This window comes from Notechis scutatus, chromosome 4 (genome assembly GCF_049901735.1).
Source record: "Notechis scutatus isolate UNSWTSFEM ecotype Mainland chromosome 4, rNotScu1.2, whole genome shotgun sequence".
Taxonomy (NCBI): Eukaryota; Metazoa; Chordata; class Lepidosauria; order Squamata; family Elapidae; genus Notechis; species Notechis scutatus.
In genome coordinates this window covers 92,656,103-92,719,333 of record NC_142012.1, presented here as the reverse complement: position 1 = coordinate 92,719,333, position 63,231 = coordinate 92,656,103, and the positions used below count along the sequence as shown (strand labels likewise).

Genomic DNA, 63,231 nt, shown 5'->3' with positions numbered 1-63,231 from the left:
TGACCACCAAGCCACGCTCACCACCTAAGCCATGCCCACAGAACCGATTGTTAAAAATTTGAATCCCACCCCTGGGTGGCCCTTATAGGTTTACTTCTTGGTGCAAAGAAGGGTTCATTTGCAAATGGACATCTTTCCTTAGCCAGGTGCTGGCATGGTAATTCAGGAGCTTTAATAGTCCAATGTCCTCTCTCTGCCAACTTTTAATGGATTACCAATGCCCGCATTTTCAGTAATAAATTGCTGAAGTCTCCAAATGCAAAAGAAATGAAGATGCAGAGTAACTCTGTTCTCCTTTTGCATCATACATAAGGCTAGTCCAATGAAGGATGTTAATGAATGGGAAAGTCTGAATTATAGAGCCATTGTGACATCAGTAGAACCATTTAAGCACAGAGCAAAAATCAAGTCTTGGATTCAGGTACTATTCAGCCTTTAAAAATGCTTTGAATATGGACACCATATATAAGCTATCTGTGTCCCTGTGTGTGTCATGTATGGCCATTATTTTTATGGCCACTGTAGTTGGGGACCTCTCTGTGGTTCTCTAAGAGTCCCTGTATAGATTCAATTGGATCTGGCCCAGTATGGCTCTGCGTTATGATTTGCTACTCATGATGGTCATCCTATGGAACATAACAAGACTTATTCCCAAGCAAGCATACCGTAAGACATAGGAGATGAAAAATATCAGATGGAAAAATAAAAGCCAAAATGTTTGGCTATGAATTATATCTCTCAAGATATGCCCCCGCCCCCGCAAAAAAAATTTTACATGCTCTCTAATGAAAGTTGAAGATGGGTGGATGGATGGATGGATGGATGGATGGATGGATAGATAGATGATAGATAGATAGATAGATAGATAGATAGATAGATAGATAGATAGATAGATAGATGATAGATGAATGATAGAGAAATGATGGATAGAATAAAATGGATGGATGGATAGATAGATAGATAGATAGATAGATAGATAGATAGATAGATAGATAGACAGACAAATGATGCATAGAATAAGATGGATGGATGGATGGATAGATAGATGATAGACAAATGTTGGATAGAATAAGAGGTAGATAGATAGATAGATAGATAGATAGATAGATAGATAGATAGATAGATAGATGGATGGATGGATGGATGGATGGATGGATGGATGGATGGATGGATGGATGGATGGATGGATGGATAGATAGATAGATAGATAGATAGATAGATAGATAGATAGATAGATAGATAGATAGATAGATAGATAGATAGATGAGTGATAGAGAAATGATGGATAGAATAAAATGGATAGATAGATAGATAGATGGATGGATGGATGGATGGATGGATGGATGGATGGATGGATGGATGGATGGATAGATAGATAGATAGATAGATAGATGATAGATGGATAGATAGATAGATAGATAGATAGATAGATAGATAGATAGATAGATAGATGATAGACAAATGATGCATAGAATAAGATGGATGGATAGATAGATAGATGATAGACAAATGTTGGATAGAATAAGAGATAGATAGATAGATAGATAGATAGATAGATAGATAGATAGATAGATAGACAGACCTCAATTCTGTGGCCTCTGATTAAAAAACAAGATTTAGATTCTCTGGATAGAATATAAGATGTGAAAAAGTTAGATGCATTTTAAATGCCCTTGATAGCATTTTGTAATCTTATATAGGTAATCCTCAACTTGCAAACTTTTGTTTAGTGACCATTCAAAGTTACAGTGGTACTGAAGAAAGTAATTTATGACAAGTCCTAGCACTTACATCAGTTGCAGGATTCCCCAGGGTCATGTGATTAAAATTTGGGCGTTTGGCAACTGGCATGTGTTCATAACAGTTGAAGCATCCTGGGGTCACACAAAGCGTGTGATCACCGAACCGGTTGTTATACCAGTGGAATCCCACCCCTGTTTATAGCCTATCCATCATGGCACCTACGTTGTGAATCACTCCCAAATTCTAAATAACCCAAGTGGCCTAAAAGTAGGACCACCAGATGGGGACAGCAAAAAATAATAATAATACTTGAGAGCCCTAAATGGCAGCAAAAGGTCATCCAGTTTAGCCAACCTGGGAGAGAGAAAAAAAATCCCAACTCCTTACTGTATTTTATTGTAAAGCTCAATGCATTTATCACCATTCAAATCCTACTAAGTATTTTTTTAAAAAAAAAATAACTGGGGCATACCGTATGAAAGTCTGTGACTCAGTCAATTTGTAAAAGCACCTTAGGTCATCGAGGCCTTACATGAAATATTCAGCAAGAAAAGATTCCTTTGCATCAACATTTGTCACAGAAACCAAGCCAGTTCCTCATTCTCAGTGGTTTTTGGGACTTCACCCCCCACCCCAGAATTCCACGCATCTTAACACTGATACGGTTGAGGAACATGGAGCTAAGTAATTCAAGGACACCTGGAAGAAATCACACAAGTGGAGATGTGAGGTCAACAGGGGGAGCTGGTGTGCTGAGCTTTTCTGAAGGAAATTTCTCCGCAGCATTGAAAGCCAGTTTTATTTCATATATCTCAAATTCCTAGAAAGCTATTTTATCATTCATATTTCAATATGCAGTATATCTTTGGCACAACTGAAGGGCGTTTATATAAATCTCTCCTTTGACTTCACCACCCATAAGTACGGATAGTCTTCCACTAAGAACTATTTGTTACGTGACTATTCAAAATTACAATGACACTGAAAAGAAGTCACTTAGGAACATTTTCTGTTAGGAGAATCCCCATGGTCACATGATCAAAATTTGAACCTTTTGCAGCCTTCTGACAAGCAAAGTCAATGGGGAAGCCAGATTGACTTAACAATCCTGTGACTAACTTAATAACTGCAGGGAAGATAATAAAATGGAGTAAAACTAGAGGTGGTATTCAGCAGGTTCTGACCAGTTCTAGAGAACCAGTAGTGGAAATTTTGAGTAGTTCAAAGAACCAGCAAATACTACCTCTGACTGGTCCTGCCCCCATCTAGTCTCTGCCTCCTGAGTCCCAGCTGATCGGCTGGATCTTCTTTTGTTGCCCTGCACAGGAGAACGGAGCTGGAAAGCAGGTTAGTGGGGTGGGGAGGGATCGGGGATGTTCGATCGCGGGAAAAGAGACTCGAGACCAGTGTGACTTTTCAGCTCTTTATTTAATGTATAGTTCTGTACAAGATCTTGGACCCGTGGCAGCCCTTTTATAGGGATTTCCTGCGGCTCACAACCAATGACAGTTCTTTGAATCTCCAGCGATCGGCTGTGCCAATTGCGGGTGATTTTTAGCGAACCAATTGTAGTAGGATATTTGAACCAATCATTGTGCAGTGTCTGTTGACCAATCAGAAGAGGGTATTTCAAGTATGCTAATATGGAATGGGATTTTACAGTATCCTTCCCCTGTCATGCCCACCAAGCCACGCCCACAGAACCAATAGTAAAAAAAATTGAATCCCACCACTGGACAAAACTCACATCTCATTCAGTGATGTAAATTTTTGGCTGAGTTGTGGCTGTAAGTTGAGGACTACCTGTGTTATCATAGAGATGCAAATATATATACAATCACCTGGCTCTCAATGACAACCAGAATTAATACATATCTTTGTAAGTAATGTCTCCTGATTCAATGTTGAAAATATGGTCAATGTTGACCTGCTCCTGGCTTTGGTACAGTAAGTGCTTAAATCTGGCCAATCTTAAAAACTCTAAGGAGGCTCAGACAAAGATCCCAGGAAATCCAAAGAATAAATAGCAACAGCACTTAGACTTATAAATCTCTTCATAGTGCTTTATAGCCCTCTCTAAATAGTTTACAAAGTCAGCATATTGCCCGCAACAATATGGCTCCTCAATTTGGTTTTGGGAGAAATTATTAGCAGGGATACAGAACTGGAAGAACAAACATTCAGTGGACCTTCAAGAAATATTTGAAAAATTATTATGGGGATTGAGTGAAAGAAGTGTCATTCAGATAAATTTTTATTATTCACTCTGCTGTATTTTCCATCCATAACTCTATCAAACATTAATGAAGTTCCTTTTGAAAATTGCTCCATTTCAAAGCAATTTCAGCGCAGGTTTTATAAGCCCAGAATCCTGATCTGATTGATAAGAGAAGCATCACTTGTCTTGAAAGTGCCTTGAAGCTATTTTCATGTCCATTAAGTGAGTCTGGAATAGACATAATTTTAACTTTCACAGGTAATTTTTTTATTTGTTTTTTTGCTTGCTTGCTTGCTATACTTTTTATTCCAAATTGCTGCCAATCACCTCCAAGTTGGGGCTTTGTTTTAAATGACCTATGTCTTAAACTGTGACATTCCAATAGAGCAATCACTTTTAAAAGTAATCAGTGAGGGGAAATGACGGTGTTGTATTTTCTTAATTCCATAGAACAGGGGTGTCCAACCTTGGCAACTTTAAGAGTTGTGGACTTCAACTCCCAGAATTCCTCAGCCAGCTTTGCAACTCTTAAAGTTGCCAAGGTTGGACACCCCTGCCATAGAATTTCCTTCATTCTGAGACCTGCTGTTTCAGAGCCACAAAGTTAAGCAAAGAAACATCCTCAGGCCACACAAGCATAAATCTCCGCATTAAGTAATAATTCAGTAAGCTTTCAGGTGGAATTCAGGTACTGCGAACTGTCACTTATTTATTTTATTTATTTGGTTTGTCAATTGCTTACAAGATAATAGGTATAAGTAAAAACATAGTTATGAATACATGGATACATATAAGAAAAATAAAAGAAACAATAGGACAGGGACGGTAGGCACGTTGGTGCACTTATGCACACCCCCTTGCACTTATGCACGCCTTATGCAAAGGGCTGTTTGGCATGAAGCCTGAATATTTGAAGAACGATTTAAGGAACTCCAGATGTTCTCTCTTGGAACATCTGACATGAGTTTTGGGTTCCATCTATTAAGGAGTGCCATATTGTGGCTCCCAAGAGTTATGCCTTCTCTGAAATGGTTCCTAATCTCTAGAGCAGTGGCCCCCAACCTTTTTTGTGCCACGGCCCGGTACCGGCATCACAAAATGATCCGCGCCCGATACCGGCATCAGCACGCATGGCAAGGCGAGCTGAGCGACCGCCAGCCAGCCGTCCCCACTTCTCCCCCACCTTCAACTCCTCCTTTGTACCTTTGTCGATGGGCTTTGGGACGGCTTTGGGACGGTCACTGCTCGCCTTGCCTTTGGTGCTGAAAGAATCCTCGCGCTTTAGTTTTGTTCGCCGCCTTCGATGAAACTAAGGCGCAAGGATTCCTTCAGGACCAAACACCGCTTTCCAACCGGAAAAGCTCACCGGAAGCACTTTCTCATCAAAACAAGATGGCGGCGCCCAGCAAACCGGAGGCCCGGTAGAAAATGTTCCACGGCCCGGTACCGGTCTGGGGCCTGGTGGTTGCGGACCCCTGCTCTAGAGAGCACTCTACTCAGCCATCCCCAACCCTACTGTCTTTCAAGAAAGCCTTGAAGATTTAGTTTTTCTTCAGGCTCTGGGCTAGGATGCAGGTATATTCATAGTGGAGTAAATGGCCATGCATTTCAACAATTATGGCCTTTTTCCTCTGGCATCTTGATTTGCTATTTATGGCTTTGAATGTATTGCTTCTCTGTTGTAATCCTTCTATGCAAACTGAGAGTCATGAATGCGTAGGCAGCTCTAGAAATGTAAATGACAACTACTTACATACTATACATACCTAGTCCTTAGGCTTATTTCTGCATTACTTTTAAGCCACATCCCTAAAGGAAGTTAATATCAGGTCTTCAATTCACTAAGTAATTGGGGTCATGTGTTACTTTTAACCTACCATAAGGTTACAGTCATAGATTACATATAGATGATTATAATGATATGCTAGACAAGCTATGACCTGCTGGGTCAGTCTTTCAGAAATATTTCCTTACCAAGTTCCTCAATGTGTTCAAAAATAGCAGAACATTTTTTTAAAGAAAAGACTGGACAATATATCTCTAATGTACTGTCTTCACTGGGAAAAGCTGGGATACAGCCAAACATCAGCAAAGGAAATGTTTTATAACGTGTATTATGTCATAAACTGTTTTATGATCATTTTGTTATAAAAAGTTTTATAAAATTTGAATTTCACAGAAGATATAGATTCCAAATTTTGGACACATTCTATAAGCTAGCCCATTTGAGGTAATTTGGTTGAATGATTATTGCTCTATGTTACACTGTTTTGCCCAGTTAAAGGTTACAGGAATTTTAATAGTATATAGATGGGCATCCTTTATTAAAGAATATTCCCTCATTAATAACAGCTATATCATTTGTTGTTTATTTTTGGTTCTGTTGTCTGTTGTTTTTTCATGGTTTTATTTTATTTTTCTTTGTTCCACTTAAATAAATAAAGAGAAAAATACGCAATATATTAGCGGGTCCCCGATGCAGTTTGCATATTAAAAACAGCATGTTACTTTGATAATATACTCCATGGCTTAGAACAGCAGCCTAAGCACCATCAATCCAACCTTCTTTACAAGGTTATTGTAAGGATAAATCAGAAAACCATTTTATCTCCTTCTTTTAATTGCTGGAGATAATTGAAATGGAAATCATTCGTCAAAAGTAAACCAAGGGATCAATAGCTGCATATGTATATAGTACACTTTTCTACTATAAATTCCCTAGCCAGGTTGATGTTAATGGTTCAAAGGTTGGGTGGGGACCTAGCTCCTAGTACTGTGATGGCGAACCTATGGCATGCATGCCAGAAGTGGCACGCAGAGCCATTACTGCCGGCACGCGAGCCCTTGCCCAGAGTAAGTCTACTGCGCACGCATGTGTGCCGCCCGCCCAACAGCTGATTGTCGGGTATCTGGTGCACATATGGGGGGCAGGGGGGCATGAGAGATGTGTGCGCATGTGCAGAGATGCACGGCGCATGGGGGGTTGCATGCGCATGTGCAGGGGACCCGCGCGCATTGCCTTCTGAGCGCGCACGCAATTATCAGCACAGGAGCCCAAAAAGGTTAGCCACCACTGTTCTAGTCCATCTTCAGCCATAGACATTCATTGAGGATCTTTTCTCAGCCCAGTCTAATTGCCAGAGTTGTGGAGGATATAAATCTAACCAATAAATAAAATAATAAATATACATTCCCATTAAATTAATGGATATATAATAAAAACCATAAATATGAACATCGTTGACCTACTTACTCTTTCATGATCATAACTAATAAAAGCAGTAGAAAAAGTTCAGTGCTAATATGTTTTGCATGCTCAGTCATATATTTCTGCAACTAGCAATAGCAATGCCAATAGCACTTAGACTTATATACCATTTTACAGTGGTTTCCAGCCCTCTCTAAGCAGTCTACAGAGTCAGCCTATTGCCTCCAAACAATCTGGGTCCTCATTTTACCCACCTTGGAAGGATGGAAGGCAGAGTCAACCTTGAGCCTGGTGAGATTTGAACTGCCAAATTGCAGGCAGCCGACAGTCAGCAGAAGTAGTCTGCAGTACTGTACTCTAGCTACTGCACCACTGTGGCTCATGAATATGGAATATATTCATAGAATATATCGAATAATAGAGTAGGAAGGACCTTGGAGATCGTAGTCTAACCCCCTGCTCAAACAGGAGACCCTATACCATTCTGGAGGTATAGGCTGTCCAGTCTCTTCTTGAAAACCTCCAGTGATGGAGTACCCACAACTTCTAGAGCAAGTTGTTCTACTGATTAATTGTTCCCACTCTGCAAATTTCTTTTTACTTCTAGGTTGGACCTCTCTTTAATGGCCTACCCTTTACTACTTATACAGCCCTCAGGTGTTTTGGAGAATAGGTTGACCCAGTGGTGGGATTCAATCTTTTTTACTACCAGTTCTGTGGGCGTGGCTTGGTGGGCATGGCTTGGTGTGCATGGCAGGGGAAGGATACAATAAAATATCCATTCCCACCCCACTTCTGGGGGAAGGTTACTGAAAAATCCCATTCCCTCCCCACCCCACTAACCTGATTTCCAGCTCCGTTCTCCTGTGCAGGGCAACAAAAGAAGACCCAGCCGATCAGCTGGGAGGCAGAGGACAGAGGGGGGCAGGGCCAATCAGAGGTAGTATTTGCTGCTTCTCCAAACTACTCAAAATTTCTGCTACTGGTTCTCCTGAACTGGTCAGAACCTGCTGAATACCACCTCTGGGTTGACCCCCTTCTTCTCTGTGACAAGTACTGGAAGACTGCTATCATATCACCCCTGGTCTTTCTCTTTGTTAGAGTCTTTCCAGTTCCCTCAATCTGTATGAAACAAGAATGATCAGATTTCTTATGAAAACCCACTATATAAAGAATAGGCTTACAATTTTACAAGCTGGTTATAGATATAAACCAAAGCATGGGTCTGTACAAGGATTTTGAAAGCTGTAACCTTTTATTATATATACTGAGATGATTCACTGAGGAAGTACTTTTATTGCCCCTTGAAGCAAAGCAGAGTGGACAACATGACTTTTGAACCCGTTTTCCTCTATTTCAGCTGTTATTGATAGCAGGTCATCCAAATTACAAATAATATTTCAGAAGGAAAGGAAAACAAGCATTTAACATCTGATGGACTCAGGTCAAATTGATCTGGTTTTAAATTGTAGTACATGACTAAAACGGAGAATCAAACAGATGGTAACAAAATGTAGGAAGGAAAAGTGTTTTATCTGATCACCTTTTTCTGTGTGCAGTGTTTCACGAAGTGTCATATTGCAGAACATTAGATGCTCATCCCTTATGAAACTATGCCATCTTAGAACTGAAAAATACAGTATATCCTAGGGCAGGTGTATGCAGTTAAAGAGTAACCTGGTTGGTAGAACACAACATAACAAATAAGAGGTATTTTCTAGATGAGATTCATCCAGATTAGTATTCTGCTGCCCTAAAACCCAAAACAACTTGGTTTTAAGCTCTAATCCACTTGTGAATTGATAAAACAAGCAGCATCAAAGTAGAAATGTTATGTTTTATTTTATATTTCCATATATTTGATCTATTTCATAATCCATTGATCACTAAGATTGCTCAGGATTCTTTGGTGAGTAAAAAAATCTTCAGAATATCAGAATTACAAAGTTGGAAGGTATCTTAGAGGTTTGGTCTTCTAGTCCAACGCTTGGTTCAAGCAAACACACAACTTCTGGAGGCAAGGCATTCCACTGCTTTAATTGTCAGAAAATTTCTCCTTCGTTCAGTATTAGCTCTCTCCTTCCATTGCTTCTTGTCCTGCCTTCAGGTGCTTTGGCGAATAGGTTGACCCCTTCTTCATTGTGGCAGCCTCTTAGATATTGGAACAATGCTATCATGTCACTCCTGTTCCTTCTTTTCATTAAACTGGATATACCCAATTCCTACAGCCATTCTTCATACATTTTAGCTTCCGGTCCCCTAATAATCTTTGTTGCTTTTCTCTGCATCCTTTCCAGAGTCTCATCATCTTTTTTTATATTGTGGTAACCAAAACTGGATGCAGTATTCCAAGCATGGTCTAACCAAGACACTACAAACCAACACTAACATTTCACCATGATCTTGATGCTTATTACTCTGTTAATGCAGCCTAGGATTGTGTTGGATTTTTTGGCAGTGGCAGCACACTGTTGGCATATATTTAAGTGATTCCAAGAATCCATCACAATTTAAGAAGATTATATCAATGGGTTCACTTCTATTTATGTGATAATTTTTACTCCATATCATATCTTATAGAGCTAGTCATGACTTTGGAATATACATTATGAGATTATCAACAAAAATTTTTTTCACAAATCCAGCTAGTCACCTTTGATCCTCATCAAACTATAGTTTTCAAGTTGTCTCCTGGATCACTATTTCACATTTGAATTTTTTTTTTTTTTTAACATTAGAAGTGCTGGAGCAAATTTTAATTCTAAAAGGAGTTATTCTACAAGGTAGAAGCAAGAACTGAGAAACAGCATCTTCTAGACTCCGTTTCCAATATAGCAATACTCAACACAAAAACTAATAATCCAATAAGGGCCACAAAGTGAAAATTATAGCCACCAAATAACAAAAAGCCCTCCATAATTTCTATTAGGCAGTGATATGCATGGCACCAGAGAATGGGATTGATTGAGTAAATCACGGTTCTTCACCATGAAGTGGAAAAACAGCTGATATGAGTAAATTCAGCCATATGACCCACCCACCCCTTGTTTTAAAGCAGGGGTGTAGAACTACGGCCCCTTCATGACCTGTGGACTTCAACCCCCAGAACTGGATACAACTCCCAGAATTTTTAAAGGACTCTTAAAGAGATACCCTCTGACTTGGTTCATCAGTAATGACTAGAACAAGAATATTCAGTTTGAGAATCAGAAACAACTGGGGGTCCCCAAGGATATCATAATAATGAGATGTCCACACAGCCAATAATTAAATACTCAACATCTAGTTTAATTTCAAAATTCAATTGAAAACTTGTGGGTTTTGACATTCTTGCCCCAAATCTTGCAGAAGTTTCTACAGGAACATGAACATCTTGCAAGAGTTGGTAGTTTCATCAGATTTCGATCATTTAAAAGAAGAGATAAATGTAAATTATTTTTTTCTTTAATTTTAGGAACCTGCAGACATCTTCAGAAGATCATCATATGCACCATCCTAGCCAAGCCATTATGCTGCTGACTCCATTAATCCTGAAAATGTTGCAGAAGCAATGTAGTGGTCTGCATAAAGAAGATTAGAAACAATTTGTATTGAAACATAATTTCTTGACACTATTTCACTCAGTTTCTCAACATTATGGGTGCAGTCACTGCTCAGAGTCTCAGTCTAATCTATAAACCTCAGGTGTGTAGCAAAATCAGTCAATTGTTACTTGGGTTAAGCAAGTTAGACCTTTAGCATTAGCCATTTTTGCAATCAGAGGAGGGCATCAGATGGTTAGTTACATAAATTGTTCTTATTGTAGTTTTAGTGTCAGAGATTGGAACAGGTTCTTGTCATATTTCCCACCTCATAGACTAAAATAATTCACCTAGTTTTGAGGTACTGTGCCCTTGACCTAGAACAAAACTTAGTATATGCTTTGAGGCTAGCTCTCTCAAATAATGAAATATATTGAGCCAGCCTTGAGTGGAAATTCCATGTATTGTAAAATATCAGTGAGATAGTTTGCCTTTAGAAAGAAGCAACAAAAGGCTAATTCTGTGTGGCACTGAGAATCACAAAGTTAGGAAAACTCTCTGAAAATATCTACTTCTGATGAGGTATTGTGTCCTGAGGCTGGCAAAGGTCAGTGATGTATGTCAAAGGTATAGCATATCTTATAAAGATATAAGATATAGCATCTTTCCTTTCAATACATATGCATGAGAATAAAATTACAGAGGCTTCTTTCAAACCTCCCAGACTGTACTTAAACTCAAATAAACTTCCTACTTTGCTGCCCTATATGCAGGGGTGGGATTCAAATTTCTTGACAACCGGTTCTGTGGACATGGCCTAATTTGTGAGTGTGGCTTGGTGGTCATGTGACTGGGTGGGTGTGGCTTGCTAACTGGGGGGGTGGCTTGGTGGTCACATGACTGGCTGGGTGTGGCTTGTATGTAAATATTGTAAATATTTATGTTAATTTTGAATTTTTTATTGAAAAAAAGAGCAACTTTTACCTAAAATCAGGCAAAGCAGATAGAGTTGCTTGCAAAATCACAGATTCACTCATAGATCTACCTTTCTGCAATCTGCTGCCTGAGTCTGCACTGAAAAATAGAAGTTTCAGTCCTAAGGAAAGTTCAGCTCTACTCTCAGGCCACTTCTCCCCCACCCCCAATCCCCTGAATACCACCCCTGACTGGGCCTCAGTGAAGCAAACAACAATTTAGATTAGCTAGAAAGCAAGAGGGGAGAGGCCAGCTGGTGGCGTGATTTGCCGGTTCTCCAAACTGCACAGAATCGTAACAACCAGTTCTATAGAACTGGTCCGAACTGGTAGAATCCCACCCCTACCTATGTGATATATCTTACTTGTGAGAAAATCTCACTGAGCTTAATAGGGGATTATTGATTAGCTGAAGTTGTAGAGATTTGTATGATGAACATTTAAGTGCATCCTGACCTGCAGTAACATTCATCAAAGGATTAAAGTGTACAGCCTCTAGACAAAACCTGGATGGCCCTTCTGCATTGAAACAAATGGCTCAATTGCTTTCCTGCTCAAGGAGACAACCTCGTCTCTTCCGTTTCTCCTTCTTTCACTGGCTGCAATGAGAGGGAGATTGCTTTTGTCTTTAAGCTTTACTTGACTGCCATAAGAGTAAATAATTTTGTTGTTGTTGTTAGTTGTGAAGTCGTGTCCGACCCATCATGTCCCCATGGACAATGTTCTTCCAGGCCTTCCTGTCCTCTACCATCCTCTAGAGTCCATTTAAGCTCAGGTCTACTGCTTCAGTAACTCCATCCATCCACCTCATTCTCTGTCATCCCCTTCTTTTTTTGCCCTCAATCGTTCCCAGCATTAGGCTCTTCTCCAGTGAGTCCTTCCTTCTCATTAGGTGGCCAAAGTATTTGAGTTTCATCTTCAGGATCTGGCCTTCTAAAGAGCAGGCAGGGTGGATCTCCTCTAGGACTGACTGGTTGGATGGCCTTGCAGTCCAAGAGACTCGCAGGAGTTCAAAGGCCTCAATTCTTTGGCGCTCAGCCTTTCTTATGGTCCAACTTTACCCAAATTTACAAATATCCAAATATACAGAGGATAATTCTCCATCTGAAAGACTATCCAGTCCAAATGAAAGTTGTGGGGGGGAAAAGGATGGCGATTCTACAACTGTCTCCAGAGGAACAAATCCAGCAACCCTTACCATTGACCCAGATGGTGGGAGCTTCTGAAGTTTCAGAATACCGCTGATAGAAATGGGGTACTTAAAGTTGCCCACCAGGATAATAAGCTGAATACAAACTGAAAAGATATCCCAGGAACTTGGTCTTAATGATTGCTTGTAATTCTACTGAAATTAAAGTAGTTATTTTAAAATTGCTGGCTGGAGCAGCTTCCTCATAAGGGTCAAGAAAGTGTGTCCCAAGTCCCTCCTCAGCAGGAGATTAGGGACAATAAGAGGAACCTCTTTAGTCATGGGCCCCATTTTGTGAAATTATTGACCCCAGGAGTTTCAGGTGCCTCCTGAATTCTGGCATTCCAATAAAGTACTGAAACAACTAAATCTTGCTAGATTTTCAATAGCAGATGTTTTTGGATGCACCACTGGGAAGAGGCCTCCCCCCCCTTCTTTAATATAGTTGACATGCCATTACCCCTGCATTTGCTTTTGGAACAGTTTTTGGGCTGTGAGACCGAGGATACCCTGAGGTTGGGGGAAATACCTGTCTTTCAAAAACTAAGGTGGGAGGCTCACTTTCTTTTATGCTTTTTTTTCAAACATAAAAACTGCTCCAGGCATTTCAGCAGAAACCATAAATAGCTCAATGGACCCATAATGGAGGTTTGGATGGGGGAACTCAAAGGTTTCGGGGAGAGGATAAGTTTGCCTGTGGGAGTTTATGATTAGCCTTGGAATTCTGCCAACTCCAGCGTCCTCCTGAGCAGAGCATATCGAAGCCCTTCAATATTGGGCAACACACGCTGTTCATGTGAACTTTGTGCTCCATGATTAGGGTGACTTCATCCTGTTAACACAGCAGTGTTTAAAGTCCACCGCAAAAGCACACTCAAAATACCTCCAGTCTTGTTATCACAATCCCACTGGCACCGCTTCTGTTTGTGGAGATTTCCTGGGACCAATTTTGCTTTGTCCAACTTCAGCATGAAGCTGTTCATCGGGGCACTGATTCTGTGCTTATCTCTGAGTCGAGGGAAATGCACTGAAGAAACCATGCAGGATAATGTCATCCCTCCTTCGCCATTGCCGGAGGAAAGCTCCTATTCCGACTGGGGAATTGGGACCATCCGAGATGGCATTGATGCTGTTAATGGCTATTTTGACTTTGTCTCAGAGATATTAGGAGGGAAGAATGGAGTCTGTCAATACAGGTGCAGATACGGTGAGTATTTCTGATCCTCCTCCTTCCATATCCAGCCCCTGATAGCTCAACATCGTTATTTTGTGTTGACAGTTCTTGTTTCCCTACACTAGGCAGTGTTTCCCTGTTTTGTTTGACTAGATGCTTTAATGATGAGTAATTGATCAAGACACTGTATTCTTACTGTCATGTTTTATTTTACTTCACTGAACTGTTGCACTTTTAATTAGTGTATTTGAACTCAACACTGCCTCTATTGTCATGTACATCATTATATAGTTCATCTACAAGAATGGATGTATCTTGGCATTCCTTTAAATATCATTTATTCTAGCAAAACAGCTAATACTAAACAGTCAGCATTACTCTTCGGTTGCAAAGACTGGGATGCATATCATTTTTCTAACGTGGTTAGAAGGGGACAGTTCTCTTTACAGTATGCTTCTGTAACTAAAATGTGGTATATTGGCAGAACTCTCTCGAAATGATTGTTTATTTTGCCTTACTAATAGAATTGTTCTACTTCCCATGCATTTTAAGAAGCCAGATTTGTCAAAATGCCAACTTAATTTCTGTACTAAGTGAGGTTTTGAATGCCTTCTAGTTTTGTAGGATCATAGTACATCCTTCATCCCAGTGGTGGGATTCAATGTTTTTTACTACTGGTCCTGTGGGCGTAGCTTGGTGGGCATGGCAGGGGAAGGATACTGTAAAATCTCCAGTCAGAGGTGGTACTTGCCGGTTCTCCGAACTACTCAAAATTTCTGCTACCGGTTCTCCAGAACTGGTCAGAACCTGCTGAATACCACTTCTGCTTCATCCTCAACCTACAACAGTGGGGAAAATGGGGTACTGTTTACACAGCTGAAGGGTACGAGGTTGAGAAAGAGTAATTAGATTATATATTTATGGAATTTTCAAACACTGGACAAGAACAGTATGGATACCCATAATTCTCTTTTCTTCTTGCATAGACCCATAATCCCTGTCTTTTTTCTTTAACCTCTCACATAATGACTAACCATCATCTAAGAAATGGGTAACACACCACTGATTTCTAACTGCAAAGAGCAATTAAAAACAGTGACAATAATCAGGATGGCCAGGGAGGGAGAGCTTCTAAGCTAGATGTGTGAGTGAGTGAGTGAAAGAGTGGATATATTATATAAATAATATAATTTTATAAATAAAATAATAATTTTATTTTTCTTATATGTATCCATTTCATGTATTCATAACCATGTTTATACTTTACCTATTATCTTGTAAGCGATTGACAAATCAAATCAAATCAAATAAATAAATAAATAAATATGCATATGGGAGTGCATTCACACTGGTTATGGCCCTTTTCCATCAGCCTTGCTTAACTGTGCATTCCGTGAATGGTTTCTCAGTATAAAATCATAATATGTTCCCCATCCATTCAAAAACCTAGAAGGCTGTCTATCATAGGTTGAGGAAAATCATTTGCCTTGATGAGGCCATGTGGATTCAGGACTCAAGTAACTTCTGGAATGGCATTTTTTTCTGTGTGATGCTGTCAAGATTGATTTTTTTTTTCTTTTAGAATACAGAGGCACATTCCATTCTTCTCCCTGAACAAAAGCTAAAAATGCATTTTTGGATCAGTGAAATTAATACATGCAAAGGTCCTTGTGATGCATAACTGGTCCCTTGTGGCTGTGAAATGGTGACAGCAAAAAGCACGGATAATCTTGTTGGATGCAAATTATTATATTCTTGTCCTTTCTTTGTTTTTCTGGTTTGCTTGATAATGTATATTGTTTTGATTATACTTTCTACACTCCATTAGCCTCTGAATTGGTACTAATGAATTCCCCAGCTGCTGTTAATCAATTTCTTACTTTCTTTCTTTTTCCCACTCATATGGCTGATAATTATTTACTCTGACTTCCTTCCCTTTTAGTTTAAGGTACAAAAAAAAGACATTTGATTCTCACATAGACATGCCAAGGTGTATAGAAGATTCAGTGCCAGTTCTTACATTATCACAATAAAAAGCATGTTATTCTAATATCCTCATTACAGAGCTGAGATTGCTTATAATGATTTATATTTTAATTGCCTCATTTACATGATGGCAATATACTCTGAATACTGCTTTCCTTGAAAAGTGTTTGAGAAACTACAGATGGTGCAAACTATAGCATTTTGGCTTTGATCAGAAGAGTGTTTTGAAGATCATGTTGGAACAACTTTACCACCTTCCAGTTATTTTTTGATATAAATCAAGTTGTCCCTCTTTTTAATCTACAAAATCCATGGAGTCACCTCTAGGGTAGCTGAAGGATCATTTCCTTTCTTATTAAATTACATTACCCATAATCTATTAAAATTATCATCAGTCTTGTTCCAAGTTCATGTCTTTGGCAGGATCTACTGTACATTGGAATCAGAGGTGGTATTCAGCAGGTTCTGACCAGTTCTGGAGAACCAGTAGCGGAAATTTTGAGTAGTTTGGAGAACTAGCAAATACCACCTCTGAATGGAGATTTTACAGTACCCTTCCCCAGCCACTCCCATCAAGCCATGCCCACAGAACCGGTAGTAAAAAAAATTATATCCCACCACTGATTGGAATCCCTTTTGAGGTGCTATTTCTCTGAAATGCAACTACTAATCAGCAAGCATCTATACTGAACCATTTAGCACAACATCCACTATATTGAACCATTTAGCACAAGAGACATGGTTCCAGAAAGCATTTTACTTTGTCTTTTACAGGCAGTAGTTCTGCCATTGTGTTTGTTTGAAAAGTCAGTTAAATCACTCGAAATGTGCAGATCTGTTCATAGAGACAAAGCTTTAACATTAAAATGCCTAATGTTAATGGTTAAACTTCAACTGTGTGTTTGTGCACAAGGTTATATATTTGTGTTCCTGTTCCTTTGAATAGCTCAAAATACTGCTTCTTCACTTGGCAACTTTAAGATGTCTGGACTTCAACTCTCAGAATTTCCTAGAGTTACGCTTCTCAGCTTCATGACTGTGGGTGGCAAGCTGCAGTTAACAATATAAAATAGTAGCAGTAGCAATAGCGTTTATATACCACTTCACAGCACTTTACAGCCCTCTCTAAGCGGTTTACAGAGTCAGCCTATTTCCCCCAACAATCTGGGTCCTCATTTTACCAACCTTGGAAGGATGGAAGGCTGAGTCAAGCTTGAGCCGGTGAGAATCGAACTGCTGGCAGTCGGCAGAATTAGCCTGCAATTCTGCATTCTAACCACTGCACCACCACGGCTCTTAATATATTGTTATTAGTAATAATATGACAACTGAATACAAATCGACAGCTGAGGCGAAAAAAATATCACAAGTATCAGCATCCCATCCCATCCCATCCACATGTGCTATGGCATAATCAAGTCTTTAGAGGCCTGCAGGGTAAGGGCTAATCTTCTCTCTGGGGAGAGTGGATGTATAATAGAGTGTGTTGATGAGAAGAAGACCATCCTAATTGATCAGATGCCTAAAAGTGAAAGTGGGAAATCTGTACTTCCACTTTTGCAAGATTTACGGATTTATTCGTGTCAGAAGCACCATTGTTACACTTTTATACTTAAGTATAAATGCAAACATAAGAACAAAACATTTAAAAAATATAAAAATCTGATTTAAGCCATGCTTGTCCAGAAGTATGCAGCTTCAATTGCATTCTGTTGCACTGTCATAACAGTACATTGGGCGGGGCACAAGGAGCAAGTGTGTACGTGTGTGTCGTTGTCTGTAAATCTCCACACTTGCAGTAGGCAGAAGTCACCAAATATCCCCCTTTATTCAAATATCTATTGATCTTGCTGTAGCCATGCACAATCTATTTAGCGCAGGGGTCCCCAAACTTGGCAACCTTTTGCTGGCTGGAGAATCCTGGGAGTTGAAGTCCACAAGTCTCAATGTTGCCAAGTTTGAAGGCCTCTGATTTAACGATTGCCAAATTTCCCACTTTTCATCATGGCCAGGTTCCAGCTTCTCTGCAGGTTCTATCCAGTGTTGGACTTCTGTAGCTTGTAAAATTAACCATGATGGAATCTTACCACGAGGTAGAACAAGTCCATCTAGTCATGCTTCTAGCCTAGTTAGGAGGACTGATATCAATCTTGCAACTCTGAAAATACGAACTTCCCGCCACCACTTTTAACTGCTTGATCCAATCGATTGAGTTCTTCCTATGTTTCTTCCTCTGACCATTAAGCCACTGAGGGCTCCTGCTTCCCTCTTCTGATTGTTTCCTAGACAGCATCTCTTCCAGTGGTGGGATTCAAAAATTTTTGCTACCGGTTCTGTGGGCATGGCTTGGTGGGCGTAGCAGGGGAAGGATACAGTAAAATCTCCATTCCCACCCCGCTCCAGGGGAAGGATACTGTAAAATCCCCACTCCCTCCCCACTCCTGGGAGAAGGTTACTGCAAAATCCCATTCACACCCCATCCCACTAACCTGCTTTACAGCTCTGTTCTCCTGTGCAGGGCAACATAAGAAGACTCAGCCAATCAGCTGAGACTCAGGAGGAGAGAATAGATGGGGGCAGGGCCAGTCAGAGGTGATATTTACCAATTCTCCGAACTACTCAAATTTTCCGCTATCGGTTCTACAGAACTGGTCAGAACCTGCTGAATACCACCTCTGGATATGCCTCTCCTATCTGATCTGATGGGATGAGGAGACACAATCAGGAAGACATGGTCCCTCAGATACTTCTAACCTTATAACTCTATGATTTGTATGCTCTAAAGTTTACACAGCTCATTTTTTAAAAAACAAAACAGGTTGCCATGATAAACTTTAATCGATGATTACATTGTACATTGCTAAAGGGTGCCTACTAGGGTGCAATTTATAAATGGAAAATGACATCCATATAGATGAAAAGCAAATATACTGTGCATTGAGTCATAAATCTGGGTTAAATGGGGATTCAAAGTATGCTTCTTGCCTCCTAAAATAAAGAGCCCCTATTAAAAATGTTGGAGCAGATACCCAGAAAATTGAGGGAAACAACCTATTAGGTCATGACAATAGGATGAGGTCATCCTGCTCTTATTATGTCCTTAGAATGTCAGCCTTCCTTGGCAACCCATGAAAGTTCACACAACTTCCTGCCAGTCTTCGTACCGCAGAGAATTCTGTAGACTATTAAGCTACTAAAAAGTAATGCAGTATTTTGAACTTCCTTCCCACCCATTTTTTTTGAGTGATGCCAATAGAGGATAGACACAGATGTTCATTTGCATGTAAGCATTATGCATAGCTATTTCACATACCAGTTGTCTGTTCCCATGCTTTTCATTTCAACAGCTACTAGGTAGTCATCTAACCTTTCATGCATGTAAAACTGTGGTGTGTATGTGTGTGTGTGTATCTGTGTCTGCCTGCCTGCCTGCCTGCCTCTCTCTCTCTCCCCCTCTCTCTCGGCACAATTCAGTGGTTGAGATGATACTTTGCTTACAAACGAACAGAATAACAGAGTTGGAAGGGACCTTGGAGGTCTTCTAGACTGACCCCTCTTCAAGTAGGAAATCCTATACCAGTGAAGGCAAACCTTTTCAGCACTGAGTGCCCAAACCAGGACACATGTGCATGTGTGGGTGCTGGAGCGCAGTGCTTTTTTTTTTGGCCATTTTCAGGCCATTCTTTGGGCCATTTTCAAATCCTTTTGGGGCCATTTTCAGGATGTTTTGGGGCTGTTTGGGGGGCATTTTTCAGGGTGTTTTTTTTTGGTTGCTTTAGGCCCAGAAACAGCCCTGAAAATGGCCCTGACAAACGGCCAGAAAAATGGCCTGTTTTTTGAGCCATTTTCTGGCACTCTGATGCCTGCATAGCCCAGCATGCCAGAAACCAGAAGAGCAGCTGGCGATGGTGTGCATGCTCACAGAGAGGGCTCTGTGTGCCATGTCTGGCATGCGTGCCATAGGTTCGCCATCACGGCCCTATACCATTTCAAATAGTTGTCCAATCTCTTCTTAAAAACTACCAGTGTTAGATCCCCTCAAGTTCTGGTAGTAAGTTGTTCCATTAATTGTTCTGTCAGGAAATTTCTCCTTAACTCTAGTTCGGTTCTCTCCTTGATTAGTTTCCATCTGTTACCTTCACACACCTTCACACACTGCCTTCAGGTGCTTTGGAGAATAGCCTGACATCACCTTCCCCTTTTATTGAGGTAGACTGAACCAGCTATACCTGGTTCAATCCCATGATCTTCTGAAGTAAGAAGCTAGTACAAAATTATTGGAACAGCTTTAGTATATCATGAGCTTGCTCTTGCAAGTATTTTGGGTGCTATATTCTGCCTCAGTTACTCCTTCTTAAGAATGTTTTGACAAAATGAAAGGATAAAAATAATTCCTAAAATATGCACATTTCTGTTGAATAATCAAGTCTCAGCATAACCCAGGCAAGCACCCCATGATTAGGCGAGCTTTCTCTAAACAAGCTTATTCAGCATCAATGGTTTTAAAACTGATAAAAAGAACTTATCATTCACAGTCTTCAGATAGCACTGGACTAGACAGGGAAGCAGATTTTAGATTGTTTTGCACTAAGCAACTGTTTGACAGATAATCTTTTTCCCCCCAGTGCTAATCATCTCTGCCCAAAGATGAACTCTTTTGCTATGTGAGTGGGTTTCCCTGTTGAAATGATGTTGACAACATGTGAAATAGCACATTTTTCACTGTCTACAAGCAGATGGGACTGTATCAGGGAAAACCATCTACAAAGGGGCTAGGATGAAGAGATTTATTTTATAAAATAATATTACTTCTTTGATAGGGTACTTGTCTGCTCACTGCTTTCCGGAAGAGATTAAACCTGAACTTCAGTATCTTTTCAACTCTTTTTGAGTACTAAGACTTGGAATTGTTTTGCCAACCTAATTAGAATTGTTATCAGTGATGGGATTCAATTTCTTTTACTAACGGTTCTGTGGGCGTGGCCTGGTGGGCGTGGCAGGGGAAGGATACTGTAAAATCTCCGGTCAGAGGTGGTATTTGCCGGTTCTCCAAACTACTCAAAATTTCCACCACCGGTTCTCCAGAACTGGTCAGAACCTGCTGAATAGGGGTCCCCAAACTTGGCAACTTTAAGACTCATGGACTTCAACTCCCAGAATAGCATAGCTGGCTGGAGAATTCTGGGAGTTGAAGTTGACAAGTCTTAAAGCTGCCAAGTTTGGGGACCCCTGCTCTATGTTAAACATGTTACTTATGTGAATAAGTAATGACGAGTGTTAATTTTTGCTTGCAGCTGATGTTTTCCTCTTTATTTGATGGTTGTCAACTCAAAGTGCGTATCTGCAGGTGCGTGTGTGGGACAAAGAAGTCACAATGATGGTCACAACCACATATAGGTTGTCCTCGACTTAACAACCATTCATTTAGTGACCTGGTGAAGTTAACAATGTCATTGAAAAAGGGACTTATGATTGGTTTTCATCAGTGGTGGGATTCAAATTTTTTTACTACCGGTTCTGTGGGCGTGGCTTGGTGGGCATGGGTTAGTGGGCGTGGCAGGGGAAGGATACTGTAAAATACCCATTCCCTCCCCACTCCAGGGCAAGGTTACTGCAAAATCTCCATTCCCTCCCCACCCCACTAGCCTGCTTTCCAGCTCCGTTCTCCTGTGCAGGGCAACCAAAGAAGAGCCAGCCAATCAGCTGGGACTCGGGAGGCAGAGAATAGATGGGGGCGGCGCCAGTCAGAGGTGGTATTGGCCGGTTCTCTGAACTACTCAAAATTTCCACTACCGGTTCTCCAGAACTGATCAGAACCTGCTGAATACCACCTCTGGTTTTCATGCTTATGATTGTTGCGGCATCCCCATAGTCATGCGATCATAAATCTGGGCACTTGGCAACTGGCATGCATTTACGAAGGTCCCAGGGTCATGTAATCACAATTTGTAACCTTCCCAGCTGACTTCCAACAAGTAAAGTCAATGGGGGGAGCCGGATTCACTTAATGACTGGCAATTCACTTAACAACTGCAGTGATTTGCTTCAAAACCAGGGCAAAGAAGGTCTTAACATTCAGCACAATTCACTTAACAGCCATCTTGCTTACCAATGGAAATTCTGCTCCCAAATTTGGCCATTATTTATTTATTTTTATTTATTTGATTTGTCAATTGCTTACAAGATAATAGGTATAAGTATAAACATGAATAAGAATACAGGAAATAGGAACAAATAATTGGGGACAATAGGACAGGGACAGTAGGCATGATGGTGCACTTATGCACGCCCTTTACAGACCTCTTAGGAATGGGGTGAGGTCAATAGTGGATAGTTTGAGGTTAAAGGAATGGAGGTTAGAGTCGAGGACTAGCTGTATACGAAGCCCCACCCATATTTTTTTAACTGCATGGCACATGTGACGTACAGAAAAAGGTCACAGGGCTTCCATTCTGCAGTTGTTATTGGCATTTTGACTCCTTGGAACCCTCATGTATAAGTCTCTGATCTTAAAACCTGCTTCTTTATTTTCATGGTCATGGTCATGATGTGCACTGAAGATGGTGTTTGATTTCGTTGTACGAGGTGCAATGACAATACTAAACTAAACTATACCCAGAAATATAATGTTCTCCTTCCGTAAATTAGTTGCATTACTTCATTATAAACAAAGAAAAACAAGGTATTTTGTCTTATTTAAAAACTTATTGAGTTTCTAACGAGAGCATGATCTGCAACATTAAATATGAAATATAAAAACTATAGTCTTTGATTATTGGCGTAACACATTATTTGTTAAATTTGATAATAAAGGTAACACGAAGTGGCATATGTTTGATCATGAATTTTGATATCCAAAAGTTCTTTTGTTTGCAGTGGCAACATCTAAAGGGCTAAAGACAAAAGGAAACCCTTTCAAAGTCTGCTTTTATATTTCAGAAGGACAGAGAACAACTCAAAACTTAAACGTCCAGAACTGAATTATAGCTCTAGTCAGAAGAGTGAACACAAGTAAAGTGTCTGATCTTCTATACGCATATTGGATTTTGTTTCAAGGATTCCTAATTCAATTTATGTCCTTGTCTTTGGCAAACCCCTAGCTGTGTCTTTCCTATTTTCCAACAACGCTGTAAAGGACGGACATGCAATTTCTAGCTTTTGAGCTGGTGCTAGACTTTATCATCCTTTATCACTGGCCATGCTGATTAGGCCTGATGATAATTGGAATTCAACCTCTGAAGGACATCAGGTGCACGTACAGGACTTTATGCTATGTACTGTATAATTCTTTTCTATCCCGCCACAAAGCATTTTTCTTTTCTTTTTTCCAGGTAAAGCACCATTGCCTAGACCAAATTATAAATCTCCAGAACCCAATGGCTGTAGCTCCTATTTCCTGGGTCTCAAGGTACCAGAAAGTGTATGTACTAATAACCCATTTCCTTGATGAAATAATTAACTGATCAAAACATCCAGGAAGAAAGAAGTGTTTGACTTTGCTGTAAATAGCTGCAATTGCTCAACTGTTTCTGTTCAAAGTGTGCCTAGGCAGTCATTCTCCTCATGTTATGCAAGCTATTTCCCTATGCATGCCAAAGGGGGTGGCTAGCTGTGTGTGGCAGACAAAATGAATGTGTTTTTGTCTGACCACTGCCCATAAAAGTCACTCTTTGATTGGTTGGGCAACAGACTACTTAATCCCCAACTGTTAGGAGCAGCTGTGCTGTTAAATATATCTTCTAGAAATTGCAGATTTGGAAATGGATGCTGGCTAGAAAACACCTTTCAATTAAAGTTAAAGGCCCAGAGTACTGTATCATGAATATCAGTAATAAGGAGACTGCTAAAACACTCAAGTCTGATTCAGATTAGACTCCATTAATCTCACCTCAACTGGTGCTACGACTTAATTTTAATTTAGCCAGCATTTGATATTTCCTAGCAGATATACAATTTGCTAGCATTGAAATTCCCACATTACAGAATTCTTTGTTGCAAGAAGGATCTGCATTTGCTGAATGGAATTTGCATTCTCCATATTGCATATTTCCTTTGTACAACTTCATCCTGGATGTTATATTAATACTGCGCCAGCTTCAGGTTCATTGTTCATTGATTGCTGGTATTTTCAACATGATGCAACAGAAGGGAAGTCTTGCTCTGCAACCCTAAAATTTCCTGGTAAATCTCCAATAAATTTTGGGACAGTTGCTGCTTTGTTGACCTATTCAGGTTGGCTGAAAGTATCCTTGGACGTTGAACAATATCTTGTCGCTAAAAGCCATGGCCAGATACAGCTCCGGAGATCCTCTCCTGGTTCCTATTTATTCCCAAAATAAATAGAAGATCAATTTGCCTAATCTCACATTTCACTGCAGTTCTCCTGCTGGGCAGGGCAGTCAAATATATAGCACTTTCACTTGTTAAAATATTCATGGTGGAGAGGCACGAAGAGCATTTTTATAGGAGAAATATGGGAGGAGGGGAGAATCATTTCAAATCCCAGAGTTATTTTTCCCCCCCTGTCTCTTGGCATTCTTTTACAGCTTGATATGGGCATCCCGGCCATGACTAAATGCTGCAACCAGCTGGATGTGTGTTATGATACCTGTGGGTCTAATAAATATCGCTGCGATGCCAAGTTTCGTTGGTGCATGCAGTCCATCTGCTCTGACCTTAAACGTAGCTTTGGTTTTGTCTCCAAGGTAGAAGGTAAGTTTCCTGTTGGGGAAGATGTTAAACACATAAACACATGACTACAGTGTCACACTGCGTTCTGAGCTAACAGTAGGGAGAGGGACCATAGCAATAGTAATAGCACTTAGACTTATATACCGCTTTACAGTGCTTTCCAGCCCTCTCTAAGTGGTTTACAGAGTCAGCCTATTGCCCCCAACAATCTGGGTCCTCCTTTTACCAACCTCGGAAAGATGGAAGGGTGAGTCAACCTTGAGCCTGGTGAGATTCGAACTGCTAAATTGCAGGAAACCGGCAGTCAGCAGAAGGAGCCTGCAGCACTGCACTCTAACCACTGCACCACCAAGGCGCATATAGTAACCTGGACTCAGGCCCTTGTGAATCAGCTCAAAAATCAAACATAAGTAGTCCCCGACACACAACAGTTCATTTAGTGACCGTCCGAAGTTGCAATAGCACTGAAAGAAGGGACTTGGGACTGTTTTCCCACTTAGATCCATTGCAGCCTCCCACAGTCACATGATCTGAACTGGGATGCTTGGCACTTGGTTCATATTTATGATGGTTGCAGTGTCCTGGGGTCACATGATCCCCTTTTGCGAACTTCCGACAAGCAAAGTCATCGGGGAGGCTAGATTCACTTAACAACGGTGTTACTAACTGAACAACAGCAGTAAGTCACTTTACCACAATGGCAAAAAGGGTTGAAAAAAATGGAGCAAAATTCACTTAACAAATGTCTCGCTTAGCCATGGAAATTTTGGGTTCCATTATAGTCATAAATCAAGGACTACCTGTATTGAGATTATCTGAATTTTTAAAAAATCTATCACCCTGATGGACAGAGAAGGCTAGACCAGACATATTCATCCTGAAATAATTAAAAAGCATACCAAGTGCATTTTTTTCTTATGAGATTTATAAGATATAATTAAGTAGGAATGGAAGTAAAGTAACTTCAGATGGATGTTACAAAGGTGTCATGCCCCTGTTAGAATCTGACTCTGAGGGAGAGGAGGAATAGCCGACAGAGAGTGGGAGTGTGGCTCTGGAGGTTGTGGAGGAAACTGGGGAAGGGCGCAGGCCAGCTGGGCATTCAGAGGAAGACCCAGGCCCATCCCCTCTTTAGTATTTTTAGTATTTATTTGATTTGTCAATCGCTTACAAGATACAGGTATAAGAATAAATATAGTTTTGAATACATGAGATACTTATAAGAAAAATAAAAAACAATAGGACAGGGACGGTAGGCACGATTGGTGTGCTTATGCATGCCCCCTGCAGGCCTCTTAGGAAGAGGGTGAGGTCAATAGTAGACAGTCTAAGGTTAAAGTTTTGGAGTTTGGGGAAGAAACCACAGAGTCGGGTAGAATATTCCAGACATTGATCACTCTATTGCTGAAGTCGTATTTCCTGCAATCAAGTTTGGTGCGGTTTACTTTGAGTTTGTATCTATTGTGTGCTCTTGTATTGTTATGACTGAATCTGAAGTATTCATTTGCAGGCAGGACATTGGAATGTTATGATTTTATATACTATATTTAGATCGGACCGGAGGTGGCATAGTTCTAGGTTTTCTAGGTCTAGAGTTTCAAGTCTGGTGGCATAAGGTATTCTGCAATGAGTAGAGGAGCGGAGAACTCTTCTTGTGAAATATTTCTGGACTTTTTTATTGTGTTAATATCAGATACATGATATGGGTTCCAGACTGATGAGCTGTATTCAAGTATAGGTCTAGCAAATGTTTTGTATGCTCTAGTTAGTAGTGTGATATTACCAGAGAAAAAGCTACGTAAGATTAGGTTAACAACTCTTAATGCCTTTTTGGCTATGTAGTTACAGTAGGCTCTAGCACTTAGATCATTTGAGATGAGTACTCCAAGTTGCTTGACAAAGTTTGGATCATCAACAAGGTCTTGACTATTTAGCTTGTATTTTATTTTCTGATTTTTTTTCTGCCAATATGTAAGACAGAACATTTATGTGTTGAGATTTGAAGTTGACATTTGATTGACCATTCTGACACATAGTCAAGGTCTTTTTTGGGGTAGTAGTATTGTCTGGGGTGTTGAACACCTTTACATCATCATCGAAGAGAAGGCAGTTGCTCTTAATATGATCACAGAGGTCATTTATGTAGTGTATGGAGATAGTTGGTCCTAGAACACTGCCTTGGGGGACACCACTATTGACAGGTACAGAATTTGATAGGACGCTCCCAATTTTGACCATTTGTTGTTTGTTTGACAGGAATGCTTCTATCCAGAGTGTCCCGAGATACCATAAGATTTTAGTTTTAGTAGTAGTTTGTCGTGTACCACTGAATCAAAGTCTTTACAGAAGTCTATGTAGATTGCGTCTATTGCTTTGCCCTGATCGAGTTGTGTAGTCCATATGTTTTTGCAGTGTAAGAGTTGCAGATTGCAGGATAGTTTTTTTCTGAAACCAAATTGTTTATTAGAGAGTAGGTTGTTTGTCTCTAAGTGGAGGATAATGGATTGGTTAATAATTGATTCCATGACTTTACAGGTGATGCAGCATAAGGAGATTGGTCTGTAATTTTCAACTTGGCTTGGGCCTCCCTTTTTGAAGATGGGGATGACCATGGCTTGTGACCATAGTTTTGGCAAGGAGCTGGTCCTGAAAGATTTTTCAAAGATTATGCTTAGAGGTTCTGCTATGGCAGTGGGTAGCTTTTTTAAGAAGTAGGCACATATTCTGTCCGGTCCAAGAGATAGAGATGGTTTTAGATTGTGCAGTGCTTTTTCAACAATGTCTTCTGTAAAATCGATATGTATTAGATCATTGTAGTTGTCTGTGGTTCGACTAGGAAGTACTGGGCATGATCCATTGCTGTTTACAAATACTGAGCCAAAGAATGTGTTAAAGAGGTTTGCTTTGATGGTGTCGTCGTTGTAGTCTTTACCATTAGGTCCTTTCAGGGGTGGGATGGACCATGAGTCTTTTAGTTTGTTGTTTACAAAATTGTAGAAAGCACGGGTGGAATTTGTGCATAGAAGGTTTTCCTCTTGTTTAATGTGATAATTAATGCATTCAATTTTTATCTGGTGATATAAATTTTTGTATCAGCTTTTGAAGTTGGCAACGTGACCAGATTTGTTTTTTTGCCAGAGTGATCTCTTTTTGGATTGAAGCTTCCTTATTGTTTTGTGTAACCTGTTTTTCCTGGTTTGGGGAGTTGTTATTGGTACATATAGTTTGATGGCTCTTTTGATTTCTAGTAAGAATATGTTGTAATGGTCTTCAACAGTATTGATCTTCATCCTAGGGCACACAGAGAGAAGCGGATAAGGGAGAAACATGAATGGTGTGGTCTACAGGGAGGAAAGGGCCTTGATCCCCTTCATGGGCTGCAGCTGTGAGGATTGTTTAAAAGGACAAACTGTGCATGGGCCAGTGCTGGAAGCAAAGTGTGAAAATATTTCTAGTCTGTCAGTTCTTATCTGAGTTCTGGTGTCTTTCCCAGTGTATGTATTTCAACATCTGTGGACATCTTCAGGCCCTTATCCTGCCTTGTCTCAATTAATTCTTCAGTGTGATTTGTGTTTTTTTTTTCTATTTATAATTTATATGTATTTTGAGTTTGAACGGAAGTTCTTTCTTTTCGCAACTGTTTGTGGGGGAGTTTTTTTTTTCTCCAGTCAATGATAATTGGACCTTTAAAGCCAAGCTGAAGGAATTAAAGGGACTTCACCTGTTTTTGTGACTTTGTTGCTTTTGTATCCCACCCTGGGTCATCACAAAAGGTGACTCAACCATTTTTTATTGCATGCTTGTACTCCTGAAAGGACCAATAGGGAAAGGATGGTTTCTTCACATATTAGACCTCAACTCCCACTCTGGAGCTGAACCCCCAAAATGTTTGCAGGTTATACAGGTAGTCCTTGATTCGTGATCATAATTAGGATCAAAATTTCTGTTGCTAAGCAAGGTGGCTGATAAGTGAATTATACTCAAAGTTACGACCTTTCTTGCCACGTCTGTTAAACAAATCCCTGAGGTTGTTCAATGAACCACGTGGTTGTTAAACAAATCCCGCTTCCCCCAGTGACTTTGCTTGTTATCAGCCAGCTGGGAAATTTTTCAAATGGCGATCACGGGACCTTGGGACACTGCAACCATCAAAAATATACACTGGTTGCCAAGCACCTGAATTTTGTTCATGGGCCTGTGGAGATGCTGCAATAGTCATCAGTGTGAGCTCATAGGTCACCTTTTTCAGTGCTGTTGTAATTTTGAAAAGTTGCTAAACAAATGACTGTAAATCTGGACTACCTGTATCATCATTATCTTCTTCTAATGACCCCATAATCCCTTGCAGGGTGGAGTCTGGGCAATTGAATGAAGCTAGCAGAGTGTTTTAATGGCCAGATGCCTTTCCTGTCACCAATATGGAGTTTTGTTAAGCAGATATATTCTCAGTGTGCCCAGAGAGAGAAATATCTGCCGCTACCTAGGATTGAACTCAGAGCCTCCTGATTGTGAGGCGAGAGCTCCACCTTTAGGTCACCACACCACTACAAGCCTGGACTACCCGAATCTCCCTCTGAATAACTAAAAACAAAATTTCCTATAAAACCAGCCAGCTAAAGGAAAGAAGGAAGGAAGGAAGGAAGGAAGGAAGGAAGGAAGGAAGGAAGGAAGGAAGGAAGGAAGGAAGGAAGGAAGGAAGGAAGGAAGGAAGGAAGGAAGGCTATTGCATTGAAAGATGCAGAGATTTATTAAAACATATTTGCAAATTAAAAAAGGTGTGGAACACTGAACAAAGTATTTCAAAAAAGTTCATCCAGGCAGAACGCAGCATTTCATCCTCATGCGCCATTAAATTCTCTTAGGTTAAATCAGAAGCAATTAGATGGCAGAGGGATTGCTAATTTATTTTTCAAATGTAACAATTAAGATAAATTAGGAAGTTCATACTTCAGAGGTACTGATGTACGGGACTTTCTCAGAAAAAGTGACAATAATTCATTGGCTTCATTAGGGTGATAAAATGTGTAGATTTGCCACTTCCTGGTCACATGGCTTGAATACAACGCTTCTTACTCAAAGTTTGTCCTCTTTTTGTCTTTCCCCATTTCAGCAATAATTATTTATATATCTGTAAATAGGAGTGAGGACTGATTTGATTTCCATGAAATTTGGGATTAGGATATATTGTTCTCTAATTCTGGGTATGTGTAGCCCAGTTCTGCATGGGGCTACTCTAGGAATTTACCTTAATACACAAGATTAATTATAGTTACAGTACATTCACTGGTATTATCTTCTAGCTGTTCAGACAGGAATCTTTCTTAGCTCTTTCTGCAGATTCCAGGAACTGAACCTATGATCTTATGTATACAGACCATTTGCTGTCCCATTTCCTCCATTTTCTTACTTAGTTTCTAGCAAAATTTCTTCCTGCACTTAGAAACGTGAGACAATATTCACTATATTTCTCTTTTATGGGGTGAATGACTTTTCCAGCAGGCTAATATTAGAAATGATCATAGAGCAATAGCACTTAGATTCATATACCACTCCACAGTGTTTTACAGCACTCTCAAAGCAGTTTACCAGGTCAGCCTATTGCGCCAACAATCTGGGTCTTCATTTTACCGACATTGGAAAGATGGAAGGCTGAGCCAACCTTGAGCCGGTCAGGATCAAACTCCTGGCTGTGGGCAGAGTCAGCCTGCAATACTGCATTCTAACCACTGTGTCATTACAGCACCGATGTAACACAGGGGGCAACATTTAATTATGTCTGTGATCAAAGCACATCTTCCTCTAATCTACTAAGGGGAACTTTAACCTTATCCTATCTGAAGAGCATCCCATTCCAACTTCAATCTTTTTAAAACAACTAATTATACGATGGACAGTTTGAGTGATCTACCCTTCTAAGGGAAAAATGGAAGAAAAGAAAGATGATGGAATATAGTGTCTTAAGACCATTCTGATGAATTGCGAATGTAATAGTACAATCCATTTTTCATAAATACCATATTAGAGGCACCACTAGATTACTTTGTTCTGGGAAGGTTTCCTTGAAGGTATGGTTCTATTATTCAATAATTATTGAATTATTAATTAAAATTATGATTTAAATATAGTGCTATGATTAAATCTGCTCCAATTTACATTATAAATATAATTAAATCTTAACAATTTATAGAAAAGGATGAAAGAACCCTGTGAGTTATATATATATATTTATTAATAAAAATAATTATTCATAATAAACATTATTAATGAAACAATGCCACAAATCATAAATGCACATCCTGTAGAAAAAAATGATTGGATGGTTAATAAACTCTATTTCACATTAGCTATATTTATGCTTCAGTTAGCCTTAGCCTGAGTAAATTCCCCAAAATGCTGAATCATACTAACTAGAAACAGAAAATCTAATTTGTATTTCTGAATTAATATACACTTCTTTTAAAAATTATAATATCCAAGCATATTACAGCTAGCTCTGAAAATATTAGGTTTCTAGATTCCAAACCTTTGCTATATTCTGACTTCAAAATTAATTTAGTTGAAAGAAATTATGAAACCCATGTTTTTAATTAGGAAGCACTTTCCCCTCCAGTTATATGATTTTCTGCTGTCTCACAGATCTAGACACCCTTTTAAATATTCGATCCTTGAATTGTGTATTTATTTTCCTTGCCTTGAATTTCTCTCTTCTTTCTTTTTAATCCTCCTTTAAGTATTTATCTGGAAGGAGATGTTCTTTTTTTTTCTTTTAGCAAATGTCTCATGCATATTTATAAAGCTATATATTTTAAATCATGTTGCCAAAAACCTTTTCCAGATTAGTTCTACTAGTTAATAAAGGTGAATAAAGTTATAAATATTGGCTAGAACGCCAAGAAGTAAAAAACTCTTCTGAAAAGAAGAAACTATTTCTCATAAATCATTTCAGAAGCCAGGAAGAAGAAACCACAGTGGGGAAAAATAGTTGGTGTTTTTTTAACCAAGATTTAGGATACTTCTGCACAGAAGTATGAAAGTCCCTCTATGTTCCTACGAGGTCAGAAATGTTTAGACATGCTGCGTCTCCATTTTCCCAATACTCTAGTCTCCAGCTCTTTATTTCAGACCTATAAGGAAAATGGTAGTTTGACATTTTTGGCAAATCTCCTTCCATAGAGAAATCTATGTCTCTTGCCTTGAGCAAGGGGTTGAATAAGAAGACCACCGAATTCCCTTCCAGCCCTATGATTCTGTGTTCTGTATTCTAACATGCCGGAAAGTTGACAAGTACCATACCAGAGGCAGCTTTGAAAATGACTCAGTTTCTCCTTTTCCTTGTGTTTTCCCATCTAACGCTATTTTCCTTTCCATGAATGAAAGTGAATATATTATATGTATTCCAAGGGAATGTTGCAGGATCCAATCTCGATCAGTCACCAGGACCAAGAGTTTTTGTCTTCCGAGCTTTTGGACCAGTGCTGGAATTCAAATGTTTTACTACCGGTTCTGTGGGCGTGGCATGGCATGGCATGGCTTGGTGGGCATGGTTTGGTGGGCATGGCAGGGGAAGGATACTATAAAATCTCCATTCCCACCCCACTCCTGGGGAAGGATACTGCAAAATCCCCGTTCCCTCCCCACCCCACTAACCTGCTTTCCAGCTCCGTTCTCCTGTGCAGGGCAACCAAAGAAGACCCAGCCGATCAGCTGGGACTCAATGGGAGGCAGAGAATAGATGGGGGTGGGGCCAGTCAAAGGTGGCATGTGTCAGTTCTCCAAACTACTCAAAATTTCCACTACTGGTTCTCCAGAACTGCTCAGAACCTGCTGAACACCAACTCTGTTTTGGACTCATCCTGGAGCCCATCTTCAGGGAACTTCTGGCTAGAGAGAAGTTCCCTGAAGATTGGCTTTCGCACAAGTCTGAAAGTTCAGAAGACAAAACCTGGTCCCTGTAACCGAACCAGATTGGATTCTCTTTTCCTTCCCCTCCAGGGGGAAAAAAGGTCCTAAAAATGACAGGACATGGTCATGACTGCATGACTGAAACTCCACTATTTTTTCTTGATTCTTGACCATCCATCTGCAGCCCTTATGCTAACTTTTTTTTGGACCTCTCCATAGATACTGTTGTCCTTTCCATTTCCCTTCTTTGTGAAATGGGATTGAGCACCTCTTGTTTTCAACCTTTCACGTTGGATGAATTGGACAGAAATAATTTCCACAGAGTTGGGTTCCATGGTTGTTTTCTTGCAGACGTTTCATGACCCAACAAGGAAACATCTTCAGTGCTAGAAGAGATGGAGTTTGTTCTCTGTTTGGATACAATGGTTTGCCATGTTAGTTTGATAGTCTTGATGGTATTGGTGATTTCCAAAGTGTTTCTGAACAAAAGCCTAGCGCTGTGAAAAAGCATTTTAGGCACACCTATTAAAAATTCTGCCTTAACTAGATAGATAAATGTTTAGGATAAAGTGACCCTAAAATTATCAAGAGGACTGAAATTTAGCCATAGGGTGACAATGTGGCAACAGGGGAAGGAGGGATTTTTTTAAAAGAGGAAAATGGCATAGAAAAAAAATTATTAAAACCATTTTCCTCATTGCCATGTTTCTAGATCAGCTCATTCTCTTTCACGCTCCCAGAAAACAAGAGCTTTTATTTATTTTTTTAAAATGGCAATCTTTACTATATTTTTAGCATGTTATCGTGCCAAATTAAAAGGGACAATGACAGCCTTTTGCAGCTTATTGAATTCTCCCGCTAATGGGAAAGAATTTAGAGTCCAAGTTATCTCAAAGGTGCCAGAGAAAGGAGAAATTGGACTGTTTCCAATGTGTTTGAGGGACCAAAGAACTGCCAAGAATGGCTGAGTGGCAAAGATGTACTTGTTCTGCTAAGCCCGGAACAAAACCTGAAGTCCAGCTCACGCACCTCTTAGGACCTTGATTCTGGTGGCAACCCCTTTAGAGATAAAAGTCCTTTGGGGCTCAAGAAGAAATGCCCTTGGTGAGAAACGTAGTATTGGGCAGCTTATGATTTCTTGATACTAAAGGCTTAATATAATAAAAATGAAAATGGTCCTGTAGATACTTCTACAGATATATATATAAAAGCAAAATACCACTCACACATCACCACAAAATCTCCAGAACCGTAAAACCTACAAACTTGAAATTTGGCACCTATTGTTCCTCTTGGCTTCTAGGTGCTCACTCAGAAAGGATTTTGCAAAATGACCACCAGAGCATTGGTATTTCCTATATTGTTATTAACACGCTCTGATGCTAAGAAATTCTACTCCCCCTCCCCACCTGAAAGGAAATCTGTTCCAAATGCAAAACACAAGCAGAGGAGAGGAGTTTCAGTTTTAGTTTTACAGCAGCAAGGAGCTTTAGTACAGAACAGTTTAGCTAAGCCACGCCCAGGCTCCTTGCTGTCTCCTTCTTGCTCACACAGCAAATACTGTTTCAGTTTCAAAATAGCCCTCAACTCTTTCACACACTGACAGGACGCTAGCCAGATGAATACCAATGGATGCTGGTAGGCAGAAGCAGAATTTTTTCCCCCTTATTTGCCTTCCCAAAAGCTAAGCCCAACCACCACATAGTTGCATAGTGAAGCACGGGTATCGAGCTAGCATTAAAATAAAGGGACAAAGTGCTTTTTTTTTTTTTTAAAAAAGAGGTATCTTTATCCCATGTTTCTGTCAATGCTATAGGTATAATGCTATTATAGCAAATGTTCCTAAAGTGAGTCCTGCACCTTTTCAAAATTAACATCAATCAGAATAGAGGTGGAAGAGATCTTGGAAGTCTTCTAATTTAGTCCACCCCCCCTGCTCAAGCAGGAGACCAATATTCAATCACAACTGAATATTGAATGCATTTTTGGAAGCTTTTATAAAATAAGAAAACTGTTGCTTTGGGGAACGGCAAGGCCCTGTTTGCTGTGGTGGCATGGAAACATTAGGCCCAGGTTCTGGAGTTTGTTGAGTCAGATCTTGATTGCTTTTCTATGGTCTACAGCAGAGGTCTCCAATGTTGGCAACCTTGGCAACTTTAAACCTGGAGGACTTCAACTCCCAGAATTCCCCAGCCAGCTTTGTTGAAGTCCGCCAGGCTTAAAGTTGCCAAGGTTGGAGACCCCTAGTCTAAGGAAAAGAAATCCCCGTCATCTTATAAAAGAAAGGGTGTGATGGATTTGATCTTGTTCTCTTTTGCTACAGCATGTGAATCCATAGCCGATACGATATTCCAAACAGTCAGGACCTTGGGTTGCCGTCCCTTCATGAACAGCCAAAGAAGTGCCTGCATCTGTAGTGAAGAAGAACGAGACGAATTGTGAAAATGACCATCAAGCTGTCTGGTAGTGTGACAACGGTGGCTTCTGGTGTCCTTTGTTTACATGAAGCTTGGTCTTCTGTCTTCTGGAACAAGCACATAAGTATCTTAACTTTGGGCCTTGGGAATCAATCCCAAGGCTGGTGAACACCCAGGCATTAATTGTCAAGTCAGCATGATTGAGAAAGGAATCCCCCAAAAAGCAATGGAATGGCTTGGTCCAATACCCTCCTCTGTTCTATCTAATGACTTTTATCCACTTCCCAGAGCATCGGCTTGACTTACAGATGATTCATCATGTAAGAAGAGCAGCTGAGATGGACATGAGTGGTCCAGGCATCAAAGAAGATCTGCAAGATGATTCTGACAATATTATACACCTTTGCAGCCCCTATGTATATGATAAGCCCACGGCTTTCCTCAGATGCTGTCGCTTTTGCTTTTCAAGGGATACAAAGTCATGAAAACCTCACATTGCTGTTAAAAAAAAAGAAGCCCATCAATATTGACTGGATTATCCATTACAGAACTCAGTTTGAGTTGTGGGCATCTGCTTGAAGACAAAGGAGAGAAGAACACCAAGATCAGAGTATGAAGTCATTGCATAATGCTCATTTTATTTTCCCTTTAGATCATCGTTCCCTTAGAAGAATAAAAAAAAATACAAATCATCTTACAATAAGAAAAAATATATAAATGGTACATGAGGGTAAAAAATAATAATGTAAGATGCAGAGCATTCCAAACTTTCATTAAATAAGACATATAGCTTAAAATAATATCAGAGATTGCAAGGAACTTACTTCTTATCTACATAGAATTAACTAGTATTCTACAACTTTGAGTGACACAACTATATATAGTTCATACATGTAAAACTCTTGCGGGCCTCCTGATTCTTTTTCTATATTCTCCTCTTTAAAATTGAAGCATTCTGGTAGATTGCCCATTGCTTTCTAAAGAAAGAAAACTGTCCGTCCCCCCCCCCCGAACACAGGGTAATGGAATTAAACCTCCTTCTTACTGAGATTAAAGTATTTGGAGCTGCTTTATTGTACTGCAGTAATTGGATTTGCATCGGCCAACCTTTTACATCAGAAGGATTGGTTCTTTTTCATCATCCCCTGAAGAAAATTTTCCCTTTCCCCCTTGTTCCTGTGATCCTGAGAAAGACATCAGGAATCTTTCCTTGGTTCCCACAAATTGTTATTATCCCAATGCAGTTAGTCCTCGATGTATGGCCAAAAATTGGGTCCCAAATTTTTGTTGCTAAGCGAGACATTTTTAAAGTGAATTTTGCCCCATTTTACGACCTTTCTTGCCACAACTGTTAATAGCAATAGCATTTAGACTTATATACCGCTTCACGGTGCTTTCTAAGCGGTTTACACAGTCAGCCCATTGCCCCCAACAATCTGGGTCCTCGTTTTACCGAGCTCGGAAGGATGGAAAGCTGAGTCAAACTTGAGCCTGGTGAGATTCGATCTGCCGAATTGCAGGCTGCTGGCAGTCAGCAGAAGTACCCTGCAGTACTGCACTCTAACCACTGCACCATCATAGCTCATAAATCACTGCAGTTGTTGTTAACAACATGGTTGTTAAGTGAATATTGATGTTCCTTGTCAGAAGTTTGCAAAAGGTTACACTGCAACTGTCATAAATATGAGTTGGCTGCCAAGCGTCTGAATTTGATCAACCGTCATAAGTCACTTTTTTCAGTGCCACTGTAACTTCCCATGGTCACAAAACAAAGTGTTGTAAGTCAAGGACTGCCTGTACAGAACAGCATACACAGCAATATCACAGTATCCCGATGAAAAGAATGTAAGAAGCTTTTTGAATCAGGAGGGAAAAAGAGAAATTTTTGTGAAAACTGCTCCCACCTCTGGGAATAGGAGGTTGTTGTTGTTTTTAAAAACATGGTTAGCTAGTTTAAGCATGTAAATTTCAGTAGTGTAAATATTAATATGGTGGTTTTTTTTTCCAAAATAGATTTGGAAAAATCTACTTTGGAGGGGTGGGAGAATTTCAGACAATATTAATTGAAGCAGAGTTTCTTAAATCAGCATAGGGAGCTAACATAAATCAAGTGGTTGGAAGAAATTTCCTGATAATTCCATAAAGGAAAAAAAGGGGGTGGTGGTAAGAAAGAGATAATAATAAGGTATGCAACAGTAGCAATAAATTTCCAAAGTCTGTAATAGTGCAATGTATAAATTTTCTGGGGGGAAAAATGTGTATTTAAATGTTGTAGTTTTCTCTTTAGGACGTTGAATAATTCAAACTTGAGCCTATCAATTTCCATAGCTTCACAGCCAAGTTTCACAGCCTGAGTTTGGGCACACTGAAAACTTTAGTGTGCATTACTCTGGGAACGGGAAAAAATTTAATCCATGTATAACCCTGCAAATTATTATTCTTTTCCTTCCTATCTGCAAGACTTTCTCGGCCATTCTGATGCTTTCTTAGCAGTTCTGCAAGCAGTGAGAACGTTCTTGGTGATCACCGCTTGCAGAACTGCTAAGAAAGCATCAGAATGGCTGTTGCTCTTTTCACACAACCACCACGCTGTCTACCCAATCATCGCTAACATTTTGGCACCATCACTTTCCCTTCTTCTTCCTCTTCCTGCAGCTGGCCAACGGGGCATCATTAAAATGCATGTTAACTGCTGAGGGGTCCTTAGCGCTCTCTGAGCTTGGTTGTTTTCTTGCAGCACTGATGATGTTAGCCAGTTGGTTAATGAAATGTCTGCAAGAAAACAAACAAGCTCAGAGACCACCAAGAACCCCTCATTTCAACCCTGAGCTATAAATAGTCTCCCTTATGGGTGCCTGGTTAACTTGTACCCTACGCCTTCTTTCTTATTTTCATGTTGCATTTACCTTTTTATGGAGTTAGGCGTTTTTGTTTTTCTCAAAAGAATATGATCATTCTGCAGTGGCACAAAAAAAAAAAGCATAGTTCTCAAAACATCCTGAAGGTAGTGGAGCAATAGTGTAAATTATCATATCAATACTTTTATTTCGGAAGGGAAAATCTTGGGAACAGGAAACTGAGGAAGATAGGAATTCCAAGAAGGAACTGAACTGCCTATTCTAGGGAAGGATCTGCTAGGAGGATCTGCCACAAATATGCCTTTCCATTAGATCAGTAGCCAATTAACTTCTGAATTTAATTGGTTGAGAAGGAAAAGACTGCCAGGAGCCCCAAAGTATTGTGATGGTGCATAAGGGCAGTGCCTGTCTCAAATCAGTAAGGAAAGGTCCTAGATCCATGAAATCATAAATCATCAGCCTATGAGGATGTTAACTTTTCAAAACATACACACACAATTAAGCATGACAATTTAATATGTTGATACATTTCCACCACTCCCAACTGTTATCCTAGTGTCATAACTGCTTTACAGAAATTCAAAATGTTGACATGTATGTCAAAGAAAGAAAGAAAAGGGAGCAAGGCTTCAACGGTTACAGCTGTAGCTTCAACTTGACATTTGTTTGAGCCGTGGATGCCCCAAAGGAGCATTTTTGGCTGTGCTTTGAATAAATCATGTGTCAGGGTTCCAAGTAATAAATCTATTGCAAGCAAAAACTCTGAGCCAGGTGGATTCCTCAAAGAATAACTTTATTGGAAATATCATATTCGCACATATCTGGTGAAAACCAACTCTGAAGGGTCCCTCAGTTTTCATCTAATTAAAAGTAAAAGTTTCCTCCCCAATCCCAAACAATCAATCACATGCCCAATCAAGGCAGCGTCCACTGGTCTGGTGACATCATTCCTCCTTCTTCCAGCCAGGTGTGAGAATATCCTTAGTTCCCAAAAGAAAGTATTATATTTTGACTACACAACCCTAGCTATTTCTAATCCCCCCTCCCAATCCCTCGCTCCAGTGCGGCAACACTGAAGCTCCAAGATGGCTTCGTCCAGGCTGGCTTCAAGGTTGATCATGTCTAACTGAAGCAGACTCTGCTTTGACCCTACAAAATCAAATTTCCCATTCAACGTCTCCGCCACATGCAACGGAATTGAGATGTAGACTATATCTAGTTTGAACTCAAGGGGAAGAGGGGCATATAGATATATATATTCACACATCTATTCCATCTGTTCATCCATCTATGGATGTATATAATCATACATCTATTCTTGCACATCAATTTTAATTGGGCCACTTGTCAGGATATGGTGTGCGATGTGGTCGCCTTCCTCTTGTGATCGGGCTCTTCTGCGCATCCGTCTGTGACAGCCCTGTGCACAGCGAGATCTCTCGTCTGTTACTCCACACACAAGAACACGGCAATGTAGAAACACTTCCTAAATGAGAAAAAAAGCATATTTATGTCTACATACCTACCTACCTACACACATACTTCATACATTATTGGGGAAGGAAAAGCAGCAGAGAGAGAGAGAGAGAGAGAGAGAGAGAGACTGGAGATTGACTTTCTATAAGAGATGTATTCATTTTGCCTTAGCTGCAGTTCTTGGTACAATATTTTGAAACGTCTCTCATTTGGGAGGTGAAGACAGAAACCACACAGTAGAAACAATATTAGCCTGGTGGAATCTTATCTGCACTGAATCTTCAGCCATCCCGTAATAAGGAGCAGACACTAATCCAGCAATAATCTTTACCTCAAACATTAGATACATTTTTGTAAATGCAAATTAAATATATCTGTCCAATAGTAGGTGTGAGCTTCAGAGAACGAGTCAGAACATTTTGATTGGAAATCTTTAAAAGCAGCCAGATTTTATATCATTTTAGGCAACAATATTATTTTACCCCTTAAAACTTAAAAGGAGTAATGTTGTTAACTTCTTTTCAAGAAAAACTGATGACACGTCTACACTGTAGAATAAAAGCTGGTTTCCCTGTCATTCTTTTCTTGAAATTTTGAAATTGCTGGGGTGCCAGGTATCTGAAACTCCATGTTGAATATTATGGTTATTGCCATAAAATGTGTTGTGATAATGAATTCTTAGGATGAGCCCACCTATATTTACTGATCTTGCAAACATTGTTAAGAAGTGCTTTGCACATGAAAAGTTCTCGTTTCAGAACAGGGATGTTTTGATGTTACCTAGTCTAAAATGATAGTACAAAATTTCCAATGGAAGCAAGCTGTGAAATCATCTGTTTGGTGCAATGGGTGATGTTTAGGAACCATATCTCAGATGGTCCATTTCATTAAACAACAGCTCAGGAGAAAGAAAATATGGTAGGTTTGGGAAATAGAAGAAGAAAACAGCAGGGTCAGGCAAGACTTGAAAGCATTTTGCAAACCTTTTACAATATTAATATTAGCTTCCCCCAATGTGGTGTTGGCACTAAAGCACTGTTTAATTAATTTAAATCCCCATTTACCAATAATATTCATTCCCATGTTCTCCTAGTCAAGTCTATCAAAAGTGAGAGAAGATCTTGGTGGCATCTGGATCTTCTGCTAGTCCATTTCAATAGACTTTTGACTTTGTCAGCTCTCCTGAAATTCATGAATTTGAATTTTTGCTCACCTTGTTGTCTTTGCCCACAAATTTGAACACTGGGACCTGAAAGTGTTTAGCCAGATGATCTTTTGAGGTGTACTGCTTTATGGAATCATCCGAAACGCAGCTGAAGAGAAAGGGAGAGAAGAAAAACATCAACAGCTTTCATAGAATGATGCCCAAAAGACAGAAGATATTTTAGTGCCTTCCAGGGAGGCTGGCAGGCATTCATATTGCTGTCTTAACTCTACTGGTAGGTCAGCCAAGACTGAAGATGAAAAAACAGGAGTCTAATTGCATTGCCAGAAATGTAAAAAATACCCATTGCAATTTTAAAAAATGATTAAAAGAATGCATTAGGCTTCCTTCAATCTGGATTTGCAGTTCTGCTAATGACCAAAAGATTTACCATCATCCTAAATCAAAGAAATCCTTAGCCAACCTTTGATTTTTTCCAACAAAAATATAGATATGACTCAGAGACGTGGCAAAACCAAAGAACTAATGGAGAAAATATTGTAGGATTTTTTTTCCTTTTCAGGTTCCCAACTACGTGGGATGAATGACAACACATCAAATAATTTTTCCTGATAATTCTTAATCTGAACTTTTCTGTTTATTTTTGTATATTTCTTTAAAGTAGATTGCAAATCTTTGTGTTGAAGAAAGTTTTTAAACATGGGTTGGAAGTGGACCTTTCGAATGTAGAGGATAGAATCAATGTCCTCTATTTAATTATGTTGTTGTTGGCAAATAATCATCTGTGTTTACAAAGAGGGAAACATCAAAATGGCTGTCACACTCCTGGGATCAAAGCCCTGTCCCTTTTGAATGTACACTGTGATATACCACAAAAAAGAGCAAGACATCAATCAGAGGACTGTGGTGGCCATCTTCATTTCCTGCCAGATACTCCTGCAAATAACCAAGACATTTATCTGAGAGAAGAAATAGGCAACATAATGCATTATTCCCAAGTGATTTTGTTCCATTATGCTTATAAAGTTACAGGATTTCTGAGTCCAAAAATTGAATTAATCAAATGATTACAAACATCTTTTTGTTTGTTTGTTTTGTCAATGTGTAATAGCTTCTGAGCCTCAATGGAGAATCAAAACCAACTGAATTAATATAAAGAAAATAGACTGAGGAAAGCAAAATAAATTTCCTTGAAAAATGAGATGTCATTCTAAGGACACAAAAATACTGAGAATAAGCTGATAGGGTGTTGTTATTCCTCAGTGCTTAGCTTCTTGTGTGACTGTGTCTGTGTCTTCAAAGAAAAAGTATATTCTTTGGTGTTGAATGATAACACAAAGGAATGCTTACCAGCAATTTAATCTACAGAATGCAGACTTTGAACATTATAAAACTTGCTACACAGAACAAAAAGCAAAGGAAAAGTACTAGACGTGGACAGCGATGTCCTACATAGAAATAACCTTTGGCTCTTGGAATCTGACATAAATTGCTCATTAATTGCATTTATCCTGAGTGAGAAGAGCCTATCAGACAGAACTTGAAGGTGGACTTTTGTTCCTTGTATTATTGCTAGATGGGGAGGGGAAGCATATCAAGAAAAGTTCAACAATTATTTATGTGGTAAGTACCCAGGACAGGCTTGGAAGAATAAAATAGATCAGTTAAAAAAACATTGCTATCTTTGCTAGTTAAAACCTATGCTATAATAAATCAACTGTTTTTAAGATACCACTAGATTCTTTGCTTTTCTTGCAATTCTCAAATACATTTTATAAACAGAAATATAGTAGCATGTACTGAGCAAGGTCCATTCCAACGTCTGCTCCAGCACCTTAAGAGATCAGATGGAATCACTATCTTGAGTCACAGCTATAAAAGCCATCTGTTCAAGTACAATTTCAAGGATTACTTCCCCCTGTAAGTTCCTTTACATGCTTCTATTTATTAGGCCATTGGTTTTCATTGATGTGTGTGTGTGTGTGTGTGTGTGTGAGAGAGAGAGAGAGAGAGAGAGAGAGAGATCTCAAATTAATACTCTATGAGAGCTTTAAAAAAATCAGTGGCATCTGGAATATGGATTATAATGCTACCATGTTCTACAAAGAAAGCTGAATGGTAGAAAATTCCTTGCTTTAGTGGCAGGAATGGAGCTGCTTCGGATTATGAGGCACACCTAGGTTTACTTTCAAGGCCAACCTTGGAGGGTATGGAATGGATGAGGAGAAATTCAAAAATTCAAGGAGGTTACTATTCAAATTCAAAGCCTGGACCTTTTTTGGGGGATGCGTATTATAGATTAAAAGGGTGGAGCTTTGATCTCACAATCACAGCTGTCTCTTGATTTGTTTATACCCCTACAACAGATGCTACTTGTCATGTACGCCGATCGAAAGAAGGACGCGAGAGTCAGTGACTTTTTTAGCTCTTTTATTCCATTCCGAGATCGGCTCGGCTCTTGCAGATCGGTGGCGGCTTATATAGAACTGGCCTTGCCGGCCGCGGCCAATGACACCGCTTCGAATCTCCCGCGATCGGTTTCCTCCAATCGCGGGGGATTCGCAGCGGGCCAATCAGTGCGGCTCGCTCAGCCAATCCGATTACTGCGCACCCTGGCCAATCAGGACGGGGCATTACAAGAATGCTAATGTGCAATACAGAACACTACTGTATGCTTTTTTGCCTTTGTGAAGTTTTCTCCATTTCTCTAATGTTTGACCAACATGTGTCTTCATGATTAACAGCAGAACTACTCCAAAGAGAAGTGGCAGGAAGACCCTGAAGCAATGGTAAGGAATCCAAAGATATGATCTTTCACCCAAGACTTCCATTGTGCTGTAATTTTAGCATTACAAGAATAAGAATGCCAGAATAACAGCGGCAATTGCACTTAGACTGATAAACCGCTTCATAGTGCTTTACAGTCTTCTCTAACAATCTGGGTCCTTATTTTACTGACCTGGAAGGATGAAAGGCTGAGTCAAGCTTAAGCCACTGAGAATCGAACACCTGAGTGAGCCTAGATTACCTCATTCTCACCACTGAGCCACCAGGGCTCCAGAATGCCAATTTAGTAAATTCCCCCCATGTCACTTTATGTCAGTGAGACTCAATGAACTTTATAAAACATTTATGAAGGAACTTGACATTGTTATTCACAAATGAAAATGTTAATTTACAGTATGAGCTTAGGGATAATACATCTAAAATTGTTTCATAAATAACAGGTACAAAGATGATCCCTAGGGGAACTTATAAATGTATGAAGTACATCAGAAAACAACACCACCAATATAAATTAAGAGACTGGATAAACACCAGATGCCACATAAGGCCTTCTTGGAAGACATGATCACTTTGCATTGATTTAAAAGGGTGCTTTATTTTGTTATTTAAAAGAAAACAGAACCATGTATTAGATATTCAGGATGAGAATGTCATTCACTGCTTATTCTGGGGGAAAAACCCTCTGTATTTTAGGAACTGTAGTATTTGCTAGGATGGAATATACCCCATTCAAACTTATGGCATAGAAAATTGGCTAATATTTATAGTGCTACAAGAGGCACAACCCCTCCATCCCATTATGTTAAAAAAATGTCATATTTTCCCCTTGCTATTAAAATAGCCTGGTCTAGTAAGAGATAGAGTATGTCCTTAACAGCAGGCAATTTGGCTTTTTAAGAACACAATTGAGAAATCTTTTTTTTTTAAATTGTTCTTCACTTGGGTATCTTTCTTCATCAAAAGCCTTCTGCAGAGTTTCCACAGTTTATGATCACATTGTGCCCTAGGCAAGGAGATGCTCCTTCCCATGATTAAGAATGCAGGTAAGAACTGGCTCTATAGAATTCCTGTGCATGGCCCTCCTTTAACACAAAGCTGGTTTCTAAATGAATTTCAGCAGCAGAGAAAACAACCGTTGCATGAAATTTGAGTTATCTCCCATCTATAGAGTAAGTGTACTCCTAGTTTCCAAGCTGGGTGTCAAGCTGCCACCTCATGCTTATGTTTTACTATTGTTTGGCAACAATCTGCCATGAACTCTGGGGAGGAGGTGTTAGATCTGGAGGAGTGGGCACAATAACGGAGACACGGCATCGGGTAGTGACACAACTCTTTAATAGTGACTTCAGAACAGAGCAACCAACTTGGGCAGCAGCAGCTCTTTTATAGAGCTGGCTGCTGCCGCAATAACCAATGAGAACGAGTTTAACCGCACTTAGTCTTCCAATCCGGGATGGCGCTGTCAGCCAATCAGGTTAGCCGAAGGCAGCCAATCATGATCACTTACTGCGGACCAATCCGAACTGCAGGTTTACGAGCCTACAGTTGGAGCGAAGCTCGAAGAGTTTTAATAATGAGTTTATTTAGTTAGTTGTAACACCCCTCCCCCTAGGTTCCGTCTGAGGGTGGGGTGGCGTATTCTCGCAAATAGGCAGGCCGTTTCACCTGCCTATTCGATTTCCGCTGTTCTACCAGTTTCCGTTCAGGTTCCGGTGAATCGTTTGTAGAACCGGGTGGTGACGACGGTTCCACTGTCTCGCTGGGTGAATCAAGGCTGTTTTCTTGGTTGTTTTTTGGGTTCTCTGGGCTTGCTTCCCTGACTGGGCTGCTATGTGGCGAGGCCGTCCCTTGGCTCGGGCTTCCGTCGGGTGGTGAGTATCCCTGGCTGGTTGTACCGTCTGCTGGGTTTTGCTGATTGGGTCCTCTGTTATTTCTATTTGGCCCCTCGTCTTCCCTTCCCCCCAGTTGGAAAATCAGGGGTGAGAGAGAGATTAGGCGCCAAGCGGGAACGCAGTTGGTCTATATGGCGCTTCCACAGTTTGCCGTCATTCATCTGTAAACGGTACGATCTGGGGCCTGTTAGCTGCGTGATGGTAGCGGGGACCCACAATGGGTCAGCCGAGAAGTTTTTGCAAAAACTAAATCGCCTACCTTGAACGCACGCGATACTTGCTGCTGGAACCGCAAGGTTTTTCTGGCGTGTAGGTTGGGTGTAGGCGATCGAGGTGTGAGCAAAGTTTCCGGCCCATCAAGAGTTCGGTCGGGGTTCTGTTCGTGGTGCTGTGTGGCGTGATGTGTTGAAGAAGAAGCATCCTGTTTATCTTGTCGTCAATATCGCCATGTTCCATTTTGTGCAGTGTTTTTTAATGAATTGTACCATACGCTTGGCCCTGCCATTGGCCGCAGGGTGAGCCGGCGAAGTTAAGGCATGGCGGATGCCCGGTCCGCTAGGTATTGCTCGAATGCAAGGGCAGTGAACTGGGGGCCATTATCCGAGACTAAAACGTCCGGCAGTCCGTGCGTAGCGAATAGTCTATTTAACTTTTTAGTGACGGCTTCTGTTGTGGTGCTTTTCATCTTGTGGACTTGAGCCAGTTTGAATAGGCATCCACCGTTATTAGAAAAGTGTGTCCCTTGGTGGGTCCCGCAAAATCAATGTGGATGCAGGACCAGGGGCCACGAGGTGGATCCCATTCAGTTGGAGGTGCCTTCGGTGGGGCAGCGCGGATTTCCTGGCACTTGTTGCATGTGGCCACCCAGGCTTCTATTTGTTTATCGATACCTGGCCACCACGTGTAACTTCTCGCTAACGCCTTCATCCGCACGATGCCTGGATGACCGTCGTGCAATAGTTTTAGGGCGCTGTGTTGTAATTTTTCAGGAATGATGACTCTGTCTCCCCACAAAACGCAGCCCTTCTGTGAGAACAGTTCCGTTTGTTGGTTTTTAAATGGTGTGAAGATGTTGTCGGGTTCGTTGTCAGGCCAGCCACGTTCCACCTAGCTGAGGACCCGAGCCAATGTGGGGTCCTTCTTTGTTTCCGCTGCGATGTCCCGTGCAGTCAGGGGTGGCGGCGGGAGAGTTTCGATCTGGAGCACCGTAAGGGTTGGAGCTGGATCGTCTATGGCTTCCGGCAGCGGAGAACAGCTCAACGCGTCAGCGTGGGGAATGGCTTTCCCCGGGCGGTGTAGCAGTTGATAACCATATGCGGCTAGAAACTCTGACCAACGGGTCATCCTTGTTGATAAGATGTGGGGAGTAGGCTTGTCCCCGCTAATATGCCAAGCAGTGGCTTGTGGTCAGTTATTATAGTAAACGGCCTCCATAAACATATTCATGAAAATGTTTAATAAGCGGCTACAATAGCAAAGCCTCTTTATTGAGTTGGCTATAGTTCCTTTCAGTCTTTGATAATGTTCGGGAAAAGAAAGCAATAGGTGCCTCATTGCCGTTTGGTAGGACATGGCTTAAAATGGCTCCCACCCGAACGCGCGGCGTCACACGTGACTGTTAAAGGCAAAGTCTCATTATACTGCATTAATACAGCGTTGGAGGTCAAGAGATCTTTTACTTGCTGGAACAGCTTGTTCTTCCGTTGTCCCTAGACCCAGGAAGCTTTCTTGTCTAGCAGACGATGTAGGGGCTCAGCTACAGTCGCTTTCTGGGGCAAGAAGATATTATAAAAGTTAATGAGTCCCAGGAAGGCTTGGAGGTCCGTTTTATTCCTAGGTCTGGGGCGTTTTTATGGCTGTTACTTTCTTTTGGTAGGATGAATTCCCTTTTTATCCAGGAGGTACCCCAGGAATTCAACCCTCTCAGTACAAAGTTGACACTTGTCTCTCTTTACCTTTAACCCGGCGTCTTTGAATTTTTGGAGAACCGCTCTGAGTCGGGTCTCCAGCACGTCTCTAGTGGGGGCAGCTATCAAGACATCATCGAAATAAGGCACGACCCCTTTTATGCCTTGCAGCAATCGCTCCATCAGGCTTTGAAAAATGCCTGGTGCTACACTTATGCCGAACTGGAGCCTATTACATTTAAACGCACCTCTGTGCGTGGCGATAGTCTGGGCCTCAGCAGTCTCTGCATCTACGGGTAGTTGCTGGTATGCCTGGGCAAGGTCCAATTTTGCAAAGATCTTTCCGCCGCCCAGGGAGTGAAGAAGATGTTGAACCACCGGTACAGGATAAGCGCTCTGCTGAAGCGCGTGGTTTAGGTGGCTCGATAATCCCCACAAATTCTTATCGATCCATCGGTTTTATGGGTGTTACAATCGGGGTTTCCCAATGGCCGTGATTGATTGGTTCTAACACCCCTTGGGCTATCAATTTGTCCAATTGTTCATCAATCTTTGGTTTGAGTGCGAAGGGCACTCGGCGAGGCTTAAGGCGTATGGGCGCAACATCGGGGCTGAGGCTAAGCGATATGGAGGACCCCTTGTACTTGCCTAGCTTCTCTGTGAATACGTCCTGGAACTCCTGGACGAGGGCGGCTTCCCAGTCACTGCTCCCGGTCTGGTGAATGCTGGCTAGTTCAATCCCCAGTGGAGCGAACCATTGTAAGCCCAACAAGCTGGGCGGTCTCGATCTACGATGGTAAGAGGCAGAGTTGCTGTGTGGTCTTTAAAGGAGACCTGGACGTGGCGGGACCCGGCAACGGGGTTCGGTTTCCCTGATAGTCCCTTAATATGACTTTCTGGGTGCTGAGGTCTTGACGACGGATGCCAGGGATCAGCTGTTTGAAAGTCCTCCACGAGACCATTGATAGGGATGAACCCAAGTCTACTTCCATTACGCATGGACGATTCTCTATGGTGACCCTCACTCGGATCTTCCTTGCATCCAAGGATGAGGCGTGACCGATGGTGATGGTTTGATGCGTCTCTTCTCGTCTAGCTGACGCAGCAGGCGCTCGATTTCTGTAGTGATAGTGGTTCCATTGGTGATTCAGGCGATCCCGGTTCACGGGTGGGCTGCCCGTAGCTTGCGGGAGTTGTTCTCTCTACGGATTGGACTTGACCCTCGCTTGCTCCTGCAGACCTTTGCAATATGGCCCCTTTTTCCACAGGAACGGCAGAGTGCGTCGAGGAATTTGCAATCAGCTTGCGGGTGATTTGCCCCACAACCGGCGCATTGATGCGAAGGTTTTTGTTTCGCTGGTCTCGCTGGTCGTGCTCTGACCGGAGTCGGTTTACCTCTTCTTCCTCACTATCAATGGGGATTCGAGGTCTTCATGGTGCGCCATTGTTAAGTGCTTTTCTGGGAAAGGCGAAGTATCATTGGCGAGTTGACGGAGCGGTGCGTTGGTGCGGCACATTCGAGCGGCCGACTTCCTGGTTGCCTCTGCTGCAGTAGCGTCAGCGATGACATCTGCAAGATCGATGTCCCCTTTGGCCATGATCTTGCTCTGTGCCGTGTGGTCATCTAATCCCAGAACTATGCGGTCTCGCATAGCTTCTTCGAGGTTTGAGAAACCACAGAGTCCACCTAGGTTTCGGAGGTCAGCGATGAAGTCTCCAACGCTCTCGCCCTTCCGTTGGTCCCTCTGGTAAAATTCGTGTCTTCTGATGAGGATTGGCACGCGGGTGCATAATGGGCCCGAAGAATAGGAGCGAGGTTATCCCAATCCATTGACTTAACCTCTGCAGGCTTTGCAAGTGCCTTGGCCATTTTGAAAATGGCAGGCCTGCAATGGGTCAGGAAAACCGCTCGTTTCTTGCCAGGCGAAGCGTCCTTCAGGTTGTTGGTCTCCAAAAACATCTGGAACCTGTCCATATCGAGTCCCAGTCTTCGTTAGCTGGGCCAAATGGAGCGGGTGGTATGGTGCCGCTGGCCATCTTGCCGTTGTTGATGCTCTTTCAGCCACGTGCTCTGTTTGGTGCACAGCGAGTGCTCAGTTGGCTCTATTGTCTCCGCATCCCATCCTCGTCGCCAGTGTTAGATCTGGAGGAGTGGGCGCAATAATGGAGACACGGCATCGGGTAGTGACACAACTCTTTAATAGTGACTTCAGAACAGAGCAACCAACTTGGGCAGCAGCAGCTCTTTATAGAGCTGGCTGCTGCCGCAATAACCAATGAGAACGAGTTTAACCGCACTTAGTCTTCCAATCCGGGATGGCGCTGTCAGCCAATCAGGTTAGCTGAAGGCAGCCAATCATGATCGCTTACTCGCGGACCAATCCGAACTGCAGGTTTACGAGCCTACAGTTGGAGCGAAGCTCGAAGAGTTTTTAATAATGAGTTTATTTAGTTAGTTCGTAACAGGAGGGAGGGAGGGAGGGAGAAGGTTTCAAGGAAGCGAAAAGTTTGCTGTATCTCCCTGAGATGCAACTTCAAGGTAAACTGGCTGGAACGGAACACAGTTGCATGCCAACCAGTGGTGGGATTCAAATGTTTTTACTACCAGTTTTGTGGCATGGCTTGGTGGGTGTGGTGTCACTTGGTGGGTGTGACTTGGTGGGTGTGGCAGGGGAAGGTTACTGCAAAATCTCATTCCCTCCCCACCCCACTAACCTGCTTTCCAGCTCTGTTCTCTTGTGCAGGGCAACAAAAGAAGACCCAGCTGATCAGCTGGGACTCTGGAGGCAGATCATAGATGGAGGCAGGGCCAATCAGAGGTGGTATTTGCTGGTTCTCTGAAATACTTGAAATTTCCACTACCGGTTCTCCAGAACTGGTCAGAACCTGCTGAATACCACCTCTGATGCCAACCTACATGTAAAGTGACCGTTCAAAAAACATCTTCTTTGAATTTGATTGGACATACGGGGAGCAGCATTGGGAGACACCTAAGGAAAGGAAAAGTGAGACTTGGGGGTTTTGGCACACAATTTTTTAGTTCTGACTTTACTGTAATTCACTTGTCTTCAAGTAAACTATACCTTTCTCAACAAATGGAGTCAAGGATCATTTTTACTTAGAGGTTTAAGCTGAGGCAGGTCTGACACTGGGTTTCAAAAGAGGAATTTCTTTTGCAATAAGTTTTGTGATTTGTTTGGGTTGTCCCCAGCCTTTATGCAGTATGTGTGTTAGGGTAATAATTTCCAGCCCATCAATCATAAGTGTGGTATAGTGTAATGACTAAATGCTTTCCCCGCCTTCCATCTGCTTACGGGATTTATATTTTAAGGGACCCCAACTGTTCATTTAATCTCTCATTTCTCTAAAGAAACACTATATACCCTTAGACTTGCCTAAACATTATAGTTAATGTATATACTTATAGTTGCAATGATGAGTGGCTCAAGACTGCCATTTCCTGTTGCTGTTCCTTTGGGTTTTTTATTTGCTCTTGCCGTCATTTTATTATTTGTGAACGTTGATGTTCAGCAGAGCATAGAATTTGAATTTTGAGCATCCTGAAACATGGAACAAACTAATGAAAATGATAAAGAAACAAGAATTATTTTTGAGCCAAGCTGTGATTAGTTTTAACATTCTGAAGCTGGTTATCTGTTAACTAGTTCAGAAACAATTCATTTGAAAGCAGTCAGAGATATTGTGAATTTGTTACTGCTTTTATACAATCCCTCCCTAATCTGCTTAAATAACTTGAGGCTCAAACATAAATAACTTGAGGCTAAAAGTTAAATAAATAACTTGAGGCTAAAACATAAATTGAACCCGTAGGCTGGGTAAGTTCTATTCACCTCCAGTTGAACACAGGCATTTTACATGGTAGTTTATTGGGGCTCCCGGTTGCATTGAGTTTGTACTTCTTTTAATCAGCTCTTATCTTTCACGATCTCTCCGGTCACCAGCGAGAAGATTAGGGGACATATGGCCATTTCATGTAAATATAAGGTGAGACCAACTTACTTCTCATGTTTCTGTATGTCCTTTTATCTAGGGGTGGATGGCTGGGGTTCACAGGGGTTCGGAAGAGCCCATAACTAAGATTCTATGCAGTTCAGAGAACCCCAAATCCCATTCCTGGCTGGCCCCGCCCCATCCTGCCCCTCCCAGAAGTCCCCATGCAGCCCGTTTGGGGTGCAGGTAAGTGCAGGGCACATGGGGAAGTTCAGGGACGGTAAAAAACGGGCCTCCCAGAAGGTTGGGAAGGCTGAAAATGGGCCTGTCTCCAGCTTCCAGAAGGCCTCTGGAGGCTCGAAGAAAACATCCGGAGCCCAAGGAGGGCAAAAAACGCCCCCTGCCATAGTGCAGGAGGCTGACTAGGCCACACCCACCATGGCACGCCCACCCAGCAACGTTTATCATACTTCAAAAAGTATAAGTTTTTCTAGCTTGTGTTTCCTAATCATTCTCTTTTCCTCTAGCTACCTGATTGTGTCATATTTTCCTCTCTATTGCTCAAATTCTCTGCCCCTGCACTAGTCTGTGGTTCATTTGAGATATTTTGCCATCTCTGGATGGCCGTTCTCAAGAGTCAGTCTACAAATCTTTTGGCTAATCTCTCTCTCTCTCTCTCTCTCTCTCTCTCTCTCTCATAGTCATGTTGGTTTGGGCTACCTAAGCACAGGGGTAACAAGATTTTGAATCAAATTACATAAAGGGTGATATAACAGACCATCACATACATCCAATTGTACTGAACAACTTAAGGTTTACAATACAAAGGCTTATCCAATGAAAAACAATTAGGATAAAAATGCCTGCCTTGAGTTATATATAGAAAGTGTGTGTATGCACACACATTCATACACACACATATAATATTAAAGTAACAATTGTTAATAAAAAAGTCAAAAAAGTAATACCTGGATTCAGAAAAATAGAAAGAAAAGAAAAGAAAAGGAGAAGATTACAACATGATTTGAGTTTTCTATTTGACCTAAAACAGAAGTTGAATTAGTGTGGCAAAAGAAAACAAAGTTAGTACCAATAATAATAGGCACCTTGGGGGCAAGCCAGAAACAACTGCAGCACTGCTTCAATACCATTGGCATTGACAAAATCACCACCAGTCAATTGCAAAAGACAGCCCTGCTTGGAACATCTTATATCTGCAACAATACCTCTAATACCACTTACACAACTTCTATTCCAGGTCTTTGGGAAGGACTCAATAGCTAGATAAAAATGCCAAATCCAGTCTAAACATCTGGCTGACTGTGCAAGCAATCCATTAAAAATGGATAGAAAGCAAGAATCAATGCTATTAACGTTGTCAATACAATTCTCATACAAAATACGAATTCTTCGCAAAGGCAAAAGGACTGGGCTCTGTTTGAAGTCTGGAACAGCTGTAAAAGATCATTCTGCTCATTCATGTTAAATATGCTCTAATGAGGGATGAACAGCTGGGCTACATAAAAAAGGGTAAATGTCTTTAATTATGGCCACCAAATTGTTCAAGCATTATCATGAGAAAAGAAAGTTTCTCTGCTAAAAAGGATTGTAATTTTAATTGTAAATGAGAGCCAGTTTGGTCTAGTCTAGTGGTTAAGGCACCAGGCTAGAAAATGGAAAGTTATGTGTTCAAGTCCCAGCTTAGCCATGAAAGCCAACTGAGTGACTTAGGGCTACTCACTTCTAACCCAACTGACCTCACAGGATTGTTGTTGTGGGGTAAATAGGAAGGGGAAGGTGTGTCGGATATATTAGCTGCCTTAAGTTGTTTGTAAAAATAATAAAGGTGGGATACAAATAAATACATTTCACCTATTTGCTCAACCTCTGTTTTCTTTTTATGGAGTGGATAGTTTTGCCTGCATAATCATGACCGCTGGCCATTGTTCTAATTTCTCAGCTGGCTAAAAGGCATGCTGACAGTCTCAGGAAAGATTTGAGTTCCTTTCTTTCCTTGAACTTCAATGACTAAATAATCAAGTTTTAAAATCTCAGAACAAAGACAAAAGCAGTCAAGGCTTACCCATCTCGAATTAAGTGGTACTTCAGGATCTCGTCTGTTTTGGATGTAGGGGTAGCAAAGCAACTCTCCACCAATGTCTCCAGACCATTGACATGCACCAAGGGCTCAATCCCAAAATACAAAGAGTCTCGGAGTTTAAGAGTGGGAAGGGAGTCCTGATAGGACTCTTCAAAATCTTTGTCTTTGAATATCTCAAGTGTGAAAGGGAAGACGCCTTGATTGTGACCCATAATTTCCAGGGGCAAATTCTTCACATTGGGGATATAGCCTTCCGAGATAGTGTAGTGGCGAGGAAATTCACAAGTCACAGGGATCAACAGCTTTCCTGTATGGACAATGATGTCCCCATTACTGCCGGGTGTTTGCTTTGGCAAGCCGGTGACCATATTGGTAGCAACTATTTTGTCATTTACTACCTGTAGACAGAGGGCGAAGATGGTATGGTAAAGTTAGACGGATTGCCTGAATAAAAGGATATGTCAGGAACAACATTATTCAGCATCATCTGGACTAGGTGACCATCTGCAAGAATACAAAAAAAAAAAAAAAAAAAACCTAGCCAAAAGGGGAAGTCAAGAACCAGAAACCAGCCATCTAGGATTACATTTTTGTATTTATCTCTTTTTAAGAATGCATTTCTAGCTTGCATATTAGAAGGACTCTCTTCTAATAAGCTATGCATGACTAATAAGCTTTCCGGGGTTAATGAGCAGGGCTGGTTATATTATTATCTACCATAACAAACAAAGTACATTAGAAGAAGAAGGGAAATTAATGGTGCCCATAGATCATAACAATTCTGCTTAAACAATGATTTCTTAGAGAAGTAAAATATTCCAGTATTTATTATTTTCATTAAAAACGGTTTATAGTTAATTAAAAATGACCTTCTGGAGAGAAATTGGAATTCTGCTTGGGCTAACAGGATTATGCCATAACTGAGCACAAAAGCCAAATTTTAGAAAGTTACAAAAATCGATTGCAGAATTTGTCAAGAAAGGCAAAAGTCAAGCATAATGAATATCCCAGCCTACAATAATAAAAGAAGAGTCCCTTTCTCGGTTCCATGAAATATGTTTCTAATTGGGATATCATCAAATAACTGATACCACTGCAGGACTCGATAGGTGATAGATAAGTTAACTTGCACTCTCTCTTTTAGAATAGTCTTTTTCAAATTTGGCAACTTAAAGCTGGGTGGATTTCAACTCCAAAAAGCATGTGTGTGTGTATGTATGTATACAGTAATCCTTGACTTACAATCATTCATTTGGGGACCATTCAAAGTTACAACAGCACTGCAAAAAGTTACTTGTGACCATTTTTCACACTTATGACCGTTGTAGCTTCTCCATAGTCACATGATCAAAATTCAGAAGCTTGGCTACTGGCTCGTATTTATGATGGTTGCAGTCTCCTAGGGTTATGTGATCACCTTTTGTGACCTTCTGACAAGCAAGGTCAACGGGTAAGCCAGATGTATTTAATGACCGTGTTATTAACAGATTTAACAGAATAATAGAGTTGGAAGGGACCTTATAGGTCATCTGGTCCAACCCCTGCCCAAGCAGGAAACCCTACACTGTTTCTGACAAGTGGCAGTCCAGTCTCTTCTTGAAAGCCTCCAGTGATGAAGCTTCCACAACTTCTGAAGGCAACTTCTGTTCCATTGCTTGACTGTTCTCACTGTCAGGAAATATCTCCTTATTTCCAGGTTGAATCTCTCCTTGTTCAGTTTCCATCCATTATTCCTTGTTTGGCCTTCAGGTGCTTTGGAAAATAGCTTGACCCCTTCCTCTCTGGGGCAGCCCCTCAAATTTTGGAAGATGGCTATCATGTCTCCCCTGGTCTTTCTATTCACTAGACTAGCCATTCCCAGTTCCTGTAACCATTCATCGTATGTTTTAGCCTCCAGTGCCCTAATTATCCCAGTTGCTCTTCTCTGTACTTTTAACTTACTACAAATGCAGCAATTCATTTAACAACTGTGACAAGGAAGGGCGTAAAAGGAAGGGCAAAACTCACTTAAATGTCTCAGTTAGCAACATAAATTTGGGGTTCAATTGCATCATAAGTTGAGGACTACCTGTATTTGAAAAAAAAAAAAAAGTGAATGGTGTGGAATAGGAGATGCTATTTCAGGTTCTACTCTTGCCTGGATATTTTAAGACAAATCATAACAGCAGTCGTCATTATTTCTGTATTTTCTCTTATTCGGAGTCTGCTCCTGGAAGGAACAAGGAGACCAACATTCCAAAGCTTGGAGAAATTTCCTCTTCTAGGATTCTTTAGGAAGTCACACAGTGAGGTTGGCAGAAACAACCCTCTAGGTCTATTCCACTGATCTACAGATTTATTTAAACAACAATGGCCTTTGCACAGTGGCAGAGAAGCAGGTTGAAAGCAAAAGGTTGGGAATTATTATTATTATTTTGCTCCACACAGTTGCTAGGCAATCTATATATAGAGCAGTTACTTAGGTCTGCACCTCCAGTGACAGATGCGTCCATTCATTTAAGTATGCTAAAGCCACTGTGGAAAATTTTAATAATGAAGGAATAAAATATAAGGGCCTTGGGACACAGCAATGCTCATAAATATGAGTCTGTTGCCAAGCACCTTAATTTTGATCGCACAATCATGGAGATGCATGATCATGGGTCGTAACTGTGAAAAACAGTCACAAGTCAGAGTTTTCAGTGCCCTTGTATCTTTGAACAGTCACTAAATGAACCATTGTAAGTCAAGGACTACCTGTATTATGCACATAACATGAGGAGAGATTCCCCATGGACTGTACCTTGAGATCTCATGTGATGACCTGGGGCGTGGCACAAAAGCAACAAAGTCACAAAAGTAAGTAAAGTCCCTTTAATTCCTCCAACTTGGCCTCCAATGTCTAGTTATCATCGGCTGAAGAAAAACTCTCCCAAGAACAGTTTTTAAAGGGAAGAAATTTAGTCCAAACCCAAAGTACATATAAATTATAAATAAAAACCAACACAAACCACTGCTGTAGCAATTAACGAGATAGGGCAAGATAAGGAATTGCAGAACTCAAAAGATAATGTAACACATACAGTTGGGAGGACCCCAGAACCCAGATAAGGCTTGACAAACAAAGATAATGCACACTTTGCTTCCAGCAAGGATCTGTGTGCAAACATCCTCTTTATCCTGTTTTCCCAGCTACAGCTAATGAAGGGAATCAGGGCCTTTTTCTCCCCGTAACCCACGTTGCTCCCCTATCCGTTCCTCCCTGTGCCCTAGGATGAAGAGGGGTGGCCCTGGGTCTTCCTCTGAATGCCCAGCTGGACTCTGCCCTTCCCCAGTTTCCTCCAGAGCCACTGGAGCCACACTCCCACTCTCTGTCATCTGTTCGACCTCCCCTCAGAATCAGATTCCAACAGGGCATGACATCTCAAGAGGAAAGGTAGGATATCAATGCAACACTAAAACAAACAAATGCAATCAGTACATACATCAATAGATGTTCCACAGGTTTTCAGTGAGAAGATAAGGTTGACATGAGTGCCATTGGATACTCCTTTGCAGGAGCTATTGGTAAGTGAGAGGTCCATTCCCCCAACAAGATCCTTGGGAATATTCACTTCTATAGACGTAGATTTACATATAACTGGAACTGTAAGAAGGAGCACAGCTAGTAAGTGAGTCGGAAGTTAAAACACTGCCTTTCAGTGATGTTCCTGTAAGAAGCAGGATTAAGTCTTTTTGAATATCTGTCACTTCTATATCAAATGTTTCCAGGTTCTGGCCTCAGAAAATGATGCCGTGGTGATACAGTGGTTAACATACAGTATCGCTGGCTGACTCTGCCCACAGCCAGGCAGTTCGAGTTCTCACCAGCAAACTCAATCCTTCCGAAAAATGAGGACTAGATTGTTGGGAGCAATAGGTTAACTCTGTAAACCACTTAGAGATGTAAAGTTGTGAAGCTGTATATAAGTCTAATTGCTGTTGCTAGTGCGTGAATATAAAATGGTTGGATGGCCATTGTTATAGAAAGCAATGGTATTTGAGATGAGCAATTTTAAATATTCAACAAAGGACCAAGAAGACTTACTTCCCTTTTGATAGCTGAACAACATTCTGCATCCTGATAGAAGTGTAATTTTGTCAGTTTTAACATTTGAGGCTGAGAAGTTTCTGTTAACTAGTTCAGAAACAATTAATTTGAAAGCAGTCAGAGATATTGTGAATTTGTTACTGCTTTTATACAATCCCTCCCTAATCTGCTTGAGGCTAAAACATAAATAACTTGAGGCTAAAAGTTAAATAAATAACTTGAGGCTAAAACATAAATTGAACCATAGGCTGGGTAAGTTCTATTCACCTCCAGTTGAACACAGGCATTTTACATGGTAGTTTATTGGGGCTCCCGGTTGCATTGAGTTTGTACTTCTTTTAATCAGCTCTTATCTTTCACGATCTCTCCGGTCACCAGCGAGAAGATTAGGGGACATATGGCCATTTCATGTAAATATAAGGTGAGACCAACTTACTTCTCATGTTTCTGTATGTCCTTTTATCTAGGGGTGGATGGCTGGGGGTTCACAGGGGTTCGGAAGAGCCCATAACTAAGATTCTATGCAGTTCAGAGAACCCCCAAATCCCATTCCTGGCTGGCCCCGCCCCATCCTGCCCCTCCCAGAAGTCCCCATGCAGCCCGTTTGGGGTGCAGGTAAGTGCAGGGCACATGGGGAGGTTCAGGGACGGTAAAAAACGGGCCTCCCAGAAGGTTGGGAAGGCTGAAAATGGGCCTGTCTCCAGCTTCCAGAAGGCCTCTGGAGCCCAGGGAGGCTGTTTTCGTCCTCCCGGAGGCTCGAAGAAAACATCCGGAGCCCAAGGAGGGCAAAATACGCCCCCTGCCATAGTGCAGGAGGCTGACTAGGCCACACCCACCATGGCCACGCCCACCCAGCAACCTTTATCATACTTCAAAAAGTATAAGTTTTACTAGCTTGTGTTTCCTAATCATTCTCTTTTCCTCTAGCCACCTGGTTGTGTCATATTTTCTTCTCTATTGCTCAAATTCTCTGCCCCTGCACTAGTTTGTGGTTCATTTGAGATATTTTGCCATCTCTGGATGGCCGTTCTCAAGAGTCAGTCTACAAATCTTTTGGCTAATCTCTCTCTCTCTCTCTCTCTCTCTCTCTCTCTCTCTCTCTCTCATAGTCATGTTGGTTTGGGCTACCTAAGCACAGGGGTAACAAGATTTTGAATCAAATTACATAAAGGGTGATATAACAGACCATCACATACATCCAATTGTACTGAACAACTTAAGGTTTACAATACAAAGGCTTATCCAATGAAAAACAATTAGGATAAAAATGCCTGCCTTGAGTTATATAAAGTGTGTGTATGCACACGCATTCACACACACACATATAATATTAAAGTAACAATTGTTAATAAAAAAGTCAAAACAGTAATACCTGGATTCAGAAAAATAGAAAGAAAAGAAAAGAAAATGAGAAGATTACAACATGATTTGAGTTTTCTATTTGACCTAAAACAGAAGTTGAATTAGTGTGGCAAAAGAAAACAAAGTTAGTACCAATAATAATAGGCACCTTGGGGGCAAGCCAGAAACAACTGCAGCACTGCTTCAATACCAGTGGCATTGACAAAATCACCACCAGTCAATTGCAAAAGACAGCCCTGCTTGGAACATCTTATATCTGCAACAATACCTCTAATACCACTTACACAACTTCTATTCCAGGTCTTTGGGAAGGACTCAATAGCTAGATAAAAATGCCAAATCCAGTCTAAACATCTGGCTGATCAGTGCAAGCAATCCATTAAAAATGGATAGAAAGCAAGAATCAATGCTATTAATGTTGTCAATACAATTCTCATACAAAATACGAATTCTTCGCAAAGGCAAAAGGACTGGGCTCTGTTTGAAGTCTGGAACAGCTGTAAAAGATCATTCTGCTCATTCATGTTAAATATGCTCTAATGAGGGATGAACAGCTGGGCTACATAAAAAAGGGTAAATGTCTTTAATTATGGCCACCAAATTGTTCAAGCATTATCATGAGAAAAGAAAGTTTCTCTGCTAAAAAGGATTGTAATTTTAATTGTAAATGAGAGCCAGTTTGGTCTAGTCTAGTGGTTAAGGCACCAGGCTAGAAAATGGAAAGTTATGTGTTCAAGTCCCAGCTTAGCCATGAAAGCCAACTGAGTGACTTAGGGCTACTCACTTCTAACCCAACTGACCTCACAGGATTGTTGTTGTGGGGTAAATAGGAAGGGGAAGGTGTGTCGGATATATTAGCTGCCTTAAGTTGTTTGTAAAAATAATAAAGGTGGGATACAAATAAATACATTTCACCTATTTGCTCAACTTCTGTTTTCTTTTTATGGAGTGGATAGTTTTGCCTGCATAATCATGACCACTGGCCATTGTTCTAATTTCTCAGCTGGCTAAAAGGCATGCTGACAGTCTCAGGAAAGATTTGAATTCCTTTCTTTCCTTAAACTTCGATGACTAAATAATCAAGTTTTAAAATCTCAAAATAAAGACAAAAGCAGTCAAGGCTTACCCATCTCGAATTAAGTGGTACTTCAGGATCTCGTCTGTTTTGGATGTAGGGGTAGCAAAGCAACTCTCCACCAATGTCTCCAGACCATTGACATGCACCAAGGGCTCAATCCCAAAATACAAAGAGTCTCGGAGTTTAAGAGTGGGAAGGGAGTCCTGATAGGACTCTTCAAAATCTTTGTCTTTGAATATCTCAAGTGTGAAAGGGAAGACGCCTTGATTGTGACCCATAATTTCCAGGGGCAAATTCTTCACATTGGGGATATAGCCTTCCGAGATAGTGTAGTGGCGAGGAAATTCACAAGTCACAGGGATCAACAGCTTTCCTGTATGGACAATGATGTCCCCATTACTGCCGGGTGTTTGCTTTGGCAAGCCGGTGACCATATTGGTAGCAACTATTTTGTCATTTACTACCTGTAGACAGAGGGCGAAGATGGTATGGTAAAGTTAGACGGACTGCCTGAATAAAAGGATATGTCAGGAACAACATTATTCAGCATCATCTGGACTAGGTGACCATCTGCAAGAATACAAAAAAAAAAAAAAAAAACCTAGCCAAAAGGGGAAGTCAAGAACCAGAAACCAGCCATCTAGGATTACATTTTTTGTATTTATCTCTTTTAAGAATGCATTTCTAGCTTGCATATTAGAAGGACTCTCTTCTAATAAGCTATGCATGACTAATAAGCTTTCCGGGGTTAATGAGCAGGGCTGGTTATATTATTATCTACCATAACAAACAAAGTACATTGGAAGAAGAAGGGAAATTAATGGTGCCCATAGATCATAACAATTCTGCTTAAACAATGATTTCTTAGAGAAGTAAAATATTCCAGTATTTATTATTTTCATTAAAAACGGTTTATAGTTAATTAAAAATGACCTTCTGGAGAGAAATTGGAATTCTGCTTGGGCTAACAGGATTATGCCATAACTGAGCACAAAAGCCAAATTTTAGAAAGTTACAAAAATCGATTGCAGAATTTGTCAAGAAAGGCAAAAGTCAAGCATAATGAATATCCCAGCCTACAATAATAAAAGAAGAGTCCCTTTCTCGGTTCCATTAAATATGTTTCTAATTGGGATATCATCAAATAACTGATACCACTGCGGGACTCGATAGGTGATAGATAAGTTAACTTGCACTCTCTCTTTTAGAATAGTCTTTTTCAAATTTGGCAACTTAAAGCTGGGTGGATTTCAACTCCAAAAAGCATGTGTGTGTGTATGTATGTATACAGTAATCCTTGACTTACAATCATTCATTTGGGGACCATTCAAAGTTACAACAGCACTGCAAAAAGTTACTTGTGACCATTTTTCACACTTATGACCGTTGTAGCTTCTCCATAGTCACATGATCAAAATTCAGAAGCTTGGCTACTGGCTCGTATTTATGATGGTTGCAGTCTCCTAGGGTTATGTGATCACCTTTTGTGACCTTCTGACAAGCAAGGTCAACGGGTAAGCCAGATGTATTTAATGACCGTGTTATTAACAGATTTAACAGAATAATAGAGTTGGAAGGGACCTTATAGGTCATCTAGTCCAACCCCCTGCCCAAGCAGGAAACCCTACACTGTTTCTGACAAGTGGCAGTCCAGTCTCTTCTTGAAAGCCTCCAGTGATGAAGCTTCCACAACTTCTGAAGGCAACTTCTGTTCCATTGCTTGACTGTTCTCACTGTCAGGAAATATCTCCTTATTTCCAGGTTGAATCTCTCCTTGTTCAGTTTCCATCCATTATTCCTTGTTTGGCCTTCAGGTGCTTTGGAAAATAGCTTGACCCCTTCCTCTCTGGGGCAGCCCCTCAAATTTTGGAAGATGGCTATCATGTCTCCCCTGGTCTTTCTATTCACTAGACTAGCCATTCCCAGCTCCTGTAACCATTCATCGTATGTTTTAGCCTCCAGTGCCCTAATTATCCCGGTTGCTCTTCTCTATACTTTTAACTTACTACAAATGCAGCAATTCATTTAACAACTGTGACAAGGAAGGGCGTAAAAAGGAAGGGCAAAACTCACTTAAATGTCTCGGTTAGCAACATAAATTTGGGGTTCAATTGCATCATAAGTTGAGGACTACCTGTATTTGAAAAAAAAAAGTGAATGGTGTGGAATAGGAGATGCTATTTCAGGTTCTACTCTTGCCTGGATATTTTAAGACAAATCATAACAGCAGTCGTCATTATTTCTGTATTTTCTCTTATTCCGGAGTCTGCTCCTGGAAGGAACAAGGGGACCAACATTCCGAAAGCTTGGAGAAATTTCCTCTTCTAGGATTCTTTAGGAAGTCACACAGTGAGGTTGGCAGAAACAACCCTCTAGGTCTATTCCACTGATCTACAGATTTATTTAAACAACAATGGCCTTTGCACAGTGGCAGAGAAGCAGGTTGAAAGCAAAAGGTTGGGAATTATTATTATTATTTTTGCTCCACACAGTTGCTAGGCAATCTATATATAGAGCAGTTACTTAGGTCTGCACCTCCAGTGACAGATGCGTCCATTCATTTAAGTATGCTAAAGCCACTGTGGAAAATTTTAATAATGAAGGAATAAAATATAAGGGCCTTGGGACACAGCAATGCTCATAAATATGAGTCTGTTGCCAAGCACCTTAATTTTGATCGCACAATCATGGAGATGCATGATCATGGGTCGTAACTGTGAAAAACAGTCACAAGTCAGAGTTTTCAGTGCCCTTGTATCTTTGAACAGTCACTAAATGAACCATTGTAAGTCAAGGACTACCTGTATTATGCACATAACATGAGGAGAGATTCCCCATGGACTGTACCTTGAGATCTCATGTGATGACCTGGGGCGTGGCACAAAAGCAACAAAGTCACAAAAGTAAGTAAAGTCCCTTTAATTCCTCCAACTTGGCCTCCAATGTCTAGTTATCATCGGCTGAAGAAAAAACTCTCCCAAGAACAGTTTTTAAAGGGAAGAAATTTAGTCCAAACCCAAAGTACATATAAATTATAAATAAAAACCAACACAAACCACTGCTGTAGCAATTAACGAGATAGGGCAAGATAAGGAATTGCAGAACTCAAAAGATAATGTAACACATACAGTTGGGAGGACCCCAGAACCCAGATAAGGCTTGACAAACAAAGATAATGCACACTTTGCTTCCAGCAAGGATCTGTGTGCAAACATCCTCTTTATCCTGTTTTCCCAGCTACAGCTAATGAAGGGAATCAGGGCCTTTTTCTCCCCCGTAACCCACGTTGCTCCCCTATCCGTTCCTCCCTGTGCCCTAGGATGAAGAGGGGGTGGCCCTGGGTCTTCCTCTGAATGCCCAACTGGACTCTGCCCTTCCCCAGTTTCCTCCACAGCCACTGGAGCCACACTCCCACTCTCTGTCATCTGTTCGACCTCCCCCTCAGAATCAGATTCCAACAGGGCATGACATCTCAAGAGGAAAGGTAGGATATCAATGCAACACTAAAACAAACAAATGCAATCAGTACATACATCAATAGATGTTCCACAGGTTTTCAGTG

At 40.9% G+C, this 63,231-nt stretch overlaps 2 protein-coding genes across 3 annotated transcripts in view; one reads left to right on the top strand and one right to left on the bottom strand.

Annotated features, from left to right (window-relative positions):
* The first annotated feature begins 13,679 nt into the window (after positions 1–13,679).
* PLA2G12B (phospholipase A2 group XIIB) lies at positions 13,680–36,092 on the top strand. 2 transcript variants are annotated; one of them, XM_026681238.2, is made up of 4 exons: positions 13,680–14,060; positions 23,345–23,433; positions 24,560–24,725; positions 34,930–36,092. In XM_026681238.2, exons 1-4 carry the CDS (start codon positions 13,823–13,825, stop codon positions 35,046–35,048), a joined length of 612 nt encoding a protein of 203 aa, XP_026537023.1. In that variant the 5' UTR covers positions 13,680–13,822; the 3' UTR covers positions 35,049–36,092. The 2 variants fall into 2 exon arrangements, with proteins under 2 accessions (XP_026537023.1, XP_026537024.1); XM_026681239.2 differs by having other exon boundaries at positions 13,708–14,060; positions 23,345–23,421.
* A 2,561-nt stretch (positions 36,093–38,653) lies between these two features.
* OIT3 (oncoprotein induced transcript 3) overlaps positions 38,654–63,231 on the bottom strand; it is a 59,639-nt gene continuing 35,061 nt past the window's right edge. Inside the window, exons 6-9 of the mRNA XM_026681254.2 lie at positions 63,203–63,231; positions 59,718–60,133; positions 40,571–40,670; positions 38,654–39,367 (exon numbers count right to left, since the gene is read on the bottom strand). The exon at positions 63,203–63,231 is cut by the window's right edge and continues 132 nt beyond it. Coding sequence (XP_026537039.1) covers positions 39,194–39,367; positions 40,571–40,670; positions 59,718–60,133; positions 63,203–63,231 — 719 coding nt within the window. The 3' untranslated portion in view covers positions 38,654–39,193. The remainder of the gene's footprint in view (positions 39,368–40,570; positions 40,671–59,717; positions 60,134–63,202) is intronic.

Bases quoted from the DNA above. Each gene is read 5' to 3' on its own strand.
- PLA2G12B (XM_026681238.2), top strand. From the start codon at position 13,823: ATGAAGCTGTTCATCGGGGCACTGATTCTGTGCTTATCTCTGAGTCGA. The intron at 14,061-23,344 runs GTGAGTATTTCT...TCTTTTTTCCAG, and splicing joins TCAATACAGGTGCAGATACG to GTAAAGCACCATTGCCTAGA. The intron at 24,726-34,929 runs GTAAGTTTCCTG...CTTTTGCTACAG, and splicing joins TTTTGTCTCCAAGGTAGAAG to CATGTGAATCCATAGCCGAT.